Raw genomic sequence first — 70,222 nt, 5'->3', positions numbered from 1 at the left:
CTTACCTCTCCTGAGGGATACGTCCACTGCTGTTGTGAGGGGCATGAGAAAAACACAATGCATTAAAAAACTGCAGCAACTGTCTAGAAATAGCGTCACAAACTGCACTCAGGTTCTTTTCCGATAAACAAACTCGGTTTTTTTCCCCCATTAACTGGCAGAAAATCTCTGTCTTACCAGCGAAATCTGCCGTTGCTTTCAGCTCATGAAAAATTTATTGTAGTTGATGACTGCCTAGACTTCGCTGCTAGTTAAGTTCCCAAATATATTTTGGGTAACAGGACAACTGGATACGTGGATGCAGACAGGCTTCCTTGTGTTTTCCCCGTATCTCCTCACTGCCTGCACGAGATGTGCCACAGCCTGACTGCAGGGAGCCTCGGTCATGCAAGACAAGGGATGTGTCAGTGTTCCTGGGAAGTGGAAAACTCAGGCAAAGCAACACATCCCCAGCTGCCAGCTGCCCCCCCCCCCCCACCCCCACCCCCGCAGGAGCCCTACTGCAGACAGGAGCGGGGCACAACGACAAACGTAGTTATAGATGCAACGAAACGATTTGCCTCAGGTTGGAGCAACACGCACATTACTCACAGGTGACAGTGTGCAGGCTCCCGGCTGAAGGCACCAACCTGTCGGGGCACGGGGCGCCCCCCCCGCCCCCCCCGTGCCCGGGGCCCGCCCGGCTGGGTGCTGCACCCACGGCACGGCCGGTCCTGCCTCCAGCTGCTGCACATCTGGCCGCGCCAGCGGCGCCTGCCGGGGGGCAGCATCCCCCCGCGCCCAGCCGGGGGGCGGCCCGGCAGCCACAGGGGCTCGGGGGGCGGGGGGGCGGCAGGGGGGCCCGGGGGGGACCTGGGGGGCGGCTGCCAGCCGGGGCAGCGCCGGACACTCCCGGCACCGGGACTCTTCGGCAACGCCCGAGGCAGCGCAGCCCCGTACCCCAGCGCCCACCCCGCTCCCGGGGACCCCCAGGGGACCCCGCGGGGACCCCCCCCCCCGGCCCCTTACCGCCCAGCCGCCGGGCCCCCGCCGCCCAGCCCAGCGCGGCCGCGCACAGCGCCGCGGCCACCAGCATCCTGCCCGCTCCCCGGCGTCTGCGGGGCGCCCGCCCCCGCCAGCCCGGCCCCCGCCGGGACCCCCCCCCCCCGCCCTCCGTCCCGCCCACCGGGGCCGCGGGCCACCCCCCCGCCGGGACACCCCGCCTACCCCGCCGCACCGGGGCCGCGGGCCAGCGGGCCGGCCCCCCCCCGGTACCCCTGTTCCCCCGCCCATCCTTCCTCCTCCCCCATCCCCTTCCCTCCCTCCCGCCCCCACCCCCCCATCCCGCCTCCTCCCTCCATCCCGCCCCCGGGGCCGCGGGCCGGCCCCCCCCGGGGGTAGGAGGTGGCAGCGGCAGAGCCCCCCAGCCAAAGCCCGGGGGAAGACAGAGGGACCCCCCCACACACACCGCGAGGAGGGGGGAACCCGCCCCACCGCTGCGCATCCTTGCCCGGCGCCCCCCTCCCCCGCCCCGGCCGTGCGCGCAGGGGCCGCTTCCCCCCCCCCCCCCCCCCCCCCCGCCGCAGGGCGGGGGGGCACCGGTACCACACGTGGGTCTCCGACACCAGCGGCTCCCCCCCCGCCCCCCCACGGGCAGCTGCCTTTGGGAAGCTGCTCCAGAAGCCGGGAACTCGGTTCCCGTTATTTTTAGGCGCCCCCCCCGGCGGAGGCAGGGCGGTGTGCCCGTGTCCCGCAGCCCGCCCCGCGCCTCCCAGATTCCAGGGGTTTTTCCAGGTTCCAGGAAGGGGCAGAACAGCAAAAGCAGCGAATACAGGAGCTGTGGGAGTCCCAGGTTCGGCTCAGACTGATGCTGCCTGTGGCCAATGCTTTAAAACAGGAGATCAATGATTTGATGGAAGTTTGGAAACCTGGACCAGCTCTTGAGAGTCCAGTTGGAGAAACTATTTCTGCTTAAATAGAGAAAGATCCTTCAAAATACCATTAAGACGCTCCCCCCCAGGCCACCAAAAGTCGGGAACGTCACAGGTGGGTGCTGGTGCTGAGCTAACCTGGTGACTCTGCAGTGTGGATGTGACACGTGCGCATCGATGATGTTCTAAAACTGAACGTTTCTTAAGCCCTTGGTCATCAAGGCTCAGATGTAATAAATTTAATAAATAACTAGACACCTGAGCAACTTTACAAACGCAACTCTACTGCTTTCATGAGCTTCAATGAGGACTAAGGTTTTAGTGAGACAGTTTTGCATTTAATTTTGTGACTATAATAATTCAGAGGGAGTTTGAGCCTCAACAAGCAGCTCTTGGCATACGTTGTTCATCGCTGTAGCGCCAAGACAACACGCAGCAAGAGGACAATACAAACCAGTGCTTCCAAGACCAACAAAAGCGCATTAAGAATGAATAGTTTACCGAGTAAATAATTGCATCATTTCAGATGGTTTTGAATTAAGCATTTCTTTTAACTTTAACAAAAAAAAAAAAAAAAAGAAATTTCTGGATAGGCTGACAAGCTGCGGCAGGCAGTCTGCAGCTTTTGTCCCGTTCATGCCATGTTTCATTAGGAGCAACTACTATGGAATTAAATGAGGAACGGACGTGGCCTGAAGTCCGAAGCAACATGGTTCGGATGGCAGGATATTTTTTCTGGGACAAAGAAACCCTTTAGTTCTCTCCATCAGACAATTCAGCTGAACTATTTCAGGGCCTTTACTGCTTCTTGATCCCTGAGATCCCCTTCAGACCCTGCTGCAAACAGCAGAACAGCGTCAGATGAAGGAAATTGTTGATGGGGCTGATCTACGTGAAATGTCACTTGGACACACTGGTGTCCTGAAAATCGGCTGGGTTTGGACTTTTTGGCCGGTTCTGCAAAGAGTCGGTGTGAAATAGCTGCCAGGGTGCAGAGTTCTTTAGCCTGGTCTGTGTCATCACGTTGGGTACTTACATGTGTACCTAAACGTGGAGATGCCTTGGAAGCGCCTGGCTGCGTGTAGAAAGCAAACCCCACCGAACACTGCTCCAGAGAACCCACAGAAAAGATTGCCCACCCGAGTACTGGAACTTATGGAAAAGTTCACTGAGGAAAACCTCAAAGGCAACATACGAGCTGACAGAAAATCCACATTTTGCCAGCTGAAGTATGGCACAGGATTCATATCCTGAATTCCTCAGCAATTCCTGCAACAAAGCAGTTGAATAAAACCCTTTCAACATGCACGTACTGCATTCGTCTAATTATATTGCTAAAGGTACATAACTTATTGGGAAAATTTTTGAAAGCTATTCCAGTTGAATTCCCAATAGGGATGTAATTATATATCAGTACAGAAGTGCTTAATGCCTTTCTGTAAGGAAATTTTTTTTTCTTTTTATTAGTATGCACAACTTTACATTGATAAATCCGTAGCAATTTGTAGATTTAAAGCGATAGAAATTCACACCCCCCCTGTGCTGCCAGTTAAACGAAGCTAAAAACCCCAAAGCACTAAACTATTCCAGCTATTTCCTCTGAGCACTGTAAGGAAGAAATCATTGTGTCTATTTTTAAACACTTGGCAAATGAAGGCCTATGAAAATACATACACAAATCATGAGTGCTGAGATTGGGGAAAAAGATGAGCAACCAGGAAAAAAAGGACCTTCTGGAGGAATAAAGAAAAGTGCGTTCTGTCCAGGGAGAATATTTTGACAAATGTAGCGCTTCTCAAAATAGGAAATATTTTCTCAGCCATCCACCTGAGTTGCCACTGGAAATGAGGATCATTTTGGTCAATACAGCCTATGAATATTTGACGAGACGTTAGTAAGAGCGGTGTGATCACATTTCCTAGTAACGAGTGCTAATGGCCCATTGCAAAAAACAGATATTCTAATTAAATACAGTAGTAATCAAGACCCTGCGCTCTGGGTGTTTGCTTCAGTAAACACAGCGACGTGTATTTTCCAGATTAAAATGTTTAAAAGAAAAAAAGGTAATAGTTTAATAAACTGGGCTGCGGTTTTCTTCAGAGGCCATAAGGTGCTGCGTGAGGCGCGGATCTGAACTCTCCCCTGCGATCGACCATCGCGTCAGGCAAAACGCTCCCCAGTCGTCCTTGGCACAGCTCCAGGGCAGCCGAAGCTTTCCCTCTGGAAGGATCTGGTGATGGAAGGAGGGATTCTGTGGGTTCTTCCCTTCTACCTGCTCCTGCAGCGGCTCACCTCGGCAGCCGTTACACCTTCAGCCTCCTCAGTTGTTCCAGATGCTTCTATTTTTCTTTTGTAGCTAACGTCGGAGGTTAATAGTCATTCTGGAAATGAGTTCCCCCTAACGGCTGGTATTTTCCTGAGATATTTGCTTGCAGAATGAATTGTTGACTGTCCCTTCCCAGCTTTCCTATCCATAGGTTAAACGGGAAGGCAGATGTAAGCGCGGATTCACTGCTCAGCCTTCACGTCGTGGGCATTCACCGACACCACCTCGCTTAAACGGGTGCCAGGATGAGAAAAATGGCTTCACTTAAAGAATTTAAATGGGTTCATTAAAAGGAAGAAATTGCTGAATCAAGGGCTGTGAGGTACTTTGTCAGCACTTTCAAAGGCGAGGCAGGTTTTAGGTATAAAGAACAATTCCATGGAAAGTGTGGCTGTTCTTAACTCCTCATGCTGTTGCTCGGCCTGTGGCCCAGGTGCACCCTCAGGACTGCCCTCATGGCAAACATCTGACTGACACAACTGTTCCAGGAAGGAGATTAAGATTTTTGGGGTGGACAGGGCAGTGCTGATGTCCTTTAAGGGCAAAAGCGACTGCATCAACTCCACAGCACAGGGTGGGATGTGTTAGCTGTGAACGGCAAAAGAATCAGCTAAAAAATTAATGTACAGGGGCGGGTAAATAAATTGCCTTTTAATCTAAAGAGAGAATCCCTTTGGCTTCCTTTTCGAATCCGGCTGGATCCCAGGCTGACAGCAGCAGTGGCTGGATGACCTTCAGCGGGGGACTGTGCCGGTGAGTCCCAGCCTGGCAGCCACGGGGATACTGGTTATTCCAAGAGATTCCTGTGAACACTGGAAAATAACGGCCCGTGCGTCGTTCAGGAGGTCTCCCAAATGCCAGAAAGGAAACTGTGGGATATAGTAACCAAGTTGCCGGCACTCCTGGGGCTGATGTTTGTTGGGAACCACGGAATCCTTCCCCGCCGGGTGAGCGGCTGTTGCACCTCTGGCACTGCCCTGAACACAAGCAACTCTGCTTCAGGTCACTTCAGCCCACGCATTCCCCAAGCCTTCAGGGCTTCCAAACGCCTTAGGTCACCAGCTGGATCTTACAGACGTGTGTGACGGCAGAGACAATTTCAACAGGGCTCCACAAGAGTGCTGCATTGCACCCAGGCGGAATAATTTTCAGGATTAAACCCTCTGGGTCGGTGCGCTGACATCCCAAAGGGTTTGAATGAGTCGTCTTGTGCAACGTGATGTGATGGCATCCAACGCTACTTTGCCGATCAATTTTTGGACCTATAGCAGTGCAATAAACGTGGAAACATCTTAAAATTTGGAAAAAGATAACCAAAGAAAGCATCCATCCAGTGTGGTACTGCTGACAAGGTCACAGTGGGGCTTCCCTCCTCCAACCAAGAGGTGCACTGGAACGGAACAGGCTTTCGGGTACTTTCTGTCCCTTCCAGAAATAGGGAAACACTTTGACAACCGGGCTTTTTCCAGACTTTCTGAATTCCAGCCAGAATAGCAAAACTGAAGTCTTCGTAACTTTAAAAAAATGTCTAAGCTCCCACTTCCTTCCCTTAACCAGTATTTAGAAATAAATGGAACATAAATAGAAAGTAAAGGACAGAACAATAGCAGCAGACTTTCAGCCTTTTAATGCCTACATTTTATAATAAGAGGTATTAATAAAGGATAAAACTGAGCAGTTACTTTCTTAATAACAATAGTAATAGCAGTAATAGTAGCAGTAGCAGTAACAGCCCTACCACTACTACTACTACCACCACCAAACACCAGAACAACTTTCCCCCCAAAATAGTGTCTGACTATTTAGATAGAACAAAAAATAAAAAGCAAATCCAAACACAATTTAAGTATTTTCTTTACCTTACGTGATCGCTTTTGGTCTTTGGTTGATGTAGATGAGAAATCAGCTCTTTCTAAAAAGAAAGGCTTATTAATTACCACTAATTCATTCTAAACTTACTGTTTATCCTGGAGGATAGCTTTGTACAAAGACCAAAACAGAAGACTACACTAGCAACAGCAAAGAGTTTGGGGTTTTTTTTTGATGTGCTAATATGGTACCCAAGTAGTTGAGAGTATAAAATAATTTTTAATATATAAATTATATATATTTAATATATATAAAATTAATATATAAATTAAAATTCACATAAATCATTGTGTCAGAAAAAAGGAGACTCACATTTTGTTTCAGGCCTAGCTTTGATGCACAGATTTTGGACAAAGCAGATATACTTGGTTCAACATTTTAGTAAACTTTGAGAAGAGGAAGTACTTAATATGAACCAACTTCAAAGCTTAAAGAAGAGGGAAGAAAAAAGGAGGCTTTTACATCTAAAATGAATACGTCATTTCTGAAAGTATCGTTTGAAATGTTGTTTTCCAAGTTTCTTCTCAAATCACTACATTTATCAGCTTTAAAATCTCAGTTCTGCTCTCTACTATTGAGTAATGAAATTGTGTTAATTAGGATATGTGGTTCTCCAGGAGGACGGATGTTTAACCTTATATGGGGTAAACCATCTATCTCTGTTTTGTATCTTGTGAATTACAACTGAAGGAAAGAAGTGCCTTAATGTAACACAGACCTCTTATTCTTGGATTTTCTTCATCTGATAAACATCCAGCCAGGCCAAGCAAAAACATTACAAATCAGTAAATCTAGAGTCCACTACCGATAATGATAGAACTCCCTGAATGGAGTGCTTCCTTTCATTGCTCAGATTTAGTTTAAGAGAGCTTTTTAGGGAGCCGAGCATGTGAAACCTGCCGCCAGCTTAATAACTTTGATATAAACTGTGATTTAGTTTTTCAGGGGGAAGAAACCTGGAGGCAGCAACGAAGAAAATCAGAGCAACTAACAATCAACAGGCTGCAAAGATTCCTTTGGCATATTAAACCGAGCAATTTAGACAGTTACACACAGTTGTACTGATTTTTTTATTTATTTTAGTTTTAATTTTAATGTTAGGTTTAATTTTAATTTGAGGTTTAATTTAAATAATGGAAGTCCTTGCATATAGTCTCTGTATAGAATACAGCAAAGCGCTGCCAGAGTCCTCAGTGCCGTTCTGGCAGGGCTGTGCTCGCTGCTGCTGCTCTGTTTCCCTTCTCAGCCCCCAGTTCTTCCAGTTTTCAAGATCCCTGCTCCCGGTCTGCCTCCAGCAGTGCCGTCAGCCTCAGTTCCTGCCTGCTGCTCCCACAAGCTTCTCCACATTTTCTGTGGAAACTGGGATGTACCAAGTCACCCCTTTGGGACGCGACCCGTCCTCAATGACCCTTCTGTTCTGTTGGCTTGGGGCAAATAATCGAGGCCAGTGGATGGTACCTGATGAAATTATAGATAAACCCCCACAAAAATACAGTGTAGCATCAAGAAAGTCAGTTATATCCTCAAAAGCTTTGTATTTGTATGTCTTTATATATCTTTGTATGTATTTATATGTATTTATAGTATCACTGTCTTACTCCTTGTGTTTTTTCTGACTTGCAATTGCCCGATAATGGTATTTAGCTTGCTTAACTTTCCTTTCGCTGCTGTGCCTGTCGCTTCCTGCTGTCTGGCCTGAGCCCTTCGGAATCACACCGCCTGCAGGATCCTCTTTGCTTCCAGAATTTGTGGGATAAAGCCAACTTCTCCACATGCTTGCTCCGTTCAAACCGAGGTGCTTTTGCTGTGCACGGCTGATGCCACGGTAGTTTTCAACACCCCGTGAACTGGACTGGACTATGGTCCTTTGAACTCTGTGTTTTCAGAGAGCACAAACCTTGAGATGCATCCATAATACAAATCCAAATAAAAAGCATCCAAATGAGATGCATACAAAATAAAAATATCAGATTTATGGCAATCCTTTCTTCTCTTGGTTTCCTTAGGAAAGCTAGTATTTTTTTCCTTCTCCTTCTCCTGGGCTGAAAAGTAATATATTTGCCACAATAAGCTCACAATAACGAAGTAAAAGCGTGCAATACTTATTTGTAAACTTCCAGTTCTTCATTGAAGATGAGAACTGGAGTGAGCATACAGCAGAAAGAGGCATAACAGGTTACTGGATCAAGTACTTCGATTTCTCTTTCTTCCTGGGATCCTGAAAACACACCACCTGGGAGAGCATCCTTCTCTTCCTGGATTTACAGGAGGTTTGAAATAATCATTCTTTCCTTTGACCAGACAGAATCACTCCAAAGGTCAAGATGAACATCCTGAAGTTGGTAAATCCTATTCTGTAGCATCCTGACATTACGGAATTGGGGTAATTTAGGACTCACATACACCTGACGACCCATTACAAAAACTTTTTCACTTGAGAGGTGCAACCAGAGAGAACTTTTGTCTGCAGGGTGCATCTTCGGATTAAGCTAATTTCTGCTACTCCCTAGAAGCAATTTAAAACTGTGTTAACTTCAAAGGCGATAGAATTTAATCCAGTTTTGAACTATGGGACTTTTAATGACTCTTCAATCAATGGTCCAGATTCTTCTTTATACAAGAAGAGAAGTACACATCCTAGAACCTGTTAAAGCTCCTCTCCTTACACATCTGGAAGAAAAAATAATTTCCTAGGGAGAATATATTCCTACTGAGAATTATTTAGTAATCTGATTCCCAGACATCTGAGCACGTCGGTGTATTTTTGCCTTATGGAAATGAATAGCTTTCAGCTACAGTGAGACATCACAGATTAAAGTTGAGTAAAAGCATATTAAACTGTTTTCATAAACTCCTAGCAATTTGTTACAAAACAGACATTCCAGGAAGTATTTTGGGAACACCTTCAACCAATGCCAGAAAGGAGCACATCTCAGTGCATGACATAAAAAAAAGAAAAAGTTTCTTATTTGTTCTTTTCCATCTAAAAGTGGTTAAGATAATGTAAGATAATCTAAAAGTGGTTAAGATGATGTAAAATTAATGGGGACCCCCCCTTTTTTTAGCACAGTGGATTCTTTTGCCTGATGGCAATTTTTTCCATGCAATTTGGTTTTAGGAATTAAGCAATCTTCATCATTTAAAGTGGTTTCTTCAATAACGCTTTCCAAGTTTTAATCAGCTTTAAGCCTAATAGAAAAACCACCAGCTTTTTTCCTTTCCCCCAACAGATTACTGCAAACGACAGCATAAAAGACAGAAACCAAGCCCTGGGTTTTTGGGTGTCCTGATATGAAAAAGTAACACCCACCCAATATTTTAGGATTCCAATTCTTCTCCTTCACCATTTTTCCCCTTTCAGAAAAGGGAAGCGAAATACCTGAGCTGAGTAAAAGAAAAGCAAAACCGCACCACGTCTTACATCACAATAAGTGTATTTTTTTATTCGTGAGGATGGGGAGTTGACACTCACCCAAGCAAGGCAAGCGGTGCATGCCCAGCAGCAGGAGCCTGGTCCAGCCAGGAGACCAGATCATCGGGCGAGCTCGGGGCGATACCAGTCCAAGCCAGTAAGGAGTCTGCAGGTCATTCCTGATGGCACCTTCGCACACAGTAACTACCAATAGCCAGATAAGACCAAGATCAAAAGAAAAAGTGGCCAGATTGGAAAAATGTCTGGCAATTCAAAGATCTATTCAGATAAGCAAAGGATTCCTATTTTAGAGGCATTAAACTGATTACTCAGATTTGCTGTGTTTATAGTTCTGAAATTTCCTTGTTAATCATATCCTGCAAAGCCTCTGGGAATTAACGAATTACAGAGCAGTCCAGTGAAATAATCACCCAAAAGACAACTTTGCCATGTGCCTCACCGCTATCTCATACAAAATCGGCTAACTAATCAAAATAAGCATTGCTAAGAAAATTCACTGTCGGTCTGTGAAATAACAGTCTTGCTGCAGCAAAGCTTGCTTTCTAAAGAGCCCTGTCCCCGTGCCACTGTGGAGACAACGTTCACTTCCCAGACCCACACAACAGCTTCCAGGTTTTGCTTTCCCATGGGATATCCTGCAGGAACCGGCTGTCTAATCAAGGCTGAAATCTGCATTTGAACAGCAAATGACACCTATGACCGATAACACTGTGAGCATTGTTCTGATTTCGTTCAGTGCATTAATTTTAATTTTCTTAGACTTATGTCAGTCTTATAGCATGCCCTGTAGCTGAATAAAGTAATTAACTGATTGAAACTAATCAGTCATCCTCATGGCTGCCAGCTGCCCAAAGTTGCAAAACCATGCTACCGTCTATTGTTACTGAATTTTGAAAAAATGAACACAGGATTCAGGGGACTGTTGCTAGCTTCAGCCAGAATTCAGAAAGAAGGCTAATTGATGATAACAGATGAGATGCATTTTGGAATTATTAATTGGAAAAGGAGGGTTGCTGACTTGCTGGAAAGAATTTGCAGACCTCAGCACCTTTCTGCACCTCTTGCAGATTGCTCTCATCTGGCCCGCTGCCCAAAGCCAGGCTGGAGGCTTTTCAGTAAGAACGTGGAACGTTTTACTAAAATGAGAGAAAAAAAAAAAAGTATAATTACAGAGCCAGGCTGAAAATGTTGTTACAATGCTTAATACTAGTTGTCTTAGTTTGCATTACTTGTGTGAATTTATTTATGGCGTATGTGTGGGACACTAATTAACCAGCCAGATCAGTTCGGCAAGAGTTTCTATTGTGTCCATAGCAAGCACGACCGCTGTCTGTATCTTCTTTTTCTTGCAAAGTAGGAGAAACCCCGAGCTCTGTGTGCTCGGTCCAACCCCGCTGTTTTGCAGGAGATGAATCTCGGAGATCTGGGTACCGTGTCGCTTATTTTGCTGCTTTTCATGGCCAATTTAAGGCTTGAATCACTGCATAAACATGAGTAGCTATACCTCACGGCATACTACGTTTTATTGAGCCTATCCACCGATCAGACAACGGGAGCTGTTCGCTGCAGTGCTGCGAGGGCCATAGCGTGCCACGGCCCGTGGGTGTTCGCTTTGGTGAAACTCCGCTGAGTCAGAAGGCTCTGGGCAGTCCAGAAGGATCCAACCTGGAAGGTGCCACAATATCCCAGTCACGCTTCCTTTGGAAAGACGGCATCACCCATAAACTCAGTTTGGATGTTGTGTGCTGAGATCTACGGTTCGTTCTGCAGCTAAGCAGTTCCTGTAAAATCTGAAATGGCTTGGTCTAGCAGTTCTTGATTTATGCCTCTCTAAAAATATCACCAAGCCCATCCTTGAGTGACAGGCTAAGGCAGAAGCAGTTCTGTGGGAGCTGATTTAATAACCACCCGCTACTAAATTTCCCGCTTCTCTCACTTAATGAACTCTTGGCACCAGCTGCTGCTGGGCACAGGCTAATGGAGAAGATCTATTAATAACTAAGGCAACTAAGAAAGAAACTTTTGCTTTGAGCTGTGCTCCAATGTCTCTACGCCAAGATATTGGGTGTGAAAGTGCGTGCAGCCCTGCCGGTCCCCATCCTCCCCCGCAAACTATCCACTTTTTGGATCTGGGCGCTCTCAGTTGGCGAATTTTTGTTTCTAAATCAGAGCAGACAGTATGTGCTTGCTAGGAAGGAATTAAGGCTCCCAGCCCTGCCCCGAGGCAGCACGACCCGGCCGGGAATCAGTTTTAGCCAAGCATCATGAAACGGGCTGTATTTATGAAAAAAGAGTCGGGATCAGTCATTCTTACCTGCTGAAGGTATTTTTCTTTTACTTTAGTTTTCTCCATCTTCCAAGACTGTCTATTTCTCACTTCCCCCCGCCCCCCCCCCCCCCCCTTTCCAAACCAGACGGATGAAAGGCAAATGAGCAAGAGATCCTGAGCTCATTGCCATGGCTAATTATTCATCCCTGAGAAGTAATTCCCCGCAGGAACCTGGGCATGGAAGGTCTGCGAGCTGGGGTCACGCAGCGCTCCATACTTCTGGAAAGCTGTGGGCAGTTCTTTGGAAAGCAGCATCCCATTGAGGGTGGCTGGGCAGGTGCGTGGTGGTGATGCAGGGAGGGGGGGGGGTCTGGGGGGGGGTGTCTGAGGAGGGTGCAGGGCTCAGGCAAAGGATGTGGGGACCCTGCAAGAGCCCAGGGCCTTGGGGAGGTTTGTGAGGGGACCCCAGGAGAGGTGAGAGGCTCCGGAGAGGGGTCCCAGGAGGAACATGTGGCCCCAAGGAAGGTGCAGGACCCTGCAGGGAGGTGTGCGGCCCCAGGGGCCGTGTAGGGCTGCAGGCAGGGTCCCCTCATGGGGCAGGGTCTCCTCGTGGGGCCGGGTCCCCTCATGGTGAAAGGTCTCCTCGTGGGGCAGGGTCCCCTAACAGGGCAGGGTCCCCTCATGGGGCAGGATCCCTTAATGGGCAGGGTCCTCTCATGGGGCCAGGTCCCCTCATGGGGCCGGGACCCCTCATAGGGCAGGGTCCCCTTGGGGGGAAGGGTTCCCTCGTGGGATAGGGTCCACTCACGGGGCAGGGTCCCCTGATGTGTCAAGGACCCTTAACGGGCAGGGTCCCCTCGTGGGGAAGGGTCCCCTCATGTCACAGGGTGGCAGAGCCTGGTCAGGACACGCGTGGTGGCAGGAGCACGGCTGAGGTCCGGAAGGTGCAGGTGAAGCCCACATCGGCTGGGCTTGAGCCAGCCATGACAAGGGGCCCATCGGTCACCATCGGCGCTGTCCTGGCGCTGTCCCCACGGTGCCACACGGGGTTGCATCCTGGTGTCCCCTCTCAGTGAGACGGGCCTGCCCAGCTCAGCCTGCTCCTGCCCCATGTCCCCGAGGAAGCGGGAGGACGGTGCTGGCGCTGCCTGTGCCGCGGCCGTCAGAATTCCCGTGCGCATGATTTCCATTGAGGCACCTTCCAAACCTTTTTACCTGGCTGTGTGGCTAGTGATTGCTACCTTTGGCAATCAGCTAACTACACTGCCTAGTAACTAGGCTGATGTAAGAGGCAGTACCCTTCCAACTCCTCCTTTGATGAAGACTGGGGTTTTGTTAAAAAAAACACAACAAAAACCCTCTTAGAGCAGGTTCTAACACTCTCAAGTATTTTCTCCATTATTAAAATTCTTGAATGGTAAGCAAAGTGGTCAGACTGAAAACATTTATGGCATAGAGTGAGTTTAATATTTAATCATTGCTGAACCCCCCCTTCACTGACTAGCTCGTTAAATAAGACAAGAAAGCTAAATGAGAATTATTTTCCCAATACCTGACAGATAAACAGAAGGGTACAACCTAAAAAATTCTTAGTCCAACCTTGGTGCATAAACACTTCAGTACACAATATGTCATCAGCGCCTAAACAATTTAAACACAATAAACAGCGTGCTTGCTCTAGGGCATGTTCCTAAGTTCCTAAGCTAAAGTTCCTAACAATTTTAGCACCAACTTCAAGAAATCTAAGGTTTCACTTGATATTGCTATTTATCACTTGATATTGACACACCGCACGCTTCTGTTGGACAGTTAAAATGCTGGAAATGAAGCTGTAAATGAACAAACATCATTAATAATTTGACACTAGAGGTAAGGAGGTTTTGCTGTGCTGTTTTCTGTGCTGAGGTTGGAGCGCGGCACCCTGTGCCTTGTTTTGATGGCAGTGAAGTTAGTGATTGCGGAGTGGTGGGTACAATCAGCTAACTACACTGCCTACAAACCAAGCACTGCTCCGGCGATGGGGTCATGACATCCAAACCTAGAAAAAAAGAAGCACTTCCAATAGCTGCATTAACATACTCCATCTCCTCAAACGCTCTTCTAACAACAAATGGTTGACAATAATGGAAAACACTGCTCGTATCACCCTTAGTGCTATTCTACTGAATCCAAAGTCTTTATATCACAAATTAATTGCTCTTAATAATTGAAAACTGTGGTGGATGCATCACAAAGATCATTTTGGGAGTGCAAAGACAAAGCGATGAAAGAGTAAAATTTAAATTATTATAACACACCACGATGGAATTGGGGAATGAGAAAAGTCTCTGCAGGCAGTGCTTGCTGCACGCGTGTGGACTAAGTGGTAGCTGTGTTCAGAGCCAAAGTACAAATACAGCTGCAAATATGAGCCAAGACAAAATGTTCAGCAGGAATAATGTTCTGCTTGGTTTACAGCATGTCGGCTGTTAGTGCTGATGTCACAGTGATCCTAATTATCCTTGTTCTCTAGTTGGAGCAGTTGAGTTAATGTCCTGCAGCACCGGCTTTGTGCATTTCCATTTACAGGTTTTCAGAAAAAAATGCATGTAACTACAGCCATGGTAGGAAGGGTAGAATTTCACTAGTTCCCTGAGCTTCAGAAAGCCTTTTTTCCTGGAAAAAGACAGGAGCACAGATCACGCTGTTCATTGGGTATCAGGCTGCTCAAACCTTTCACACTGATCTGTGGTAGCTAAAGAAGTTACCAAATCCGTTCTGCAGAACAAAACTGTGTGTAAGTGGTTGTAATAACTTATGCCTTGTGTCTAATACACGGGTATGCAATTAGTAACGTGATAAAACTGTTTGATACAGGTTTATCAGGCTATTCCTTAATCAGGAATGAGGCAGTCTGTGAAGTTACAAGGAAAAGTTTGTCTGCAAATCAAACGATTTTGCTAGCTTTCACCCCTAAATGCCTTATTGTGCAAATGCAGAAAAAGAGCTCAGGACTTACCCTTAGGAAGCTTACCTTGTCATAAACCCAATAAGGGCTGCATTTATGATGAAGTGCTTATAAAAAAGGTTCAATGGAAAGGGAAGATAGCTCCTTCACTCTTCTTTCCCTGCCCTTTTCCCCGGCGAGCTCAGCAACCCACGCGCCGAGCACCCGGCAGTGGCAGGCACGTCCCCGGGGGCAGCTCCTTAGGTGGCCCCTGAGTGCCCAGCTCTTCCCTGGGTCCCTTGGGCTGGAGTGTCCCCAGTTTGGGCTGTGGGTCAGCCCCACGCCCATCACCTTTGTGTACACCCTGTCGTCATGGCCACTCAGCCGGGGCTTGTGCGCGGAGGAGCCGATGGCTCGTGTCGTAGGAAGCTCGGTTGGCAAAGAACGTTTCTACAGGCAAAGTCAATAGAGGGCACGCACGGGGTTTGTGCCCTGCTCCTGCGGGCGAGCGGCTGCAGGTTGTGCCACAGGCACCAAAGGTGACCCAGGCTTCAGTGTCACATGTGGCAGCCCAGGGATGGCACCTGGAGACCGGCGCTTCAGCCAGGTTGTGTTCACACCAGCGGTCCAGCTGCCACAGAAGGGGACCCCAGAAAAAAATAACAGCTTGGAACAATTAATATCTTGTGCTCCTGGCACTGGATGCAGTGGGAGGCACATGCTGCACATCACCCAACGATGACACATGCTGCACATCACCCAACGATGACACATGCTGCACATCACCTAACGACAACACATGCTGCACATCACCCAACGACGACACATGCTGCACATCACCCAACGATGACACATGCTCTACATCACCCAAGGATGACCCCCACCACCTCTCTCCCTGTTTCTTGGGGCTTGGCCACTTCTGCACACCTGCTCCTGACCTGTGCAGCTCGCTGCAGTCCTCTTGCTCCGTCACATTTCGGGTCTTGTTTCTCTAAGCCCCTTTGCTCTTCCTCACGATCAGCACCAGCACAATCCCATCCTGCTGCCGCTCAGGGGTGGAGGGGCTGAAGGCAGGCTGCACGGCTCGGCAGGGTGCTGAGTGTCCCCACTTCAGGCTGTCCTTTGCTCCGTGCCACGCTGCCGACGGAGGCTGGGCAGGAGCAAAGACATTTTGTGCCCTGCACAGCCCCTTTTTATGTGGGAGGAGGAACTGCAGGAGAAAACCACGCTCCTCTCAGCTCTGTTAGCAACGGTGTCAAGATGTGATCCTCAGCTGGTGATGGGATCCACCAGCACTGTGGGAATAAGTCTTAAGTGCCACGAGGTTTGGGGCATCTAATTGACCTGAGATGCTTTGGAAGGGCTTGTCCTTTAGAAATTTCTGGGCATCCCACCCTCTCTGAGAACTGCACACCTCTGCGAGGCCCGTGTCAATCGTGGCCAGCCGGATGGCTCAAACCTCTTGTCGTTTCTGAAAATCGTGGCATGCAAATGGAGAGGAAGAAAGAAGTGACAAAAGTAATCAACACTTGATAACATGATTACATTAGCAAAAAAATTTACAATGCTACAGCAATAGCTCTTAGACTGCACAAAATACACCCAGGCAGCCTTGCAGTCTTTCCTTTGCTATTTAATTTTAGAACACGCTAGACCAGAACCAGTCTTTTTGTTTTAAGTTTAGTTTATTGCTCAAGTTGCTAAAGACTGATGTTCTTAAATTAAATTCTAGCAATATGTGGTGCTCAGACACCTAAGAACCTCTTCAAAATAATTTAAGCTTTCCCCAATTCCTATATTGTAATATGAACCGAATTAAAAGCAATGAGACGTGATAATCATTGCCAGGCAGCCCCATGGACTGCAGAGTTTTTCCTCATCTGCGAAGGAAGGTGGCAGCTCATGGAATGAGGGTGGAAACTTCCTGAAGTCAACTGTTACAGACGGAGCTCGAGCCGGAGCATCTCTTCCATCCGTGGAACACACGTCCTTAAAGTCACATCTTTCCTCTGGCACCTGCCCTGTGTGACACCCTTTTGTCACACCGCCCGGGTTTGCTGCACAGACCTTGTTGCAAAGACCTTTTACACCAGGGAGTGTTTTCCTTGGGTGGAAGGCTCGTCCCCACCGGTGTAATTAGTACGGTCATACTGTCCCGTGTGCTTTGCATAATAAATATGGTGCTTGTGTTCAACACTTTAACCAGAAAATTTATCTGTAAGCACCTATCAGGTTTTTACAGAATACCCAGGGGGTGACTAAGTGATCAAGTAAAGGTGAAAACCTTAATTGGAACATGGTTAATTTCTGAAATGTCTGTTCTTAAGCCCTTTTGTCGGGGCTGAAAGGGAAAAATCTGTGAGCAGTGAACATACTAAAATTGTAGTTTGTCGCTTTGACTGGACCAGTTTCTGACTTGTTTCAGTCAAAAATAATTCTTTGCACAGAGACTGTATGATCTAGATCAAGGTGGAAGTTTTTAACATGCAGATAGAAGGTTTCTTCTGCCCTCTGACGTGATGGCAGAGGCACTCGACTTGATGCTGGGTTCGTGCAGCACTACTACTGATCGTACACTGCTGTTAGGTGATACTTCTGTATGCGATCAGGACAGTGTACAGCCCGACAAAGCCAATGTAAAGTTTCTCTCTAAGAAGATTGCCACCTAGGATGTTTTCCCACCTGGCAATAACTCAGGCTTACTGTTTTTTTCTATCGATAGTTACGAACTACAGTGGCTTACCTGGGGAAATTGTCTGTTATCCATCCACAGAGATCAAACGGCTTGCAGGAGGAAGATTGCCACTAGCAAGCTGCGCCTTGTTTTGTTCGTTCCATGTACTCAATCCTTTAAAGCCAGAAAACTGCAAAAAATTCTGCAGGGGTGACTCGTGCAGGAGCGTGCTTAGGGAAACAGTGTTTGCTCGTGGTTTGGCCTGCAGTTACTACAGAAACTGTGACCGGCTCCTTCCCTTTGCAGTTCATGCCCAGGCTTGCCTGGTGACCCAGGAGACCCATCATTTAATCTGGCTAAGAATGCTTGTGCTGAGTGAGGGTCCTGATCTGAATCCCACTGAAGTCTTTGGATGGATTTCCATCGACTTCAGCGAGCTCTGGATCAGCCCTACGGATGTCCGGGCACCGTAGTGCAGGGGGGGGTTAGTGGTTTGGGGTTTTTTCTTCTCCTAATAGGACTAAAACCCATGAGCACCATTCAACAAAAGGCACAAATGTCTATTCCTTTCTCTCATGCATCACATCAGCCAGAAGACCTGGCTTTTCATTGTGGTTTTTGCAAAACCTGCTGGGATGCTGACAGTTTCTGTTTGGATGCAACTGGGAAGGAGTGGGAGCAACAATGGACTCTTCCTCAGTGGGTCTCACGTTGGGATGGGCTGTTCACATTCAGGGTCTGACGTTCTGTTTCTTAGCTGCTTACTACAAATAGAGTACTTACTCCAAACAGAGCACCCAAGGCTACCTTTTCCTCAAGTCAGTGACAATTGACAGCGTTATGAAGGATTTAGGTTCAACGAATCTACCTAATTACAAGAGCCAATTTTTCTTGTCACTGGAATGGGAAGCCCAAAACACTCTCTGCTCCTCTGGTTTCCGTGCCGTTAGCAGAAATACTAACTTCTGAACAGAAACTTCGGGCTCCTGCACGATATTAAAAATACCACAGACCCTAATTTCTGTGCCAATGACAACCTCAGTCATCAGAGCCAGCTGGATGAATTGCCAAGAATTTTGCTTAAATTTTCCTGTGTTTGGTGTTATAAACCTGTGCAGTTTGGGCTGGGCTCTGCCTCCTAACATCCCAGCAATAGCACCTCCGTGCATGACCGATTGCACCGCTGCCATCGGGTTTCTCGGGTGAGCGGTTTGTTTGCTGCTGCCTTGCAGTTTATGTGTTAACTATGGGAACCGGTAACTCAACAGCGGGAGGTGGTGGCGGGATTCAGACCTTCCCTTTGATTGTCCTTTGTGGAATCCAGTCACTTCACTCTTTTGTCACACAATTTCCCAACTCACAGGGCCTGCCTAGACAAGTTGGAGAAAGTAGGAAGGCAGGAGCCAGGTCAAAGTCCCACTGACTGATGCGTCCCACTGCTTCAAACCAGCATTTATTGAGGAAAAGGCAATAACTGGGTAATTCCTGTTACATGGAAAATTATGATCAAATTCTGAACTCCAGGGCAGGGGAGGGACTCCCTATGAAGCCTGCTGCTGTTCTGCAGTGGCAGTGTTATTTTAACCTTGATAGTTCAGGAATAAAAGGGAAACAAGGTTTATAAGGAGTCATATCATTTGTTAGATTAATATGATATTGTGAAAAAATGACATGAAGACAGAAACCAGGCTAAGTAGCAAATCCTTAAGCTTTGGCAAGAAACATGGCATCACCCCTAGAGTCACCACGATCTCTGTGGCTGTGGCTGTGCATGAAACCCTGAATGGACTGAACTGTTATTGAGAAGAACGTCAAAACCTATGGTTATGTGCATTATCTGTCATTTTTAGTGGCAAATCTGGCTCTCATTTGATATTTTCCTGGGCACTGATTTTGTCAGCAGGGTTGGAAAACCCCGGATCTGTGGTAGCTGCATTTTCTTAGAAGCGAAGGCACTAGAAAAGGGATCGGTGCATTGCTGTTGCCTCAGGCTTTGCAGGGATCCTAGCTTGCTCCTCTGCAAAACCTTGGGGTACCTGCTCATAACTCCCGCAGAAAATTCTTGGACATTTAAGATACTTCATGAAGCAAGTGTCATCTCTTGAGGAAATAATATGTGGAGACCTCAGGGGTGGCTAGATGAGACTTCTGGAAAGCTTTTCAGGAATGTATAGCTCTGGCAGAGCTATGAGCAAATCCTGCAGAGCTGGAATGTCGCAGGACACAGTCTCTCGGGGGCGCAGGTTGTTCCAGTGCTGTGCAGAGACTGACAATCCACCATAATGGATGAGACGAAGCAAGAACAAGCCTGTGAAGACTTACTTAGAGGAGAGCTGTATCTAGCTGCATCTGTTAGTCTAAGCCCCCCAATCAATGGACTCGCTCTTAAAATGAGCAGCAAAGCCCCAATTTTTATAATGCCCACTGCTTATGCAGTGCAGCTTCACTGGAGCAAAATCTATGCGATGGAGCAAAATCTATGTGATTAAACATTTCAAGTCACTTCAGAACTCTTTTTTTTTGTTGTTCCTTTGAGATGTCACCATGCAACAGATGTTTAAAAACAAGGAAAAATTGATGTGGTTGTAAACGTGGTCTTCAGTGTCTACAAGGGAATCCATTCAGATCAGAAAATGACCCATCAATTCCCTGACATTTTTAAAGCAAGTTTAATCTCTAGAATAAAATTCAGGCCTCGGGCATGAAAATCTATTTTGCCTGTTCAAGAATGCTCATCTGTTGCCCAGAGCTAATTTTGGTGTGCTGGATGCGGCCAGCACAGCGAGGACAGATCTGCACAGGCTGCACAGAAAGAGGTGAACCGATGCCGAAAAAATGTTGCATGGAAATTCTTCCCGGCATTGCACAGCCATTGTTTCCTGTTGTCCTACATCATTTTCCAAAACGCATGTAACAGGCTACGACGGTCCTCTTGGGCGAGCCGTGCAAGGGAGGGAATGACTCAGGGCTTGTGTATGGAACAAAATCCGCATGTGGCATTGCAAGCACCCAGAGCAGCGCACGGTAAGGACACTCTTGTGGCCAAAACGCTGGTGGGTGATGTTAAAGCTCAGCTCCTGGCAGTGCTGGTACTTTCTCTGGAGATTTATTATCTACCTCCAACTTTGATTTCGCTTTCGAGTGGTTATTGAAAGGTCCCCACTCGTTAAGGAAGTATTTTGATATGTGGGGAAAAAAAGAGAAGCCATCATATTATTTTATTTTATTTGTAATTTATTACTCATTCCTTAAAAACAGAGTTTCTACTAAATGCTTTGATAAGGTTGTGGGGGGGTTTTGTTTTTGGTTTTTTATGGTGCAGAAAGAAACTGTAAAGAACAAGGAACTACATGACTGAAGCAGAAAAGAAATCCAGAAATAACCAGATATTCATGGTTTAAGGTACACTCCTGCAAAGATGCGTACTTCTGTAAATCTGTGCCTCTGTGCTTGATTTTTCTTATCCCTTGTACCACAATCCATGCACAAGACTGAAATGTGAGCACTGGAATTGCTCGGCTGCAACATCTACGGTCGCTACTGATCTGTACTGATACCGTGCACATTTATACAGATCACCAGGAAGATTAATGTTAAGATGAATACAGACTCACGTAATTTTCAAAATGAAGAATACCAGAAATGAGGGCTTCATAAGGAAAGGAACTGTGTTGTGTGAAGTCTGCTAGAAGCAATCAATTGCAATTTTAATAATTAATTAATAACCCTGGGACTATTTTTCTTATGGTGAGGATCTTGCTTAAGTATTTCACAGATATTAACAAGATAGACTGGTGGACACAACAGAATACAGTGCTGAATCCATCAAATATGCCCTAAAAGAAGGACCTGATACTGGAATAAACCCAAGTAGATTGGAAACAGCTTTGAAACCAGCACATTCGTTAGTGAAATGGTGCACACCTGAATATCGTTCCATCCCTGAGAGCTCCATCATCTCCCGCTCTATATAAACCCTAAGCAATGAGGGGGGGTTGTGTGTTGGTGTTTTCCTCATGTAAGTGGTACAGGTTCTTGTTCTGCTTGTTCTACAGGTTCACCAGATCTGCTTCCTTGGTGGCTTTTTGGAGTTCTTTATAAAGCTTCTCAGGTGTTCCACAGCTCTGGTCTGGGAAGGTAATGTTTGTGGTCTTTAATGTTTGTGAGTTTTGTTGTATATAAAAGAGCTGTGTAACTGTAAGAATTGCTGGTTGCTGACTGTGCTCTATAAGGAGGAAAACCATCTTGTAAACTTTTAAATAGTCTTAATATTTAAATATTCTAAATAAACTTGCTTAGCATGAATGCTTTCTAGTGTTGCTTTAAAGTGGTTTCACTCTCCCAAACTATATTTTCCAGTTGTTTAGCAATTGGGCTTATCTAGCTTCTATCTGTCATATACAGGCTTTGCAGTATCTATCCTTGGAACTTGGTAGTACCTTCATGTTGTTAAATCTCTCTAGTGTAGTGTCTCATCTCTACTGATGACTATCCAACAGCTAAAGCACCTTCTGTGCTTCAATTTAAAATGAAAGATGAAATTGCTGCCACAGTCTTCTTCATCACAAGGCTGGTGAAAAAGGAAGACAAGCTGAGCAAGCATAAAATGGAGAAATTTGCAGCTAGGCTGACAACAGTACTGTTTGAGAAGTATAAGAATCACTGGTACTTGGACAACCCATCCAGAGGACAAGCTTTCAGGTAAGAGGAGGTTTAGCAGAAGGGGAGGGGGAATGGAGCCTTTGTAGGACATCCAGGGGTCAGTCAGGAACCTCTTGGTGCCTGGAGCCCTTGAGTTGGAAATAAGTGGCATGAAGTTGGAAGAGAACCACTTGGCTGTCCCGTAAGCTTGAGGAAGGAGTGTTATGAACTGGTAAAGATATGTCTGGTTTGCAAGTAACTTCGGAGTGTGTAGGTACAGCTGGAGAGCTGAGGTGGAGATCTACAGACAATGTGCAGAGAGTGCCCTGGGTGGCCCTCTGACTTCTTGAATGCAGAATTCAAGGGGTCTTAAACTGACTTGTGTAGTTGCTGTCACTGCTTTTAATTTTCTTTAAAACTACTAATGAAGTGAGTTGCTGAATTATGTGTTTTAAAACAAATAAAACCTTCTTTGGGTTTATAAACCAGCTAGCCAGGCTAACTTGCTGGTTGGGGCTATGAGTGACAACAACTTGCATCAACAGACTGAGTGGGTTGGGAGAAAATAGTCAGCTGAAGTGTATTTCTGTGCGAGTGGGGCTTGCAAAGTTGCAGTGAAATTTTAAATCCACCTGCACTTTGTTCTCACCTAGGTGTATAAGGATAAACAAACATCAGAGGAGAGATCCACTGCTGGAGCAGGCTTGTGTGGAGAGTAAAGTGGACTTCAATAAGCTTGGTTTGCCCAAAGAGATGACGCTGTGGGTTGATCCATTTGAGGTGTGTTGCAGGTAAGCTGGGGAGCTGTGGCTGACTTGATCAACTCCAAGCCTGTTACTAGAGTCTTAGCATGCGAGGATGTGCTCTGCTAGTGTCAGATGTCCACAGCGCCAGCACGGAGCTGCGCTACACAAATCCCATCACTTTCAGATACGGTGAGAGGAACCGGCCCTTCACCATTGCACACTTTGAAGGGGAGGAGAACCCAGAGCTTCCTCAGCAGATCAGCTATGCTGTGGACAGAGCAGCACTGGACTATCATTCTGGTATTTCTTCAGATGAGGAGGGCTTCAACAAAGAGCCGAAAGCGATCCCTACTGTTAGTAATCCCAACAGTATCTACCAGGTAAGGCTGCGGTCATGGTAGGTGGCTTTTGGGAGGAGCTAGCACCTGACCTCTGGGTTCCCCCATGGAGAATGTGGTGGACTTGGCGACTGGTGGTCAGGCTGGTCTCCCCTCTTTCTCAGCCACTCCTTAACATAGTCTCATTTCTTGCCATTTAGTTCAGTGACTACTACAAGGCGCCCCTACAGCCCTGGTCTCAGTATCTTCATAGGAAGACCTACATGACTGATGGCTCATACTATGCCCAGCACAGGGGTTACAAGGTCTACAGGCCAACAGCTGCTTTCACAGGACCGTGTGTTGATAGGTACCACTGGATCAACACCAAGCGGTAGACCTGTGGCTGCACCTGTTACAGGCTGTTGAAACACTGAGCGATGGGATGGGATGAAAGCTGGCACTACAAAGTTTCATGAAACCAGAAGGCACTGTCTAATCCCTACATCTTACTCTGTGCATCTGAAACTTTGGGGTTTTAGTCTATGACCTTTTAAATGTTTTATTAATCTTAAGATAAGACTGAAAATTAATGTGAGGCTCTACTTGTAAGTTAAAAAGGAAATGCATCTATCAATAAATTTACTCATGTTTTTTTATAAAAGCTGTCTGATCTGCTATCAGTGCCCTGAAGGGAGTTAAAGCTTCTTGGTGAAAACACAAGCAAGACCAGGAAGATAAAAACATCCTCCAAGTTGCTCTGAAGGATAGTCTGCTTCCTTCTGGCAAAGGTAGCGTGGGCAGCTGTGTTGTGAGCAAAACATCTGCACATCATGAGCAAATCAACTCTGTGCTCCCCCTTGAGTGAAGCTGTGAAAGACTGCCCTGTGGCTCCAGCTAGGCTTTTGTCTCCAGACTGTAGCTTATCTTTTGGAAGACAAGCTCATGGGCAGCAGAGGGGTGAATATGTGGTGCTGTAGCTTTCCACAGCTGTAAGCTGAAGCAGCACCTCATAGACAAATGGAGCAGTTCTCTCCAAGGATGCCTAGCCTGTTGGTTTGCAATACTGGAGCCCCTAGGAAATTTTTCTCATAGTTTGACTTAATTTCACCAGAGCTATCTTCCAGGTAGTCCAGAACTCCATGCAGATGGAGACTCCCCTTCAGTGGAGAAAGACTCACTGGAATATTACTGGGCTTCAAACCTATGCTGTGTGTTGTGTTTCCAGTGCTGGGTAAAAAATTTCAAACAATCGGAATGAGCAGGATTTTGCTCTGACTTGCAGTATGTCCTCCTGCTCACTGCTCATCACCTACTCCATCATTGCCTGCTGATTAAACTGTGGGGCGTGAGGGTTACAGAAGTGATGTCAACAGCTTCTGTCTTGCTGGTTAAATTGCTAAACAAATTATTCTGTCAAAACTTAATAGATCATGAAATACCTGTGGTTGCTGCTTACTGCAGCTGCTTCTGCTTGCTGCAGTTGGACCATTATTGTCTAATAAGCTGGGGGGGGGAGGGGGGGAAACCCCTGCCCTGAAGGGGAAGCCTTGTTTGTTCTGTAGAAGCAAACAAGTAGCAGCCAGCTCCAGACCAGAGGGCTGACTGCATAAGTGAATTCAAAGAGAATAAAAACCATGCTATAGACTTTAGCTTTTCACATTGACTATGAGATTTTTAGCTAATGTTTGTCATGTTAAGTAATAGGTTCTCAAACTGCATCTGAGCTTACTTTCAAATCTGATTTGCATGGGCATAATCAGGAGGAGGCAGAGGGCTGTAATCGACTGTTCTCACACTTATGCCTCAGTCCTGCTTCACCACGGCTTTGTCCACATTTCTTCAGTACAAACTCACGTTGGTCACATGTACTTTTGCACAAGATTTTTGCAGTAAAGTTTGTATTAATACAGAGTTGGTAGATCACTCATGCAAAAAGTAAAAAAAATCTTGTACTTCTGATAACTAGAGTTAAGTTCAGTTTTAGAAGACTTTGTTTTAAAGCCTGCTTTTATGTATGAAAATTGCAATATGTGGGGTGTTGATTAAACTTGAGTAAATAAGATGTGAGGAGAGGCTTCTTCATTAATGTAAGTCAGAAGCAGTGTTTCAAATTGTCTCTTGCGGCCTTGATGGTAGAACTTGCACTGTAGCAGCTTAATCACTTTATTGTAATCAGTGGTGGGTTTTTTCTTAGTGAGATAAACATCTCTGTGTATGGGGTGAAGGTGTGAACAAGTGATTCAGCAGTTCTGAGAGAATTGAATAGATACATGATTTGTAGAGTTATAATAATCCAAGTGGTTTTCAGTGTTGATTATTTGATGTATAATGAGGTAACAGCATTAGTGTTGAGGGTATTGACGAACTATCTTGGAAACTTGTGCTGTGCATTCCTGAATTCTTGTACAGGTGGGGAAGGAAAGGATCCTGGCTGCCTCTGCTCCTTCCCTGCTTGCTTTGTACCTAAACCGGAGGCTGTGGTGGGCAGAGAAGAGGTGCGGTTTCATTGATCAGTGAATACTGGACATTTCATGTATCTCAGGGTTTGGCTCTTGGGTGTGGGAGGGAGGAAAGCACGTCTCTAAGCTGAAGAGCAGGGCTGGCCTTTGGTGGTGCAGGAACTTTGGTGGTGCTCCCAGGCAGGTGGTACCACAGGGCACCTGAAATATGGTGACATCACAGCAAGTGGGCTGGGCAAGTTTCTTGCAGCGGTGGAGATGGTATCTCTGGCTCTTGCTGTGTGATTGTGTAGATACAGTTACTGGGGTTGATGGTATCTATAGCTTTCACTGCCTCAAAGTCAGGAGAAAAGTGTAACTATTGGCTGCTGTCTGCAGAGGTTTCAGAACAGTGGAGAAGCGATAGGTTAGCTTAAAAAAATATTTTTTTTAATGCTAAACAGAGTTATGAGTGATTCTATGTATTGCTTCTGTTCCTGAAAACTCGGAGTCTGAGCTTTTGCAATGAGGTTTGTCTTCTCACCACTTAATGTAGCCAGAAATGCCAGTCACTCAGGCTAAAGTCTTGTCACTTAGATTACTATGTTGCTTTCACTTCTGATTTAATGAGCCTTTAGTATGAAGGGGAAAAATACACTGCAGTTAAAAATACAAGACTTACTTTGGTTTAAAGCCTGAAGACAAATGCAGAGGGCCAAGTTAGAACCACACCACCAAGTCTTCTTTTGGCTACCATTACAACTTTCTGCCTAGGGCTATTTTCTCTTCTAATGCGTTTATTTGTTTTACCAAACAGTCTTTCTCCAAACTAGTTATTTCAAGGTAGTAAAAACCCAAGTCTTCATTGCCTTTGCTGTTTAGAAACTGGTGTTCATCCTCTATGATATGCACCAACTCTTCGGTTAACACATTCACTTTATCCTCAAGTTCTGAAGGGGACAAGTGAGCGCAGGCTTCCTCTTCAAAGCTAAAAAAAGAGGAATGCTGAAAATCAGACAGTAGGAATGCCACTGTTCATGATATCTGTAGACTCTTCACAAGAGCAAACCAGAAAGACAAATTTCACGGGAACTGAACTTCTCTGCTGCTGAGGAGTGACGGTAGCTCACAGACAAGTACCTCATCTTTCTGTGACGTACCCTGGCATCAGATTGGATCTGTTCCTTATGCACCATGCCTCAATGTGAAAGGTTATGGAGCTTAGCTTGGTAGTATAAAGTGAGGTCATGATGAAGACATGTCATGATTTGCTTTGTGTCAACCCCCCCCAAACAGTTCAGTTGTTGCTGTGTTAGTGCAACAGTTAATTCTTACCATCTCTTCCATCCGCAGCTGCTTGAGGCATGAGGGAAATGCTCTTTTTTCTTCACAAGCACATTTTCATTTTGTGGTTCCTCACTTTTCATATGGAGCAAGAGGTTGCTCTTCACATGTTATGCAATAAGCACAGAAGTGGAGAAAGCAGATCAGTGTTAATTTTAAAAACCCTTTTTATAGACTATTTAATGGACATAAATTTCACGGTACTGCTTTTTATGCTGTCTTAACATTTTGCATGAAGCTAAATGCTTTTTCTTGGTATGAGGTTTTTCAGAGGAAAAAGACATCTCTTACATGTGAACAGTTTTATCTGCTGGATATCTATAGCTGAAGATATAGGAGCCCACTCCAACCCTTACACAGTCTTCAGATGCATGCTCTTAAGATATTAAAGCAAGCAAAAGGTGTCTTAGCATCGTACTTCAAACAGTGCCTATGGGTCCCACAGAATCACGGAACGGCTGAGGGTGGACAAACCTCTGGAGGTTGTTTTGTCTAATCCCACCAGCTAAGCAGAGCTGCCTAAAGCCCCTTGCCCAGGACCTTGTCCAGATGGCTTCCGAATGTCTCCAAGGAGGGAGGATCCACAACCTCTCTGAGCAACCTGTTCCAGTGCTTACTTGCCCTCACAGGAAAAAAAGTGTGTTCAGACTGAATATCCTGAGTTTCAGTACCCTGACATTGGGAAGAGTCAAAAAAGCCTGCCTCTGCTGTTTTGCACCCCCCTGCAGGTGTTTATATACGCTGATAGGGTTCCCCTGGATGTTCTCTGTTCTAGGTCAAACAGCCCCAGCTCGCTCAGCCTTTCATCATAAGGGAGATGCTCTAGTCCCTTAATAATCTCTGTGGCACTTTGTTGGACTCTCTCCAGTATGTCCATTTCTCTTTTTTTATGGGGGAGTCCAGAACTGAACACAGTACTCCAGGGGTGGCCTCACCAGTGCTGAGTGGAAGGATCACCTCCCTTGACCTTCTGGCAATAGTTTGTCTAATGCAGCCAGGGAGGATACTGCTAATCACCTTTTTAGCAAGGGCATGTTGTTGGCTCGTGTTCAGCTGTGTGTCCACTGGGACCCTTGGATCCTTCCCTATAAATCTACATTCTGCTGGGTGGCCTCCAGCATCTATTGGTGCGTGGGGTTGTTCCACCTGTGATGCAAAACTTTGGGTTTCCCCTTGCTGAGCTTCATGAGGCAGCTGCCAGCCCATTTCTCCAGCTTGTTGAGGTCCCCCTGGCTGCCAGCAGTCTCAGCTCCGCATCCCAGTGGAGCTGGCTTACGTGCAAATAGCCCAGACTGCTTGTGCTTATCCATATCTTGGAGGATATTTAAGCCTACACCTGTTTCTGGTGGTACAAATGGCCTTTCTCTTCACCAGATCTAGGTTGAGACATGATAGTTTGACCATCATTGTGGTCAATGATGCTTAATGCTAGAGATGGGTGCTGAAAGGTGGCTGAACAGGTGTTTTGCTACGTGGGTTATGAACATCTCTTTGTAGAAAGTGCTGTGTTTTTCCAATGCACTAGGAGTACATTTAAGCTCTGGAGTTTAGATGCTGTGTAGAGCTTCTACTGACATCCTACAGGACTCTGACCTCACCGAGCAATGATTTGGAGAGGCAGGTATCTAGGCATCAGTTTAAATTGCCATTTTGAAACAAAGTAAGAAAATGGGATGATGAGCTTTCAGCCAGACCAGGTCTCGTGATCTTTCTGGTTACCTTCTCAGAGGCTTCCGTATCTGTGAGGTTTTTCACTTTCCTCTCAAAAAGTTGGGAGATGGAATGCATTTCCTCCTGGGAGAACGGTTCTTCCTTTAGTAACATCTGACTTATCCCATAAGATTTATCACCTTGGAGAGCTGCTGACAGCTGGAGTCTGAGAGAGAACATTTCACTAAGACAAGCCTTTAGTGCCTAGGAAAAGAAAAAAAAAAACAAACCAACCTGTTTTGAAAACCTGGAAGTAGTTGAACGCAATTCTTTAACAGATAACCACTGAATAGAGATATTAATAAGAACGGGGGGAAAGACTGAATCAAACGATAGTAGGGTATCAGGACAGGTTTTCACTTTTGGAAGCCTGTTTCATCTGAAAAAATAACTTCATTGCTCTGTGGGGATTTGATAGACTATAAATACACTGCGTGATGTGATTAATATGTAGCTGTTAAAGACCGGATCAGGATGAGGACATGGTGCCGTGCCTGAGCGGGATCCTGCTTGGGATATTTGGGTTATATCTGTTCCTGGACAGTGCTGGCAGTCCTTACCACTCACGAGAACCTTCATCATTGATGAAGGGAATTCACAGCAGGGGACTGAAGCCACCGTGTGTGCACTGGGAATACCTTTGGGGAAAAGGTGATGATAACGGGTACCCGCTGCCACACAAAACGTGCTTTCCTGAAGGCTGGGACGGAAAAGGTCACATCACGTCGAGGTCTTATGGGAAGAACCCTGCAGTTCTGCTGTTCTTTCTCAACAAACCTGGGTCTGCTGTAATTCTGTTCCCTGAGTCAGGGCTGCAGTTATGATGGGGCGCGCTCTGTTTGATTCTCTCGGGTACTGGCCAACTGATGGTTGGAACATAAGTGTCTGGGTTCACCTCCTTAGCTGTCAGTGGGACAAACGGCTATTTCTGAGCTCATGTTTGCATGCAGGCAGGATGCCAATACGTGGTAAGCAGGATTTTTCTGCTGTCTTGATGCCTTCACCTAAGGTGAAGCATGTTTTTTGAATGCTGCCTGTGAATCTTTCTGTGAACAGCCACTGTGTAACTGTAACAGCAGCTCAGGTAATCGTTCACTATCTTATCTCATCTCTCCTTTTGATTTCATTACTGGCAGTTGCAGAAAGGTGTTAACCCCCCCACTTTCACAATGGTGAATTTTCACGCACGTTGTTGCTATGACATAATTACATTTGGAACATACTGATGTACCTGATAAAAAAGCCTCAGGAAGAGTGGGCTGGTGTCGTGGCTGAAGTCAGCAGCAGTGATGTAAGCGGAACAGTGCACGAGGAGGAGGAGGAAACTTCCTACAGACCTCAGGCAATCCCTTCTAACAAATAGTTTGTTCTTTGAGTTCTGGGAAAGAAGGAATATCCAGAGCTGAGGGCACAGCAGCAGTCAGCCCAGCTCATGCAACTCTTCCAGTGTTTTTTCTCAATTTTAGGGAAGCTGAGAGATTCAACTTAGAGTGCTGGGAATATCCATATACACAAGACAGCAGTGTTGTCATAAGACTTCATTTAATGCTCTATGATGCGAATCTAAAGAATCCTTGCATACTCTGTTTTTAGACAGTTTTATATTTATATATCGTGAACTTTATAAAACATCCCCAAATTTTAGAAATAAATAGTACTAAATAGTCAGATTCTGTAATTCAGTTATAGTAAGTAAAATGCTGAGACACTGCTGACTTCTATAAAGCTGACCTATAGAGAATTTGGTAGAAATGGAAGTGGTAAGATTTGGACGTGAGAAACTTGGTAGCTAGAGCTGATTTAATAAATGCGCTTTGGTTATGACCCTCACGTCAAACATATATTCAAACTCGGAGTCCTAGAGTGTGCTGTTAAGTTTATACTCGGATATATCTGGAGCATGCCATTAAAATTTGAGGATTTCATATATCAATACTTTTTCCTAGAAAGCATCAAGCATACTATGACTTGAAAAGTATGAAACATTTTTGCTTTCTACTTCCTAGTCCCAGAACTTCATGGATATGAAAATATTGCATAGTCTGGCTAGATGTGAAGTTGACAAACCTGATAAAAGAAAGAGTTTCTGAAGGCATTGCCTGTGTCATTGCTAAGAGGTAGGCTGGAGGCAACACACAGGTTAATTTCTGGAGCCTGCAAAGAGAGGGGAAAATGTTTCCATAAAAACTGTGTGTGCACATCAGATCTGCAAAGTAAGAGGGATTAATGGGATATAAGTTCATTTAAATGTCAGCTTTGATTTGCAGTGGGTATGCAGAGCCAACAAACGCGACATGAAAATGGAGACTGTTTAAAAACCCCTAGCAAATCACAGTAGTTCATCTTGCCAGTTTTCTAATTAAGTAAATGAAAGTGTACGCCAGCCCTGGAGCTCTGGCTGTAGTCGCCATGATTTTTATTATTATTTATTTGATACTGTTATGAAAGACCCTGGAGAGTTTACCTAGACTAAAGCCATAGTCTGTTAAGAACTGCACAAAGAAAATGAGAGAATCTTTGCTCCAAATTATAAAGGAAATACGTTATATCACATATGATGCACTGTGCAGGGTAAAGCAAGAATTAAGTTATGTGCTCAAGAAAGATGCCACAACAAATATAAGAACTGACCGTGGATCTTGTGGGACAAGTTTGACTTCAAAACAGGCCTACACTGTTGTGGAGAAAACATAAATGGAATTCAGTTCCTGGTGTTTGCACACTGGTCAGTCTCTGCTCCGTCTTACCTTATGATCAGTAGACGCTTTGCAACCTGTTGGCTGAAGGATTTTTTTGATAACTGTCATCTTTTGGAAGCACTGATTACTGAATATCAGCATCTTAAAAACTTACATCAATGTGAAATCTGAGAAACTGTAGGACAGAGATGCCATACTGGTATATGAGAAACTCTCTTGCAGAAAGGGTTGTAGGATCAATTACTGTTAGTTCTCCTTCTTGAGTCATCAAGGCATCCTGTATACCCTGAGAAGTACTTGCTGTTTCTGCAAGAACAGTAACGTTTCATTAACTAATTGATTTCTATTTCCATTTTGTTTGTCCAAGAGGTAACACCGCAATACAAGTGTGTAATAAACTGCATTTCCCAGCTCATAATATACCACCAGTGTTCAACATAAAACGAAGCCCTTCTGATGCGTTATGAATTCTCTTAAGAGAGTCATGAAGTGCTCGATACCTTTAGGCAACGCCCAAACCTGCACTCTTCCTAGTGAAATTCCCAATAACTATGGCCTAGAAAGGTGACATCAGTTAGGTGTGCCCAGACCTGATCAGCAGCAAGGTCAGGGTGATTCTGTGTTCTGAGTCTTCTTCACTGGTAGAGCACCTCCTCCAAAGAGAAGAGTAACTTTACAATGTCTGTCCAGCAAAATCTTATCACAATAAACACAACCAACCAGCTACCTGAATGATGAACCAGAAATCTCCAAATTATACTCAGGTTCTGACTTTCGTGTAAGAACAGAGGTGGGATTTACCTGTGTCCAGCCTTTGGCTTTCCAGGAGTCCAGCTGCCACTGCATGACTTCGGAGCTCATCATTCACGTCTTTCAGAAGATCAAGAAAAAAAGATGATTTTATACACTTAATTTTATCACCACCTGTGTAAACAAATATGGAAAGATTGCTTTCCTAAACAATTCATCTCTTACCTTATTTCTTTTAGCAAACATTTCACACCTTGGAATTATGTAAAGTGAAACAGGTGAATAGTTTTTCCATTTGGAGCATGACACTGAAGTCTGGACAAAGGTGTTCATGTTGCAGAGAAAATATCTTTCTCTCTCTCCAAAACTCTTTACGTTATCCAATTCACTAATTTACTCATTTTTCATATATCCCAAATATTACGTGGAGGTCTGTTTAAACACGAAGAATGGAGTGTTCAATTGAAACAAAACCCCCCAAGTCCAAACACTTCACTCCCATCGTTCTTGTCTGGACTGCTCACAGAATACCCCTTGCAATTTTTCTTAACAAAGTTGTCTTTGTCACTGATGCATTTTTATTGATGAGAAAAAAATGTCTGTCTGCCCTTAACTCTACAAAGAGTGACTTTATAGCAAAGTGTCAAATTCCAAGTGAGGATTAGTAGGATTTTTCCAGCTAATGAATACTGCATTTACCAGGTTAAGTGCTCTAAGCCCACTATTTCATTTATTATAAGAACCTACATCATTGCTAACTCACAGCTGTAGGCAGGCTAGGTATGCAGATATTGAAAGTGGCTCATGTATTTTGTTGTTAAGCAGACAAAAAGGAGGTAGTTGGCAGGAAAAGGAGCCTCTTGTGAGATCATTTTGTGCAGCTCTGTTTGTGGGGCAGTAGTCAATGAAGTGACTTAAGGTTTTTACCACACGGAGAAGGTGTTGTGAACTGTGGGTTCAGAAGAATGATTCTGGAGGCCATCAGGTGTTCTGCCTGCTTCAGCACCTTGATACCTGTGAGAACAGGTTATACTAGTTAATGACTGCAAATAATTCCAGAGAGGTTTGTTTTCACTCATCTCATTGTTCTAGAAGATAACCTTGACTTTTCTATATAGTATTTGAGCTACATAGCCTATGACATCAGTTTAAAAATCAGCTGTTAGGAATAGAAGTTGTACTTTTTGACTAAATGACTGATATTTGGAAGAAGCTTAAAAACATAGAAGTGTGTTGGAATCACTCCTAGGGGCTAGATAAGGAAATCTTCCTCTGGCATTCTGATAATCGCATGACTCTCACACCCTTTGCTGTTCAGGAAGGTCTGGGAATGGAGAAGACAGCCACAAGGTCAACCAGCCTGCTTGACACACTTTGTGTGTACTCTTTGCTGCATGAAGTTATTTTTCATCTGTCTCAGAGAGCATTGTTTCAAAGCGAAATTTTTTTTTGGCCTTATTTCTTTGTGTTTAGTTGAATTCTGGGACTGTCCCACTTCATCAAGCTAATGAGTCAATAAACAGCTGTTTACTTCATAAAGAAGGTGCTGGAAAAGACTCTGAAACATGAAGCAATTGATCGTATGTGATAGTTCACCTGATCCTTATGAAACCTTTTCTATCGAAAGAAGAGGAAATTCTGCTTCTTATCAAGGAGCTGCTGATGTTTCGAGAAAACCCCTACAGAGCTGCTAACCCTGAGGATGGACCAAGCTCAGCTCTGCAGATGCATAAACATCACCTAGGTAAGACATTGAGTTTTATTCAAGTCCTAGAAAAGGCAAGCACCCACATAAGTATCCAGTTTTACTTCTGAATTTTGGTAATACCCTTTACCTGACAGGGTGAAAAACTGTTGTTTTCTGAGCTGAAACATGCTCTTTTAACTTAAAATCTTCCTACTTGTTTGCTCAATTTCTAGGAGTGCGTAGGTGTTCTCCTGCTGATGGTTAGTTTGGAGAACGAGATCGACACTTTCTTCTTCAGAATTGCATCATTCTTCCTCATCTTGTACTCTGTAGTCTGAGTTCCATACTATCTTTCCCCTGTTCTTTCTATTTCCAAAGCATTAATGTCCCCCAGGCGATGTATCAGTATTGAAAAAGAACCCTAGGTCGCTTGAGTTTCCTATGACAAACCAGACTTACTCTTAGCCAAGAATGATAGGAGCTGCTCATCTGCCTGATGATGTCTCCCTGGAACCCAGAGGGAATTGGTGATGGATGTTGGAGGACTGTTGTTTGGCTGCATCGCTTTTTCTTTTTTTTTTTCTTCTTCTGGTCTCATTCTCAATTTCTGCAAATCTGGATAAAAATCTTTTCCTACAAAAGCTTTTGTTTCACTGCATTCTTTCATCGAGTTCTGCAAAGAAAAGTAAGGAGACACAAAAGTAAGTAAAATAAAATGAACTATGGAAATTTCATATTTGGTTCTACGTTACCTTTTCTTTATCCCCCCCCCCCCCTTGCATAAACATAGGGTCTGTATTTTAGACACTTCCGCTCCTTCACATTACTCAATTGCCAGGAAAAAACATTAAGCAGCAAGTACAGAGACCTTCAGTAAACTTTCTGGCAGTACATGTTTCTGTAGGACAGACACCAGCTGCTGAGTGTGCTTTCTGTTGTTAAACTTCTCAGACTCTATCATGATTAGCACGCCGTACTAGATACGGCATTTCTGGAGTACCAGTCCTCACAATCTTCTGGTAAGTCTGAGAATCAGAAAACAGCAAAAAAGCCCCCCAAAGCACCCAAAAAAAAAGGCTCCAGAAAAACTGGAGGGGGGTTGTGTGAGGGGAGGTGGTCACACAGTACCCTATCGTGCTGCTCGGTGTGTTCTGTAGAACCGGATCCTGCGGGCTTCATCCTGCTCTTCGGTTCTCTACAGAGCAGATGATCCTGCAGCTTTTCTCTTTCGTCTGATATTTGCCATATGTGAGATTCTTCGAGGTCCAGATGCTCCTCTTGGCAAGTCTGCCAGAGGTCTTTCCTTTTATCGGGTGTTTCTTCTGTTTTCAAGGTGGCATTTTTGGTCTGTAAAGAAGCAAGCTCTGGTAAGCTTTTTTCCTTTGTTCCCTGGTATTTTCACTTGGGGGATAGGCTACCTGTGAAAGTTCTGCTTCTCCTATCCCTTCCCAGCTTCTTCAGGTATTACATTCCTAACCTCTACATTCAACCATTTTCTTTGTATATCTGTTGTGAATCTCAGTACAGGACACAACCCACACAATATAGCTGCAGTCACAGTCTCATTAGCATTACACTATTAATCTTATATACTGAGCATATGATGCAGCCTGTTCAATTAGAAAACTTTCAGGATTCAGCTGTTTTCTAACCTGCAATGGATCAAAATTACTTGAAATATTCTTCCTTGCTCTTTTATTTTCCAGGAAGAGTTTCAGCTGTTCCTCCAGGCTTCTCATCTTCTGCTCTCTGAATTTTTTCACTTTGTTGGCTATGATGTTGGCTTCATCCACAAACTACAGATTGCATATAAGAACAAAACCCAAAACAACAAACCACAAGATCCTGGTATTGCTCTGGAAAGAGTGATACTTTGAGATCAAAGTCATTTGCACAGTAACAATAGCAATGCAAATTATTTAGGATTTTCTGATTAAAACTACTAGGTTTTATAAATATAAAAATATATTTTTAGTTTTACCTTTTCCTGGATGCAGCCTTTTAGGCTTCTGACTATTTCCTTAAACTGCGCCTCTCTCAGTTGCAATAGCCTTACAGTTTGTATAAATTCCAGCACTAAGGGTATGTACTCTGTGTTGTCCTTCAGGAGATGTGAAATGTCCGTGGTGTCGTTATCAACTGATAACTCCTGAAAGATAAAATGGTCATGTGAAACATGACATGAAAGGTGTGAACCTTCAGTGGTTAGCTTACTTTTCATGCAATACACTGAGAACAGATTTAAGGGTCAGTCTTTGAAAATGCCATCGGAGGCAGTGGAAGCCAGGTAACAGCAGTTTGCAGTCCTATACACCCTTTATTGTTGGTGTTTATAGAGGCGCAAATAACAAAGCCACAACTACAAAAAATATAAATTTAAGATTCTCAAAGAAGCCTTAAGTAAATCTACGTTAAGAAATGGATCTGAAGTGTTTTTAGTAGCTGAGCCCAGGATATTTGCAATTCTTTTTGGCATTAAAAAGATATACAGAATAATATACTGTAACCTGGAGTTGTTTGTAAACATTATAGTTTTGTAACAACACACTGGAGGAATTTCAGATTCTAAACCAAACTACTGAGAGTATTTTACTTCTACAACAAGCTGTTCCAGGCTTGCACTCTCCTTTTGGGACCTCAAGGCAATCTTCTTGAGCTTGTGGCAATCTTGTAGTGTGATGACTGTTTGCCGCAGGTGTCTCTGGGATAGGATGAAATACGCCACAAGATTCCCTAATTCGTCTTCTTTGGTCTCCTGGATCACTTGCATTTCTTTGGCTTGCATCTGGGAAGAAAACATTACAAAGCCTTACAGATTGCTTGCAGGCTTGTGAAGCTGTGGAAATGTTCCAGTTCCCACTGCAGGTTTGAAAATGAATTCAGAGAGGAAAAACCGAACCACCCTGAAGAACAAGGGAATCCATCAATTTAAAAAGGGACTTTTAAAAGTTTCCTTTGACAGCACGAGTCAAATAGTTGTGAACCACAGAAAACAGAACCTAAAATAACACAGGTAGAGATTTTACTAAAGTCTTGTCCCTCTGCATGGCTATTAGAAAATGACAACACTGATGTACCTTTTCTTCTGTCTGTGTTTGAAGTTCCAGTCTAAATTGTGCCTGCATGTTCCTCAGCTCAGCTTCTGACTCTTCCTTTAAACCTTTAAGCAAATCCCCCTCCTGATGGTGCTCCTGGAGAAAAGCCACCGCTCTTGCCACTTGCTCTTTCTCTCTGGTCTGAGCCACCTCTTGGGCTACTTCTTCGCCGTTGTTTTTGTAGTCAAAACTGTTCAGGATCCTGGTCACACCTTCTGGGCAAGTCAGAATCTGAAGCAGGTAAGCACAGGGACGTGAGCAAATGCATTTTGTGTATGGAAATGAACTGGTCTCCAGCATCAGGTTTGTAATGGGCATAACTGGCAGGGCTTTTGGTAGCGGGGCTCTGCGGGGCTGGCTTGTGGAGGAGAAGGTGGTGGAACTGCACTTCGTGGTGTAGCCACAGCCTGTGTGCCCTGTGCATCCCGTGGGATGGCAGGCAGGGTGGCACGGCGCTGACAGGCTTGGGGAATTACCGTGAGGCTCATGCAGGGAGGGGTGAGGCATGGAAAGCATGAAATGCCTCTACCTGAAGGTTGCTGTAGAGGTCCAGGACTCTGTACAGACATGCTTGCCTCAGAGCTTCCAGCTTTACTATCTTCACTGCTGAAACCTGCAGTATCTGAGCTAGGGAGTCTGGCGAATGCTCGACTTTCCAAGAATGTGGTTTCTATTGAGCAAAAGAGAATAAAGGGTAGGGATTTTCTACACCAACAAATAGCACTGTCATCACCAGGACTAGTGAAGTCTGATTTCCTACGGAATTGTGATGGGAAGCGTGAGTCAGTTTGGACTAGTCTTTTCTCTAAGGTTCTAGAAGCTCCAAGGGAAGCTTCTCCTGCCTAGTAAAGCATGGAATTACACTGCACCTTTTCCTGAGGGCTTTGTAAAGTCTGTATTTCTACCTGTCTGTTTTCATAACATTTGTAATTGCTTTATTTTCCAAGTCCTCTATGTCCCTGTTAAAGTCAGGTGAAATCAGGAAATGGTTTAAAAACTTTGGCATTAGCTTAATGAGAGCTCGGCAGATACCTGCTCCCAGAACAGATTTCTGTATTCTGACTGTAGAGTGACTCTCTGCCATGTTAAAAGCACCCTGTGTGGGCAAGGTTATCTCAAAGGTGGAATTTACCAGAAGTATTTTCTATATAAAATACATAAAATATATATAATAATATAAATACATAAAAAATAGATAATACATATCTATAAAATAACAGAAGTACTTTCTAGAAGTTGCCCAAATGTCTTTTAAGCTTTCTCTAAGGGGGTTTTCCCATCAGACTGCAGCATGAGGTCGGTGGGGATGTGGAGCCAGAAGGTCCCACCACTGGTGGGCAGCCAGATTGCAGCAAGGGCAGTGCGTCCTGCTAAAGGAAGGAGTGTAAAGGAGATAGTAAGTCAAAATATTTTTGAGGAAAAACTATTAGAAAAGGGAGCTTTTCTATTTTCAAAGCCTTAGTGGTTGTCTTTTAGTGTTACTCTCCTAGCAAAGCCCCGGATATGCTAGAGGAGAACCAGCTTGTTGTAAATTATTGTAGATTCATGCTATGTAATAAAATCCTAAGGTTCCGGAGGATACAATGAGGACCATTAAAACACTGTAATCCGATAGACAAGTTTGTGAAGAGAAAAGAAAAACTAAATTTAAGCACGTGAACAAAAGAAATAAACATTGGCAGTAAACACATTAAGCAGGCTTTTCTTTTTTGAATATTTTTTTTTAGAAAGCTTCACACTGATAATATCAATTACTATTTTTTCTTGTGTAATGATGATTTAAAACTTAGAGTTGTTTTTCTTTGATAGAGAAAGTGCTTTGCCACCTGTACTGAGGTGGTAAAATATATAGGGGGACCTGGAACATTTAAGTTATGCCTGTCGCTGCTCTGATCATACAACCACCCATGGAATGCCTACAGCTAGCATGTGTGTTTGTATCACCCAGTGAAAATGATGTTAATTCTTGCAAAGCAGCAAGGTGACAATAGCAGGAACAGCATAAAGAAAGTGCCTTAGACTCACTTGCTGTTCAGTGAAGTTAGAATCTGCCATTGGTAAACCAAGAAGACAGATTGACAGCCGATAGGGAATTTCTTCCAGAAAACATGGGGTCTGTTTGGGCACTGTTAAATCTGGGCTGAGACCTGAATGCTTGATTTCTTCCAGTTGTTTCTGACGGAGGGCTTGCTCAGAGTGGTGGTGGTGGTCTGACAGTTCTTTCAGAAGTGAATCCTTTGTGCCAGTTTCTTCTGTTCCTTTAGTGGCTTTCATCTCCTGAAACTATAGACATCCCAACTGAAACATCTTCATCATCACGAGCATCAAGGGAATGAGAATTGAGTCATACTGAGCCCAAGATCTAAAAATCATAGCCAGAAACTGGACATCTGTGTTCATTTAAGTAACGTAAGTAGCCTGATTTACTGTGGGATTAAGTACCCAAGAGTTACCAAAAATAAGGCCACTGCTTCTTGTGCCTTGGCATTGGGAAAGGAAAGCTGATTTAGTTTCTGTTTTGCTTTGCAGTAGTCAGAGGAGAAGATTTCTTTCTTCTTTTATAAATTCCTTTTTGCTTCAATTTCCTTTTCTGAAGTGATGTGGGGAAATTGAAAGGAATTCAGAAAGGAAATGGAAACCTTTCCTTTCCTGTGTATCAGCTGAGAACTCTAAGCTGACACAGTGCCAGCCTTACCCAGTTTCCTTTGTGGTATTCCTTTTCCTTAGCCTTGGCTGATTCATAAAAGGAAAAGACAGTGTTTATTTCTTCTGTCAGTAAGGACAGTTCCAGATGTGCCAGCTCACAAGCATGCTTCTCAAAGAAAAACCTGCAACCAGATATGCATGAGACAGGACTGAAGACAGATCATTACTTTTTACACAGTCATTACTAGGAGGAAATTGCCACATTCATGCACACATTGCCTGGAGAACAAGCATTAGGCTGCAACAGGTGTCTTCTGTTGAGCCACACACAAAACCCAAATATGAGCCTTCTTGGGGAGAAAACCTTCCAAAGTTGCAAAGAATATATTTTTGTAAGTAAAAATGCAGAGGCAATTCAACAAAGCAGAACAAGGATTTCTCACCTGGTCTGGATTTGCTGTTGTAGGTGGCTGATCCTTTCTGCATGTGAGGTGGGCAGAGCAGGTGATGCTGTGGCAGCTGAAGCGGTTTCCTGACTTGCTTCAGCCTTTGGTGCCTCTGAATGAGCAGCAGATGTTTTCAGAGTGCTCCTTGATGAGTAGCCTGTAGAAGAAACATGAGAGAATACATTAACTGCTGAATCATTATATTTCTGGTACAGTCCAACCCCACTACAAGCTTCTAAGATGATTTTTTTTTTCCCCCTGAAGTCTACAGTATTCAGTAGTTAAAGTCGCCATGTTCCTGGCTGGAAGAAAACCAAATGACCATCCAAAAAGCCATTTATCCACCCATTCTAATTACATTTCCACAGAAGTGTTGTATATTTTTAACAAAATAGTGTGTTTTATCAATAATTCCTTGGGAGTCATCTTGACCTGGATAGGAGAATACTAAAAGTCTTTTTATATTGTTTATTGGGAAAGGAAACTTGGTTTATACCACTTGTTCAACTGCAAATAAACTTCAACAGCAGATAAATTTAAACTCTATAGAATCTTCTGGCTGCTTAACCAGAAAGTCATTTCCAGCATAGAATCTGTCCCAAGCATAAACGTAGATAGAAAAGACCATAAGGGCACACCCGTCAATTCAGTTTTGCTGCAGACAGATAAATCAAGAGGTGCCTGCAGCTGATGTAGGAATTCTACACGGGATTATTTTAGAGGAAAAGAAGTTGAAAGTGCACATCTCTCTACTTCTCTACTCTAGTTCAATTAATTTTTGTTGCTAATCACCAATGCTAGTCTACGGAGTTAAAACAAAACTGATGATTTCTTCCATCTTCTTGTACTGGAAATAATAATATTTATTTAGATATATAGAGATATATATATATATGTATGTATATAAAATCATAATCCCACCCTTAGTTATTCTGGAAATAATCAAGTTGCACTAAAATAAAATACTGTTACTGAAATGAAAAGCTGTATTGCCTCAAAAAAATAAGTATGGCTATTTAATTCTGTGTGTATTGATTATTTTAATGCACTCCTGTTGTTTAAATGGCCACTAAGTAGTTCTGAAGTGCTGACAAATCTGCAGGCTTCCCAAAAGAGCTAAAATCACCGATGTTTTCCAAAGGCACCAGAGGTAATAGAAAAATGGCTAATGTAGTAGACGCATTGTGAAAACCCTGTTGCTTAATTCCTGACTGCCTGAAGTACCTGACAGCAGTACAGGGCTGCACGCTTAGCGCCAAATAAACCATTTCCACTGCGCGTGTTTCCTCCGGCAGCGTGCATGCTCGACTTGCCATGCAGACCGCAGCCTTCTGAGCGCCTTGGGTCATTACTAGGGCTGCTACTAATGAAGAGATTCTGTATGAAAAGATCTTTGAAATACTATTGAGCCAAACTCCAGCTGTACGGGTAGTTGCCCTAGCAAAGGCTGTGCCTGTGCAGAATGTATTTTTTTGCAAATAATACTTCTGCTGGGACATCATCAAAGGAGCTTTCTTGTACATGCCACTATGCTTTTTGTTTCTATGGCTGCAGAGGAGAATGCTTGATAATGATAATACCTGTACATTTTGCATACTACAATTTCTTCAGCAGTTCCATACGGCAGACGGACCTGCAGGGAGCTAAAACTCTGGTCACAATGCAATTTACAATTTTTAATATTCTCAGCAGGGGAGCTAAAAGCTTTGCTATTGATTTTTAGGGGTTGACTGCATTTTCTGCATTCAAACCGAGGTTAGCTTTTCCATTCTGCAGAGGCTGAAAACATGGAACTAGTTCAGGTGCATAAACACAAGGCATTTTTTTATTTCCGAAGATTAAAGCATCCATCTTAAGTTTCCCAGGTAAACCAGCTCAACACTGATCTATAGAAAATGCAAGAAATCAAATTCTGTGCCACCCTTTTCTCAGTCTTCCCTTTGACTTTTAACTGCCTTTCAGCTTAGAACAATTTAGTCTAATGAAGTTGCATTTATACTTATAGGAACACTCTAAATGCGGAGAAAGATATTAATTGTATTTAAAAATATACATTAAGTTTTGTGAGGCCTGGCAAGAGAGACTTTGAGCCTCACAAAGGGCTGATTCCACCCTTCAGCAAAGTTTACACAAAGGGTTTACTCGTAAAGTCCCAGGAGATCTTTAATTCTAACAAAATGGAACTGAAGTCTAATTGCAGCCATCAGATGGGAGATTTTCTTTGCAGATTTTCAAAGTTGAAAGGTTCCAATGGCATGTTTTTCAAGGCCAGAATAAAATAAGGTAACTGGCAGTACATTTATCTTCTGTCTTACCTGAAGTCTCAGGTGATACACTACCACTTCTGCCCTTTTCCTCCAGCATCTGAACCATGGATTTGAGTAGCGGGATCAGGTTTTGTTGGATTACACCCTTGCATATATTATGTGTGATCCTGCTAATGCCATAAAATCTGCTTGTCTCGTAGTTTTCAAAACACTGTTGTGACCCAGAGAAAAGCATCTGAAACAGCACAAAGCAGACAAAGGTCATTTCATGCTTTAAAAAAAAAAAAAATCATGGAAAAAAATCATCCTGACATTCTTTGCCTTCTGATGAAAACCGTATGTGGTCAGTTCATAGCCGTCCTACACATAGAGTCCAGGGACTCAGTAAGATGCTACAACACTTCGCCCCAGCAGCTTAAAAGCCTTTTGCAATGGTTATGGTCCCACAGCTTTCAGCTCCCAGGATTTTCCAAATCCTTCAAGCTGATGTACAAGTTGTAAGATATGAACTGAATCATTTGTATCTCCGGAATCCATTTGTCAGTGCCATACGTGGGATAAAATGCTTTCTGTTCAATGTTGTGGTCTAATAATCCTATCTCATTTGAAATTTAGTTAATAGTGATGGTCTCATGGGAATGGGAGAGTGGAAGAGGAGGACAGAGAGACCTCCCAGGGAACTTTAAAGGAAGGACTCTGAAGGAAGGGGAAGAGGATTAAGGAAGTGCATTGATTTTAATCTTTTTATTGGTAGTGGTCCAAAATGGAGTGTGGAAACGAGTTAATGAAAGAGTAAGGATCAGATCCTGAGACCATTGAATGGAAAGATTCACTGGCTCTCCTGTCAAAAGGATTTGGGTCTACAAATCCTTACAGGCTCTTGAGACATTCCAGGTTATGGGGTCTGAAATGTCCCTTTTAAGGGAGGGGGATTTGTGATCCTCTGTACTCAAGCATTTTTTGAAAATCATTTTGCATCCAGAAAACAATGTTCACAGGAGCTGTGGATTGTCTAATACCTTGCTTCTTTCCCAGGAAGTACAAAACTTCAGGTGTCCAGCTGTTTAAAATTTCTCTGCAAACAGACAGACTGACAGCTTGGCAGCTGGACCAGGTGATTGTTTTGGGTCCCTTCCAAATGAAGTATGCTATGTTATTCTATTCCATTCTATTCTGTTCTGTTCTATTCATTTCTATTAATATTTTCTAACCCCGCTGTTGAAAAACTGCCTTTTGAAGTGAAATTCGATTGAATTTCCAAGTGTCAAGGTCTTTGATATGTACTTTATAAACCAGCTTTTGCAATACTCATTTAAGTTTTTTGTTATTTTACTGGGCTCTGATTTCTTGCAGCAGTGTTTTTGGATGGATATTCCCAGAATGTAGCAACTGCTGATGCTTTTGTTAGAAAGTAACATGTTTGCTTTTATTTGCCCTAAGATGAAACCAGTACCTTTGCTTGCTGTATTTGGATATTTGACCGGTCCCTCAAATATTCCAGTTTGGTGTATGCGGTCTCCACACTAGCTTGTTGTTTCAGTATGTGTTCCTGAGACTCAGAGGCTAGGGCAAGTATGACCTGGAAGAAATAATACAAGATATAAACCTGCTTCAAGTGAATTGCAAATTCTGGCTTTCATTTGCTTTCTCACACCTAATCTGGCAAGTCACTAGCTACAAAGAGCACTCGTGTCTGGGTAGCCCTTAAAGAACAGTCATGGAAACTGCAGATGATGTGAAGAAGGGCCAGCAAAAAAACTTCCTGGCAATATATTTCAAGGAAGTCTATTTGACATCTGTTCAGTCAGCAAAAAGGTTTGTGTTTACTTCAGGTGGTATTGCTTGGACAGGAGCAGCTGTGCTCTCTGTAGTGCTATGTAACCCTTATGGGGAGAAGCACGAATGATGTTTTTAAGAGCTGAACATGGATTTACCTGCATGGGAGTCTTTTAAGTCTTTAGATGTTTCTTAGCATTCCCTGCAAGAAGGAAGAATGTAGGAAGATAAATTCAGCTATGCAAATACCCTATCTGGCTTGCACCTGCACCAAGCCCCACAGGGAGCATGCACTGCTTTTTGGCAGTGGTGCTTCTTGATCTCCTAGATCTGTTCCAGCTTTAACAGCTGTGATTTTATGTGGTAAGTTGTCATTTATTCTCTGTCATGGACTCCTTGGCTCCTGACATAAGGAAAATCTCCACTCAGGGGAATAAAGGATAGCATAGCATTTTTGTCAGGTCTTCTCTCTAACTCCAAAGTCCAGCCTGTGCCCACTCCTAGCTCAGCCACTGTAGTCCTACAATTCCATTGGATTTCTTTCCTTAATGAAATCCAGCTTCAGTGACACAATTCAACGAGACACTGCTGACGCCAAAAGTCATTCAGCATTTCTTTTTGTTGCTGTTGTCCGTGTCTGTCCATGTCTGTCTTTCCACTTTTTTTTTTTTCTTTTGTCTCGTTTATGTCTTTCTTTCTGATTGGGATTGAGAGGCAGCTAGGTGGGAAAGGAGAAACTCTATTAATAGCACTTTCTGGAACTGGAAATATCACAGTATATTGGCTTCAGAGCCTTCGTTTTACAGTGCCTCTCTACGGTAAACCAGAGTGTTCTGTGGACTGAGACCGGGGACGTCCAGCCTGACCCAGCAGTGCTCTCACCTTTCTGAGCTTCAGGTTTGTCACTGTCTCGGTACTTGAGAGGTGCCTCCTTTGCTTTTCGCTCTCTACCAGCTGCATGTATATCCGTTCTTCTTCTAGTTGCATCTTTTCAGTGAACTCCATCAGCTTCTCCAGTGCCTTTCTGATCTCCAGCAGAACCTGTATTTCCTGTTCTTTTTCACCTCTGTCAGCTAGAAACAGCAAGTATTAGCGGTAGCACCCGTCTGACAATCTCCTGGACATTCACAGGGCGAATCTGAAGCAATATGCATTCTCAACATGCTTCTCCACATCTACACTCTTAATCTTTTAGAACAGCCCAATTTTCAGCTCCTACCCCTGTATTGGCTTGCCTCAGGAAGACATAAGTAGTTTGTAAGGCTTAAGCTAACCTGTCAGAGGGAGCAAACCACAGAAGATGATGTACAACCCTGCCTCCCTCACTTCTGGTTGTAGCTACTCTTTTGTACCTTTGAATAGCCAGGATAGTTCGGTGGCCAGCTGGCTACTAAAATATTTTGAGGCTCGTCTCTCAGCTTCCTGCAGAGAGGACCTTTTAAGAAAATGGCACATTTCACCAATGTCTTTCACTTTTCCCTTGTATTTTATCTGTAAGACAAGGAAGAGGAGAAGGAGTTTATAGGTAATATTGCAAACTTGTCAGATAGTGACCTGTTGTGATACTCTTTCCTCTGACAGGTGAGAACAAGAGGTTGTCTAATTTAGTCACTGCTTCTTCCTAGACTCTTAATTATTCTGACTGTGTAGAAACCGATTGCAAATCCCCTGCTTCTGATAGCACTGTGAGTTGTGTGGTCCTTGCTGTGCACAGGCACAGGCTGAATTCGAACTGCTGGCTATTCTGTTAGGACACCTGGCACCAGGCACTTGTGCTGGTGACAGTTGCACTGAAGTAGGAACGTCTCCACTTACACTGGTTTGCACCACACTGGGGATGGAAGTGTCTTGGATTCAAAACTCCACCATCCAGGGTGCAGCATCAATGATATTTGAATTTGATATGTGAACAAGACTTTCTTAAGGAATTTGTAAAGAACTTTCCTCAAGCCAGCTGCAAAAAGAACACACCATACCTTGTGTGCCTTTCCCTCTTTCGCATCATCAAGGATGTGAAGAAATAGAGCATTCAGCTGTTTAAGCAGCCCTTCTTCCTTTTTAATTCTGCAGTACCAGTACATATGCCTTGAATTTATTTCCTTTTCTAGAAAGTCCAGCTGAAAAGCAGTGACAGACAGAATAGTTCAGATTTGCAGGAAGCTGAAACAAGATTATAAACTTCATTGAAGCTAGAGATGAAATCTCTATTCAGTGCTTTTGACAGCATGTATCCAACTTTGCTGCCACAGGGGATAAATGCTTTGCAATCCTAAGTTTGTGTGTGCTATAATTCATTTCTGAATGCAATGTGTATTTTGGGGTAGGGGAAGGATATGAGACAGAAGGTACAAAGACCAGCAGAAGGAGGTACAGACAGAAGGGAGAGAAAAGGCAGATAATGAAAAAAGGAGAGGTCAATAAAATGAGGAAAAAAAGATAATGGAAAGAGGAGATGTAAGTAAAATTACACCTATATATTTCAGTTCATCTTGCACTATAAGAAATTACTACTTGTGGGGCATAGAAAGAAGTGAAATTTCCTCTAAGTAATGGAAAAGCATCAGCAAAGGATTTCCCACAGACAGCAAACCTGTAGGTAAAGATGGTTTGTTGGAGCTATAATTACCAGATCTGGATCTGTAGCTCTTCTTGGTAAAGCTCCAAGAGACTGAACAGTAGGAATTACATTGTGTGTCCAGGGGTTGGTTTGAGCCCCTATAACAGGCCCAATTTCACCTGTAATTGGACTTATGGTTCTGGCACCAATAGTGATGGGGACAAGGCCTGTGGATAAAGAAAAATGAAGTATAATGCTTAGAATTTAGATCACAAATTTCAGCTGCAGCCCTAGTGAGCAGCTTGTATGAAAGTTCAAAAGGAAGTGGTGATGATTTCAAATAGCCTAATGAAAAGCAAACTGAATTTTCCTGAGCTATAAATACTATATGCCAAGTGTTGGTCCAAAGAGCTGCAGACCTTCACCTTCAGGTAGCATTGATTGACAGCCACATCACTGAGAACAACATCAGAACAGTTCTCCTAAAGGGTACGGTAGATTTTTGAAGGGCTGAAAGCCCCAGCGTGATTTAGGCTCAGTCCTAGCTCTCCTTCACCATTATTCTGTTGTTTGTTTTGAATGTCCACAACAACAAAACTGGTATTTTCCATTCGGTGTTGAGATAGACAGAAGCTGATCTGGTTTGGTAGGGTGATTTCCTTGCTCTGAAAACAACGTGCCCTTGTCTCTTTATTGTTTACATTATCCAAAACAATTTCCTGCTCTACCTTTTCCGTTTCTATCTTCCATGGTTCCTGCGAGCGGGGAAGGCTGCCCAGTATCTGAGTCACAGCCTATTCCCAGAACTGGCACCATCAAACCCGAGCCACTGGGATCTGGGATTTTCATTCCAAACACGGCAGGGATCCACATCTCTGTGCCAGGATATTTGATCATACCTAGTTTGTTCAAAAAAGATAAGATACATAAACCATGAAATAGTTTTGTGATGAAAAGAACTGCTTTCACTTTCAGAGGCTTACAGTGCTGTTATTTCCGCTACAGCTTCAAGACAATACCTGGCTGAGTTCATTGTAAGATTGGCTAGAGTGGCTGTTTTGACAAAAAGACGTCCTAGAAGTTGGAAGTGCTGCTGTCTTGGCCAAACGCTGTGATGGAAATGGGTGCGTTGCTGTAGCCTTCAATGTAATGACACCTGTTTACTCCTTAAAACAGGCCGGTTGGTTTATACTTACCTAGTTTACCGCCGCTACTCTTGAGATTTGAAGCAATTTCCTTTTTTTTCTCCAGGCTTTGCAAGCAGTGTGTTGCATGATAAAACCTAGTGGTGAAAGACTTCTTCATATCTTCTACTGAAGCCTTCAGTGCTGCTAATCTGTCTGCTACTAGAAGGGTATCTTCCAAAATTGATGCTTTAAACTGCTTTAGAGCGTTCACCACGTGGGTTTGTGATTGCAGGCAGTCAGCTTCCAACACGGCTTGGTAACTTCCACCGTGGGGCAGCACCTTGCCTTGCTGGAGGTGAACCCCGTGTACCCGGGCGGTTTGCCCACTCAGAGGGTCGGTGAAGGAATCTCCAAGGAGCAGTAGGTTTCCAGAAGGATCCACCAGCCCACCTAGAGGTATAACTTCTCCTGCAGTCAAGGAACGGGAAAGAAGAGACAGAGCATCAGCTGCCACACATCTTTAGAGGTCGGTCCTTCCCAGCCAATGATCTTTTACTTCAATGGAAGCAGAAATAAGTCTAATGGGGGGTGTGTGTGTGTAATATTTGGTGTTGTTTATAAAATAATTTGGCTCGTATGTTCTTCAATAAGTGTCCTAATTTCTACTTTAGAAGAAGATTAAGGTCCCACTCCTTTTCTGGGGTCTAGTGTATCTTCTAATATGAGTCATAAAGAATATAGGTATGTGAAAATGCTTTTTAAAAACCTAGAACTTCAGCCCCTCCAAGCCTCCAAAGAATGCATTTCATATTAATTTTAATAGAGCAACTGGTCCTTCTTTAAGAGTCAAATCAACTTGAGTAGTTTGTGTCATGAATGATGTTATGTATAACATAACATAACAAACATAACATAACATCAATGTATATCATTAACAAGATGTTAATGAATGATGATGTCAGATGCCTGTCACAGTTTCACTAAATAGTTTTACTGGCCTTTAAAATGATAACTTGTCAAATAAAACTATAGAATGAGAAGGATTACTGTCTGTAAAGGCTAAGTTACACAACTGTTCCACAATTGGCTCAACAGGAGAAGGCAGAGGCGTGAGGTGAACATGGAGACGTTTCAGGCTCGCTGGGCTGGGGGCAGGTTGGGTAGCAGTGCGTACCGCGCTGATGGAGCCATGAAGAGCATTCACTTACCAGTGCTACTATCCAAACCAGCTCCCAGTACGGGAACAATCTTGCCTCCCTCTGGCTCAGCCATAGGACCCCCAATCTCCAGTGGTGTCAACATGCCAGTAAGGGGGTTAAGGTATGTGCCCCCAACAGTCAGCTTCTGCCCAGTGTGAGGATGGATCGTAACCCCAAGCACCGGAACCTCTATTCCTGTCACTGGATCGAGCATGAGTCCTCCCATGCCAAACATTCTTTCAGGACGCAGGATGGGAAGATTTGTCTTCACAGGTAGGCCAGTGCTGGGACAAACTGGGTAAGGAATGTAGGGAAATATGGGCACTTCAGGCTTAGGACGCTTACCTACATGTAAAACCAGGAGAAATTTAACATGGTTATGTGAACCAATGCTAATGACAAGGAAGCATTAGAGCTCAGAGCAGAGACTACGGAGCTTTCAGAGGATGCTGATAGTAAAAGTTTGCTGTCTTTAGGTCTACAATGAAACGAATGAATGTAAGCCCTTTCTGACAATTGTATGGGGTTTTTTTTAATTAATTTGTGCTTTTTCCATCCCCTTAAAGTTGCAAGTTTCTCAGCATATAATGGTTTTTATAGTGTAATGAACAGAGTGGCTGGAATCTGTCAGAAATGAGGAATATCTCAACACTTCCTTGTATACAAGGCTTGTAACATCCAATACATCTTGTCCACAGCTAAGTCTTATATTTAGCCGAACAACACTGTTTCCTAGTGCCATGCTAATAAGAAGCTTTCTCAGATTTTCTTTACGTTTTGTAATGTGAGAAGTACATGCGAGTATAGCAAGTTGGGGTTTTTTTGTTTATTTGGTTTGTTTTATTTTAACCAGTACCCCCACTACAACTGTACTCCACAAATAAGCAGTTGGATAAACTGATTATTGCATTGTGGCACTCACCCAAAGCAGAATCCACAGCACAGACCAGCCTAGATCTGATGGGATCATAACTGACGTTACCAGCTATGTGAAGTACCTTTCCAGTCTCGGGATGCAGGAAATGATTGGCAGGTACTGGTCCAGGGCACTGGCTGGCCAGCAGCATGGTGCAGTGCGGGTGCGGCGTCAGCAGCCCAGTGGCAGGATCCACGCAGACAAGGTCAGGTGCTCGGGCAGCGCCACTGGAGTCTAAAAGGAATTGATGACAGATGGAGAGGGCAGAAGGAGAAACAGCCCGTCGGCCTTGTAGAAGAGGGGTGGGGAGAGGGGTTTGCTAGTTTGTCAGAAATTGTATGCAAAAGGGCAGACGTGGGGTGAGAGTGAAGAAACTGATCTTTCCACTGCCTTTTACAGAGGGTGTCTGTGGGGAACAGTCTATAGTACGTGGCAATTCTATTATCTCTCTACCATGTCTGCACGAGTTTGATAACAGTGAGGAGTCTGATGTTTCACAAACATCCTTTCAGGATTTTGGATTTCATTGCTTCAGCCTGCAACATTCATTTAAACATCCAGGGTCAATTTCCTTGTCCTTTTTTAAACTCTGCTCCTTTTTAGAAGGGTGAAAGAAAGAGGTGTCTTGGTGTCAGGATACCTTTTACATTTTGTCATGCCAAAACATGTGCAAGAATATTAGAAAGCAGACAAACACATAGGAGCAAATTAATTTAACTTCTTGAGACTTGTCTACAGAATAGTTCATTTCCCTGTCTGTTGCTAGGGGATAATTAGCAAGTACTCAGTCAAAGATCTTGAAGAATGCAAATCTGACAGTCGTCTTAAGACACGATGTAGAAGAGTTCTACTGATGACTTATGACTTTGCTTTTTTAACAACCTCTTAACTCACAAGTTGTTAGTGGAAACTCCTTGAGGACATGGTTTTCTAAATAGTCTCTTTTGACTTTGCTATTAGCTCTTTTGTGACCCAGCTATTTTGTGTGACCTGTATTTTATATATTTTGTAACCTATGCTACACTGGCCTGCCTACGCTTCCTTACACACCAACATAATTTTCAAAAAATTGCTAGAGGTTTTGATTACCCACTAGCTCCTCCTTGGTAAGTATCCTGGTTTTAGCTTTGTCTAGAAGGTGAGCTCCCAGTCCTTCACCCAGCGCTCCCCGTGCTTTGAGGTGGTGACTCTCCTTTATTATTATGCTTGACATCTTGCTGCTTGCGGCCTCTATCTGGGCTAACAGGCTGGAATTCAAGAGACAAAGATGATTACTACCATCTGAAGGTAAGATAAAACAATTTAGAGGGAGCAATAGGAAGTATTTTGATGGACATGCAAATGATATGTGCACTTTGGCAATTAGAGAGCTTGATGAGTATTTGCTTTGGCTAATGCAATAAAAAAGGCCATGTTTCTGCTTCTCTGTTTTCTTGTTAATTACGCCATTCCGATTCTGCCAGTGGTAAGACCTTTCAGAGCATGGACAGCACACTGGCTAGAACTGGTGTGATATCCCAGAGCCAAATCAGTTGGCAGCACAAGAAAGGACCTCAAAATATTGTCCTCAAGATTACGATGGGAGTCTCCTCAGTTTATGCCTGTGTGTGAGATTTTCTAGGCTTGTTTTACATAAACGTGAAATTGATGATCTGCATCATCTGATCTTCTGGATCAAGAATCAGTTTTCAGCTTCCAGATACGTGTACTGCCAACCAGAAGCCAAGCCAACTGCTTGCCACAAATGTTTTCTTAGCTAGCAAGAAGAAAGTTGCAGCAAAATTTTGCAGTGTATTTATTACCTTGTATATTCTGGCTGAGACAGTGTTGTTTGGTTTTCTTTACAAGCCACCTTCTTTGTCAGCATCTCTGCCACTCTCAGCACCCCTCGCAAGACAGAATTGAACATGACACAATGCTCTTCCTGACATTTCAGATCATGCTGTAATAGGTGCATCTGTTTGTTCACGCTTTCCTCATATTCAGCAGCCAACTGTTTCCTTTGCTGCATCTCTTCTTCTGCCTAGGTGGGACATAAGATCCAAACACATCTCTTTGGTTGTTTTTTTTTTAACCCAAACTTTTTGTTTTATCCAACTTTTCTGCCTTTTATTAAAATGGCAAGGATTAGAAATTTAAAATATTTTTGATGTGTTCATTTGAATTTGAGCATACGTATGCTGAAAACTGTGATGTACTGAACTACAATTATCTAACACATAAAGTGATCAGCATGTACCCAGATCTGAGCAAGCTAATAATTTAGGGCATCCTTTTAGCAAGTGACACAGTAAGTCCTTAAGAAAGAATTATCCTTTGCAGCCTTTTACAGTGTACCGTACACATTTTTCCAAATGAGGCAATGGGTATATTTCTGATTTCAAGACATGAAATTAATTGATTCTTACAACTTTTGTAACAAGATAAGCACAGTTCTGATGTGGAAAAAGAGGTTGCAACGCATGCTCAAGCAGATGAATTCCTGCTGTTTTCAAAGCTGAAACTTCTGCCATGGAAGCACAGGACAAAAGCTCCCAGAAGAAGAGATGAGATGCATGGAAGTATCAGACAGATCAAGAAAAGAAAAAAAAAAGAGTAATCTTTCAGAGATATGTTTCTGTGATAGCACAAAGCATTAGCATCAACTTCATATGCTTTATATGCCCAGTGTGGCCCATTGTTCACAGACATTACAATGTGAATTGTTTTGCAGCCTGTGAAATGTGAAATTCCAAAAGTGAGATTTTACGTCACTGTGCCTAAAATTATGAAAAGAGAATACTGAGAATTTCATTTGTTATTCCATTTGTAAATGTTGCTGAAGTAAGCTCTACCTGCTGTTTTGCTTTTAAGTAAGCCGCTGTCGTTGTGCTTTCATAAGCCTCCATCTCTTCTGGGATACTCAGTGTCTTTATCCAAATATTTTTCAGTGAAGATATTTCACTTGTAAGCTTGCGATATATAGTTTTCACCTGACAACCAAAAAAAAAAAGAAAAAAGAAAAAAAAGAATATATTAGGAATGCAAGATGATTTGGATTGGGAAGTCTCTCTTCAAAATAGATGCTTCTGTGTAATTAAAACACATGCTGGTGGCTGCGTTTGCAGTACAAAACACATTAATGCTAGTTTGTCTCAGACTTGGGCACAAGGATTTCTCCACACTGCTCATCTCTTAGCTGCATGCTGTAAGGCCAGCTCCCTCTACTGTCCTTTAAACCACAAATGAAGTTAGGAGAATATTATGGGCAGATTCAGCATTAGGGCTATGAAATGCTATCCCACTGATTTCAGCTGAGAGGTCATTATAAAATTCAAATAATAGAATGAGGCTCCTTGTCTCCTCATTTTAATCTGCAGCTCTCAAGTGTTTCACTAGGAAATCCATGTTATTTTCATTTTACAGATGAGAAATGGAAGCTGGAAGGTAAAGTCACTTTCCAAAAACGGTATCAGTTCAGTGCAGAACCATACAAAACCCAAACTGTTCTGCCTTAAGGTTACTACTCTTCACACTATAGTATAAACAACACGCTTAAGAATATGGATACATATTTGTGTTTTATGTTCTAAAAAGATGAAAGCTGAAATAAAGCACATACCTAATAGCCAAAGGCTAATGAAACAATGGTAACAGACAAAGTTACTTGTTTTATAGGCTCTTTCTACCCAAGTAGTAATAGCCCCAAAACACTATTTACCTCTTCTTTGAAATGGCCCAGTTTGGTTGTGACAGATAGCGACTGTCTCAGTAAAAGTTCAAAGAAAATACTGGTATTAAATGCCTCAAGGTCTATCTGTTCTTCAGGCTCCCAAACATCACCCCTTTTCAGGAAGCAGGCTGAAACATGGATATTGATTTATTAGTTGGTTGGGTTTTTTTTCATTTAAGACTGTTTTTTGAACAAAGAATGCATGTGAATCACTGAATTTAGCCATTGCACGCTGCTAAACACAGGATTCTGCACCATTATATGCAGGTAACCAGGTAGACCCACTTTTTGTTATCTGACCTGTTCCATCTGTGCTGCAAGGGTCACCATCCATACTACCTTTGTTCTGCACTGAGGGGTGATATTTTTTAATGGAAAAGACTGTTGATACATTGGAGGAACAGCTGTCCAGGTTATACTTCAGCTGCTGCCTTCGAAATGGAGGGCAGGTAGTGCCTTTCTGTGACCAGCTAACTCTCTGGCAAAGAAGCTGCAAAACACAACAAAATTAAGCAAGTAAGTTTGTTTTCTTATTTTGTCACATTTTATTAATGTGATTCACAGGTTATTCACCCAACAAGCAGGATGCGTCATCACCTGTTAGGCAAAGACCCTGAGAGTCTGTTTTCTACATACATTATTAAAGTAATGCATTCTAAACCAGAAGAATTAGTAATCCCAGAAGATAAGGCTGAAACCAAGGCAAGGAAGTAGAGTTACTTGTTGTTTGGATCTGCTGGGTGAATTAATCACATTTTCTATCATTCCCTCAGTAGTCTGGTTGCAGAAAGAGATTTCAGAGCATGCTAGAAACATAAAAGAATGGCTCTTTGGGGGATTAACAGTCTGAAGGACCATCAGGTATCATGTGGTCACCGGGACTTTTGTCTGAGTAAGGAGTGCAAAACTGACTGTCACACGAATGAACAATTGGAGAAACTTATTCATGACTGACAGTTCTTTATAACAGCTTTCCAGGACTAGCTATGTCTTCTTTATTTTAAGGCAGGCTTGGTGAGGTGTTAAAGAAGGAATAATTATGATCTCATGGACAATCTCATTCCTTCCCAAAGAGATGTGAGTTGTGAAGTGTTTATTACACTTTGATCTAATGAATCAGAAAATAGGACTGAAATTCACCTATACCTTGAGTGTCTCTATGTGGTCTGTGTAACAGGTAAATATAATGGGGCTTTGGGAATACTGGATCAATTCATAGGGATGAATTTTACCCTATATATAAAACATGAGGGTGAGTTATTATTTATTCTAATTTTCAATTTTATAGGTGATGCCTAAGGGAGCTGATAGCTTGTGGGTTCACTGTGCAAAATCTTGTAATATCCTCTTAAAAAATGGTTTTGTGTAACTCTTACTTACTGTCAATACCACAGAGGCAATAAGCAATATGAGGAGTCCTGCGATCACACCAGTAATTGCTGTCCAGTCAGGTTTCAGCAGGAGGTCTCGGTGTTTTACAATGCCCACCTGTACAGCAGATCTGGGCGTTGTGGGGAAGAATGGGCCCTCTTCGTAACACTGTCCTCCGAGTGGCATGACCCTAATGTACTTAATGAAATGAGCATATATAGAAAGGCTAATCACATGTCATTGCATCTGATTTAAATATGCATGCTGATTTAAGTATGAAGTGTTATTTTGTCTGTTACACTGCATCACAAAGCTCTGAAGCAGTGGCAACATTTTCCACTCACTTATGTAGCACATATGCATATAAACTCACATATTTATTGCTGTACTCACCTGTACAGTACGGCATCATTTCAAAATTGAAAAGATGCTCACTATTACTTTTACAATTTCCTGTGTTTCCAAACACTCATGGAACTTGAAATGCTTGGTTAAGAGGGACACTGTAAATGCAAAGACAGCATTCCTTGATACAAACCATTCTTTTGTGTCGATTGCTACTCAGCCGTAGCACATAGGTACCAGGGTACTGGAACTTGAAAAGGAAGAGGAGGAATTTTTGGGAGGTCTCTCTCACTTCCTCTCTGAGGCTTCGAAAGTCTCCCCAGTCAAATTCAGCATTCGTGTTGTACAGACTGTTTCTAGGAGCAAAAGTAGGAAAGTCAGTTCTTGTCACTACCCATTATTTTGGTGCAGGCTTATAATTACAGCAGAGATTTACTAAGGCATGGTTGTCACTCAAGGTTCATTCATTTCACTAAATAACTGAGGATCTGTGTGAGTTTAGGCAGTGAACCACACATCTTCACTGTTTACTCACCCCCGGCTTTGTTTTGGGTTGCTCCAACTAGTTCCCCCCAAAACAAATGTGAAGTAGCAGGAATTAACCCTAAGCAGCATGGATGTTTATTTAGTAGTGAAGAAATTGTCACTGGGACCCCTTTTAGGTGTTTAATGATCCCAGGTGTCAACACAGAAAACATGGAAACCACACATAGGTTTTGCTATTGATTATGTGTCCCTGGTGTTACCTGTATGCTTTGAAAGTGGATGAATGGTAGAAATGAAATCAAAATAGGTCTTAAGGGAAGAAACCCACAAAACCTCCCAAACAAATAAAAGCTGCATAGGCAGAACTCCTACGGCTTTCAGTGCTGTAGGAGCTACTTGTTTCCATTTGCGTCAGTTTACCAAACCTTAAACCTTGGCTCCAGTAAGATGCTATAACTCAGTAACTACAAAAAAGAGAGAAAACTGAAGGTCACCTTAGAGGGGCTATAGAGCATAAGTCAGTGAGAAGTCAAGTTGCAAGTAGTGTGAACAAAGGTCAGAAATAGCATCAGCAAGACATCAGGAACAGTATGTATATATTTGATACTGTTTATTTTAATAAGTTAATGTTATTTTCTTAACAACTTACATGCTGTTTCTACTGTGCCCCAACATCTCTGTCAAAAAGATATTGAACTACATTGAATAAGGACATTTCTACTTTTCCTAGTCATGTTTTCTCTTAATTCTATGTTGAAAAAAGTGAAAACTTCAGCCTTGTTCTCTGTAGCTTAAGTAAAAGTGCATTAACTAAGTAGTTCTATGTTCAGCATTTGTACTTACACATCATAAACTGGGTAATGCTCCTTGGAGATGATGAACATGATGGTAACATTAATATTAATGCATGTGGTAGGATTTAAGATGCCAGTAAATGTGATTTTTGATGTGGAGTTTGAAGGTCTCAGGCTTTGTACTTGGGAAGACCTGCGTTCTTCATGACCAGACTTAACTGTAAAAGCACAGACCTTATTAGGTTTGGATCATTACCGGCCATTTTCTGCCTACAGAACAACTCCAGGATACAGCATTTCCTTTTCATTTTTATGACTAAGCTTTATGCATGCAAATCTGGTTTCTAGAATAAGGTTTACTGTCAAGACATCATGCAAAGGTGCCACTGGCATTTTTCTGACATTGGATAATTGTGCACCACGTTCTCTGGCCTTTTTGTAACAGCTCTGCTGAGGTGCATCTGGTAAAGCAGCAGCAGTTCTTGCAGAACTGGCAGCTCTTGTAAGGGGTCTGTCCCTTTATGTTTAGTCAGATTTGGCTTCCTTATAGATTTGAGGATATCTCTGCAGACACTAGAGAGGGACTCAAGTCCTGCTCTCCAAGAGGCATGCAAGTGGGAGGACTAATAAGGAAGTGACCTGACATGCCCAAACCTAAGGAGAGGATGATGTAGATTAGAACTGAAGAACAGAGCTAAACTGTGCACCAGGACTAAGCCAAAGGAGAGCTGCGGTAGGGGAGGAGAGAAGCTCAGCTCTGGCAGCAGCTCCTGGGCTCTGTTCTCCCTGCATACCTATGGATGTGGCAGTGGTAGCAGTGCTGGGGGGCTGTGTGCTGGGTCCTGTGGGCACACAGGTGGGGCAGTGAACAGCTGCCTGCACAGCTGGTCCTCATTGCCCCTGGGGAAAAGGCAGGGGCTGATGGGGAGCCCTCTGCTCACCAGAGGGCTGGGGCTGAAGAGGTTCTGGCTTGTGGTGCAGAGAAGGTAAAGCTTTTTGTTTGGCTTTGCTATGCTCCAGGAATTTGGTGAGGTCTGTTTGATTCAGCTGTTGTTATTTCCTACTTAGGTCAGTGCTGGAGCTGGTTGCTAGGACAAAGCACAATAAAATCTTAGAGAAGCCGTATTAAATACGTGCTTTGGAGCTTTATAGAAGAACTCACCTGGAGCTGTTGCTGAAGGCCCATTTTTGTAATGTGTTGAAGCCTCATTTAGCATGATGAAGTTGAGCAATAGTTGTGGGTCAGGATTATACACCCCTAAAAATCCTTTCCCTGGGGTGATATAAAAAGCATTGGTCACTTCTGGTTTTCAATATGTTGGACTTTCCTTTTCCCTCTAGTTCATAGTGTATCTGCTCACCAAAGACCCCAAGTAAGACTTACAAAATCTAAACCCAAATGTTATTCTAGGGAAGTGCTTTCAAATGCTTGGGCCTTGCTCAAAGCCTTTAGGGTTTGTTTGGTGTTGCAAGACCTGTTCTTTAAGTAGCAACTGGTTTAACTTGGCTGAAGTCAATGAAACTGTGCAAAGGTATCATGGGCAAATGATTCTATCCTATTGTTATTACTGAATTTTCACAAGGTTGTGCAAATAGTGCTTTTGGCCTAGGGCTTGGTTCTGAAATCCTGGGGGGGAGGGAATATTTAGCTGCTTTTAATTCTATTTGGTAGAAGGACATTAAAATCAGAAGCCCAAGAGAAACTCTATACAGATAAAGGACCTGAGCAGGGAGTCCTTTGACAGGCAAAGATATTCTTCATCTCTGTTTTTCATAATTTAGGGAATGGGAGGAAATTTCTGAATAGCAGTCCTTTCCTGTAATATTGGAAACATACAGATTCTGGATGAATGTTCTGGGATTGAGTGGGATTGATTTTGCATGGAGTGATGAATTTGTATTGCTGTGCGCTGTCAGGATATAAGCATCGTGATTTCTTATTTTTTGTGTTATAAATGTTATGGAAAGGCTTGTTGCGTATAAAAGGCATTTAATACCCCAATAACACTGTAACTTTTGTTGTTATTCCTTCCCTTACCACTCATCTTCACGATGTATGTTGGATGGGTATATTTGCTTTGTTCTGAAGTGCAGATGTCTTTTAAAGAGAAATATGGTCTTAGTAGAACTGTTCTTAAGTCTTCTAAGGAAACAGCAGTCTAAAAGAAAAAGAGTTCAGAAATTTTTTTACATGAGTTTGTCACACAGTTGCAATAGAAGGTCAGGTAAAAAAATAAGCTATGCATAGAATAGTGTCTGGGGGTGGCGGTGGTGTTTTTTTCTGCATTTTCTAAAAAAAAAAAAAAGGCAATGAGGGTGTTGTTTGGTTAAAAGATGACTAAAAGTTTGAAAGCCTAACAAAAATAAGTAGACTGTGAAAATAACTGCAGCTTTTACCTTGCTCCCATTTCTGTAAGTGATAAAAAGCTGAGCATTTTTCTCTGCACAAGTGACCTGCAGAGTATCTCTTTGTTGCCTTCTGCACTGAGAATTACACACGCTGTTCAGACTGTCAGTTTGACAAATGCAGAGGCCGAGAACCTTGTCATAGCCTTGATAATCTCTGGGAACATTACAAACCTGCAGGAAGAAAAAAAGGAATAAAATAGCAGTACAAGTAATGTCCAGGTGTTCCTTAAATGAGGAGGGAAATCTGGGGTTCTTATTTTGGGTTGAAGAAGCAGCAAAACCTCCTGTGAAAACACTAATAACCTTTGGTTGCCATGCTGCCTGTGCCTTCTGAAGGAAGAGCTTGGGAGTTTGCTTTTAGAGCAGTTTTTGCATGGCCTTTGGGTTTAATTGGTGCAAAATTTGAAATACCTTCTCTGAGCAATAATGAATCCATCCTTTCTTGGTTAAACACTGTCCTTCCTGATTTCGGGACGCTGAATTTTGACAGATATCATATGCTTGTCTGACGCAGTGCCTTGCATCACCTAAGGACCTCCAATAACCTGGAGGGCATGTGCAGTGAGCATCACGGGGCTGGAAGAAAAAACAGGTATTTGTTTAGGAACCTGCAGCCTCATGCGGATATTGTTCTGATATGTTCCTTGCTGCGTTAAGCATTGTACCTCATCTGACCAAGGTCAGATGAAACTTTGATGTCCATACATACCCTTTACCTCCCAGCAAAGGAGGAGGATTGATGTAGCCCTGCAGAAACTCAGAACATATGTATATCTGGCATCCCCATCCCCCTCCCCCTGGGTCTGTGTAAATGTAGGACTGAAGGCTGCCAGTGCTGAAGAGAGAGACCCTGAACAGGGCAGTGCAGGTGAGGGCGAGAATGAAGAACAAAGTGTGAAATAATACTGACATGTGTTAAGACTGGACAGCTTTCATGGGACCGCTCCTGTACCTGAAACACCTGACCTTTCCCAAGACAGATGCATGTCTCCTGCCCTTCTGCAGGCTGCGCTGCCTCTGAGCCACAAGGAAGGCATGCTTTCTGGCCGGGCATGGGATTAAAGAAATCCACCGGGCATGTCAAGCAGCTGTGCGATATCAGTGCTGCTCCTTCTGAACGAAAAGTTCCTGGGGGACATGGAACTGGTGCGATGCTTCCGTCAGGGCAGAAAAAGCCTTTAAACAACAACACAAATTCTTGTCAATTTTTCTTACCTCATGCAGCTGTATTATGTAGCTGGATGAGATAGTGTCTTTCCAGTTTAAATATTGTAGCTTATTTATGTCATAACACTTAAATCAGCTAAATGAATCCTGCTTCAACAAAAATATTCCTCCATTTCAACTTTGTTTCACTATGCAGTACGGAAAGGAAGTCTTGTAATATGCGGCTCTTATTACAATAAAATTGAATGCTCCATACTTGCTGTTTAAGCTTACTTGCCTTTTAAAATATGAATTTCAGCAAGCCAAACTGATGATCTAAGGGTCCTGTAACATTCAGCAAAATTAATGTCTGACTGCATTTTTATTGAGCAGTACGTGCCTGAGAAGCATTTTAAAGAAGCTAATAGTCGCTGGTAAATTATCTACAAATACCTGCTGGACAAACTGGCAGACTCTGTTCTCTTCTTTTGCAGTAAATTCCGCTTTGACAGTCTTCATCGTCTTGAAGTTGCAGCTCCCCGTTGCCACAAGGCAAGCTGGAAAAAACTGAGAAAACAAGGAGGAAGAGGAAGATGGCCATTTATCTCTCGCACTGAGCAGCCCACTGTGGGTAAGTAATGGACGGGCCTGAGGAGAGCTTTCCTTCTGCCCACTGAATATTTAATGGTCAGTGAAAGTTAAGACATGCTAATGAACGGGTGTAGAATATTCAGGGAAGTTATCTGAGCCTGTTGTGCCCCCCTACAGGTCATGTAACAGGAGCTGTACACTGTCCCATCTATAGAATTCCCGCATGGAAGGTGGCTGCTGCAGGGCTTGCTCATGGCTAGTGGCAAGCGAGTGGCCCAAGGTGGCCATGCCTGGACGTCTGAGGGCTACAGCAGCCACGATTTTTTTCTGAGTTTTTGAATCCTCGTGCCCCGTAAGGGCTTGCCAGGCAGGCTGGGTTGTGCGAGGCGCTGGTTTGGGCCAGGCCGCACTTCTGTGATGAGCATCGCACACTGCGGTTAGGCTGCCCGGGGCCCTTGGGCCTCTACTAGGGAAAATGTTCCGGCTCGAGGTCAGTGTGTCCGGATTGCGGCGCCTGCAGCAGCACCTACAGCTCAGGGACCTGCCTGCCTGGGGAGCAGAGGGGACGTGGGGTGGGTGCTGGGGCCGGGGGTCGTGCTGAGGGGACTGGGGGGTGGTGCTGGGGGACACGGCGGGGTGGGGGGTCGGCGGTCGTGCTGGGGGGTCGTGCGGAGTGGGCCTCTGGGGGGCCGGGGCGGCCGGGGGCGGTGCTGGGGGACCGGGGGGGGCCGGGCTTGCAGGCCGCGGCCTTCTCCGCACAGCAGGGGGCGGGCTGGCCCGTGGCGAGGCGCGGCCGGGCCGGGCCCGGGTAGCAGCGGCCTAGTGCGGGCCTGGGTCTGCTCCGGGGGTTCTGCCCCGGGGGACTGCCTGGGGTGCTGCCCGGGGGGTTCTGCCCACCCTCCCGCAGCCCGGCCTGCTGTGCCAGGCAGGCTGGCACTCATGACCCGTACGGCCCATTCCGCCCGGCCCGTGCCTCTCCCTCAGCCCTGGGCTGCTCCGCGCCACGCCAGCAGGGAAGGGATCGGCATCTCGGCGTCATGTAAGAAACAGGTTTGTTTTCAACTGTAATGCGCTTAATGTCACATCTTACACTGAGGCCCTTCTGAAATTTGCCTCTGCAATAAAAGGCGGGCTGTCCCAGCCCCCTACCTGCACATGCTGTGAGGGAGGTGTCGCCTGTCTGGCAGAGGCTTCTGTTTCCTTGCAAAGCCTATGATCAAATATTCAGGAGTGTTTCTGGATGACATTTCCCATTGCTATCCTCCGTACCTTCTGCAGCACTGGCAAACGCACGTACGTTTCTTAAAGATTTATCACACAGCTGCTAGCTCAAAGAGCTGTAGTTAGGTGAACTTTCTAGGGACAGAATAAATGAGGGCTTTCCAGATGTCTTTTGAATGGCAGTCACTGTTCCAGGCTAGTCAGCCTGGAAAAAAATGGGAAGCAGAAGAAGGGTGTTTGGAAAGAGGAGCTATTTATTTATTTTTTGAAAAAAGTTAGGACTGCATCTTAATTGGCAATATGCAGGTTGCCAGAAATTGTTGGTGTCCCTTTAGCAAATCTGATTTCACAGTGAGGAGTTAGTTGGTATACCTTTTTTTTTCATACAGAGTAGTGGCTGGGGTACCCAGCCAAAGGTTGTGCTTTACAGGGGAATGTACCCTAGAGTATGTGCCACTAAAACTGTTTGGTTAAGTCTTAAAGTGGGATTTACTTAAATCTGAATTGCCTGCATTTTAAATTACAATCCAAAACATTCCCACTCAGTGGCTGCCTAATGCTGGAAGTGCCCAGACTCACCTCCTTGTTTGAGTTTGCATTCCCCAAGCACAGAGATCTCTGTCTCTGAGCATGCCTGGAATTGCCCCCATTGGAGAAATCCTGTGCATAGGTCCTGCCTAAAACAGACTGGAATGCAGGAACTAGCTGCCATTCTGCCTATTCCCCTGTCCCCTTCAGGGCTTTGCTTTGCTGCCTAGTCTCAGAGCACACCTAGTTAAGCTCTGGTAATTGCCAAACTAAGGGCAGCCATTTCTTCTTCTTTGTAGGTTTTTGGTGGGTTTTTTTCTTTTGTTTTGTTTTTTTGGGAGGTGGGTTATTATACATAAAGCCAGAGCCGTCTGCCAGCCAACATCCATGGAGCTGGAAGACACACAGAAATGTACTTTCGAATCCTTTCTTTCCCAGAGAGCTTTCAATCCACATCTCTTGCCTCATAAGCTAGTGCCTTGCTGCCAGGCAGGATCTGTGAGCAGAGGGAGGAGAGCAAAAGGGAGGGAGATCATAGAGGAATGACTGCTTAATCTGGTTGCTCTGTTCAGCTGGAGCTGTGCAGCTGCTAATGGCATAGTCTAGAGACAGCAGTGAGTGGTTCTATGGTTGCGTTCGTCTCCTTCCCTCCGGCGGTGCATCTGTATTTCAGTCAGCTGCTACAAGGCTCTGAATTCCACTTCAAGTCTAGAAGTTCTGGTGCTGGATTTTCTTTTTTTTTTTTTTTTCTTCCTCCAGGGAGGATTAGGTTGGGCAAGCCTCCCCATCCAGGGTCTGATAGAGTTGAGCTGTTGTGAATACAACATGGATATCATCGTGGAAATGACCTTGGAGATTCCCCGAGGTGTTAGGCTTCATAGGTGAAGAATACGAGAGGAATTTAGTAGCCTTCCTTCTTATAGGAAGTATTTTATAGTATGTATCTGACTGCTATTTGCTACACAATCCAGTGTCCGGTGGCGATGGTTCTAGAATAAGGAAACTGCTTGTGGTGGCGTTTTCCCAGTTGAGTCTTCAGTTAGGGATTGCTCACTGTTATGAGCAGGCACATGACTTCCTTTTTCTGCAGAACTGATATACAGCTGTTGTTTTCCTGGCATGGATTGGAGTTTAATATTCCCACAAAATGTTTTGTGACTGTAATCAAGGCCAAGAATTAGTGCATGAGTCATTCACAAAGGCCTGGCTTACATAGTGACCCGTTAGTCATTACCTGTCTTCTCAGTCCAGCAAAAGGATAGAAAAAAGAGGGAGGAGCTAAATATGACAAACTCCAGTATTTTCTATTAAATTTTAAAAGAAGATGGGAAAAGCAGGCTATTGGATAAATAGCTTCTAAAAGCACCATATTATTGACCATGGAAAGTGGAGATTTCACAGGTTCTCAAATAGCTCCTGAAGAGAACAAAGGAGTCTCTTCCTGTTCTTCTGTTCTTTTCCAGTGTGGAAATTATAAAAGCATCCCTGATGCACATACAGTTTTTTAACTCATGTAGTTACTTTGGTTAGGAGCGCTATTTTATTTTTTTTCCTTACCCTTGCTGAACTTAATCACTGGTGTTACCAGTCTATGCTACTCCAGATTCATGTTACAAACTGCACATTATTGTTAGCTATTTTTCTTCCTGGGCATTGGGGTTTGGGAGTTAGTTGTTATTTTAATTACATGGTATCTGCATAAGTAGGTACCAATATGTTTGTAAGACCCATAGTTAGCAAGGCAGTCAAGGAAAATTTGGGTCTTATTTCTCTGTAAAATTGAATAAAGGTTTCTAAACAAAGGGAAGGCTGTGTTACACCACCTGTGGCTGTGTGATGTCCTTCTGCAAATATTTGACCAATCTCCTCCATAGTTATACCATGTTGTTATTTTATCCATGTAAACTTTATTCTCCAGATGATGTTTACAGTAGCCTTAGATTCGGTGAAAGAAGGTCAGGTACGTTTTAGATAATTTGGTTTACAATCAGTACAGGTTTTCTGAAGAGAAGCTTATGCAACTGCTGAAGTAGTTTTAAAGACTTCCAGTGAAAGGCTGGGCTGTGACAGCTGTCACAAAGCCAAGGTATTTTTGATGGTTTTGGGGGCATTACCCACTAGTGACTCAGAGGACTGATTACTCTAAAAACTGCAAGTTACCTTGAACCCTTCCACCTCGCTCCAGGGTGAGGACGTTATGACAAACGTGGCATAGTTCTTGTGCTCCTTTTCAGTTTCACAGCTGGCTGAGTTGGGAGGGGAGGGTGTAGTTATTTATATAAGAATATAAATTTTATGCCCCCAATCTGAGGAAAATAATCAGGAGACTTGCAGCTAGTTGCTGCAGACCTACTTCCTGTTTGAAGAAGTAGGAGCTGCAACATACAGCATGTATTTATTTTCCTGTGCTTGGGTTTTCTTTGTTTGGTGGGGCTTTTTCTTCCTGGGTGTGTTTTGGTTTTTTGTTCGGTGGGGTGGTTTAGGTTTTTTTTTTTTTTGGTCTGCAGTATACTTAATCCCTGCAAAAGAGGAAGGAATCTTTCTCCACATAAAATACAAGCATGTGACAGTACAACCTGGAGCTTTGTAAGGTTATTTGTTCTCTTCAGAAAAGCAAGCACCACCCATTCAGTTGGAGTGGCGAAAGTGATCCAACTGTGGAACTCTGTCATTTTATTTTCCTTTCTCTCTCCATGCTTTCTCTGATTTATTTCTCCTTATTTTTCACTGTTTGCTACTCTTCTTGTTTGCTTTTTTTGCAAATCAAATGAGCACAAGGTACTTGGGACTCGATTGCTGTGTTGAAAAACAAAAAACTGAAGATTGGTTATTGTGAGATAATCCTAAAAAGCCAGTTCAATCGCAATTTAAATTGAAACATATGAGCATATAGGCCAAAGAGAGCTCAGTTGTTGGGTTTTTTTAGTTGCAGGGACAATGCAGAGACTGGAAGTTGGTAGGGGTTTTTTGCTTTGACTTAGAGGTTGTGTTTTTGCAATAGCAATATTTTAGAGCTAGGTGAATTAAAACCCTGGAGGATATAAATTAGCATCTCTGCAGCTGAGCTCTGATTCTGGAAGAGAAGGCAATGTGGGGAATATAGCGGGTGCATAGCTTTTGCTTCCTTGGGGAATTAAAACCTGAAGTTTTATTTAATCTGTAAGAGAACGTAGCTGAGGTTTTTGATTTACAGTAGACAAGTATTTTCTTGGAAATAGCCTGCTGTGAACATAGAGGTCATTTTAATACTGGATTTTTATTTTCTATTACATACATAAATGTCATCAAGATGGACTTCTAATAGTGTACGTGCTTCACCTTAGCAAACACTCTATTTGGCTGTGAACTCTTAAGAACCACTGGGTTCTGCAGAAGCCTATCTTTTTCTGTATCAGAAAAGGGATTGCCTTTGTGTGTGAGTAATAATTCCAGTGAAATGGAGTGGAAAGGTCACGTTAACTGGGAGTCAAAACATGTACACTTGGAAGCATTAGCAAATGATATCAGAAACTGCCCCAACTACTTAGAATCCTAGTAGATTAATTTCTGTTCACTGATGTTTCCTAGAGCCTTTCTAGTAGGGAGATATTTCTTGCTTAACTGAAATGTAATTTCATCACAGCCTGAGTAGAGGTGTAAACATACATTTTAGCCCTGCTATCTAAAGAAGCTTTATGTGGAAGGAGCAGAAAGAGATGAGTAAGGCTCTTGTAAAGAAAATGAGAACTGAAGTTTTAAGGGGGCTGTGCTCTGTAGGCTCTAAAATGCTTTGTTAAGTCCCAGGGTTCATGAGTATGGAAAACTTTTTTTGGCCTTTGTATAGACCTTTGAAGGTAGGTTGCTCTGTGTTTCTGTGCCGCTAGCAAACAATTAGCTGTGAGTATCTTTCTAGCAGTAATTGTGAAGGATTCAAAAGCTGGTTACTCATCAGTACCAAAGGGATCCAGAGGGTTTTATTTAAAACAAAGCAAAACCAAGACAATCTTAATGTTTAAAATCTGCCACTAGACTTCTGAATTAATTCATGCTGCATGCTTTGCTTCAGATCTGAAGTAAGTATTCTGGGTTACACGGTAACCCTCTGGTTACTGAGGTAGTGGTGTTATGATTTCTACGTGTACTTAATTGTACCACACACACTTCAGTATTTGTGTTTGGAGATCTTGTTATGCTCGAAAAAATGAGACTTCTGTAAACTTACTTGGCTAGTGATTATAGATAGAGATAACAAATAGATATAATTAAGAGCTGGGACCTACCCAGACAAGCTTCTCAAGGGTGTAGCAGTGAAGTATGGGCAAGCATGGAGCAGAGCAGTGCCTGCGGCATTCCTGATATCAACTGGTTAACATCTTCTTGGGTTTTTATACCTGAGAAGTGATGATTTATCCACTGGAGCCTAAACTCTTGCTGCTAAGCCAAGTGAACCCCAGAACTGCCACTGAAGTAAAGGTGAAGTGGCTTCAAAGCAGATGACAAAAATTTGTAACCTGGAAACTCAGGAAAGAAGAAATAAGCATCATTTCCTGGGCATTGCAGGAAGCTCAGCAAGAACCCCCTTCCCCTCACCATCTTTCTTCAGGAAAAACATTCCCTGATAATCTCAGTTTAAACTCCTCCCTCCTCCTAGAAACCACATGGAATAACAGATAGGGTAAAAAAGACAGCAAAATGATGGTGTGGTACTATTGGGGCACAGGTGCCATGTAACCAGCTCCTCATGCATGTAAGTAGCCAGGGCAAGTAGGGATGCCTGAAACTCCAGCACACTTAGACTGTCTCGAGACAGAAGGGACTTCTTTAGGGCTGATTCTGCAACCTCCAGGTGCTGATGCCTAGCATGCTTATCCTCGGGACAAGTGAAACTTCTGGGTAAACAGGCTGGTGAAGTGTGCAGCAACACTGAACTGCAGCTTCTGGCTTGTGTGCGTGTGTGGATTGGACAGTCTGGGTCATAGTGACTGCTACAGCTTGAGAACTCGGCTGCCCAGGTTGAGTGGAAGCCAGGGTCCTGTTCATCTTTCCTTTTCTTATCCTCTCCCTGCTGTGATCCCTCTTCAAAGTGCTTGAGATACTGAGTTTTTCAGTTAGTGGGACTCCCTTCTCTAAATGTACTTCGTGTCCTGTTCTGCACAGCTGCAGAAACATGTCTTGTTTTAAATTGAATAATTTGGTTTCCAAGTTTCTCTAGCCACAAAGAAAGCAGGAAAAATAAAACTTGATGGGTGAGACTGTTCTAAAAGAATCTGGATCAGCCAAGAGCTCAGCCTCTCCCTCTTGCTTGGCTCAGAAACTTGGCTCCTCCAGCTCTGCTTTGCAATTCATCCTGATTGTCATCACGTGGAGAGAGATGGAGTTATGGGAAACGGGATGCGGAGTGGTGTAGAGCAAACATCAGTGTTTCTTCTTGAATGGCAGCTGTTGATCCATATTCCCAAAAGAGCTGTGGAGGGTATTTTTCAGTGTCCAGCCTCCCGTAGACTCCTTTTCTTGATTCCTTGTCTAAAATACTGAATTCTTTTGTGTGTGTGTGTGTATTAGGAGGATTTTTTTAAGATCGCATTTATTTTATTGTATGTGTTTTACTTACTATCATGGCATTGTTCTCTGTTTAACATTATATGTTTTAGTGGGCAACAGTTCATATGCTTCTCAGCGAAGTTTTTTGGGGATTTGGGAGATGATAGCTTGTTTAATCAAAATCCAGCAGCCTTAGGGAGTCTTTGATGCAGTAATTGTGGATATGCACAAAGCACGATTTCAAGGACACATTTTGGAGGGTAAAAACAAAACAGGAGGTAGGTTTTCTTTTGTGGTCAGTCTTGCGGTGGTACCAGGCTGGGGTGACAGGGTCCAGAACCAGTTGGATCCATGCAGATTGGCATAAGTTTCTGCCAAAAAGAATTTGGGTCGTGTTGTTCCATTTGGCGTAAGTAGTGGGAAAGGAGAATGCTGGAGCATTTTTGCCATCACCAGCTACTGCAAGTAGCTCCTGGAGGAGCTCTTTGCTGGAGGCACCTTCCAGAGTTAATGGTCGGTAACAGGTTCTCCTGCTGCCTGCAGAGTTTTGTGCCGCTGAAAATCTAGGCCAGATTCAGTCTGCTCTTGTTCTTGTGTTTTTTCTACTCTTTCAACTTAGGCAACACATAGAAGAGCTTCTATGTGTCTGCTATGCAGTTTCTTGTTAATCCATAAAATATCTTCCCTAATCTATCTTTTGCAATGCTATTTGTCACCTCTGCAATTTATATTGCATGTGTTTCATAGGTACAGGTGAGCTGCTAGGTGGCAATGCTTGTATTTTTTTTTCACGTTTTATAGTAAACTATACCAAGCAGTTGTGTTACCGATAACTTCTGAAAGCTGGTGGAAACACGTCTGTGTGCACCAGAAAAGCTGTTCAGTAGAGCTCAATGACTTAGCATTGAAGGCTTTTGTTCTTGGGACTGGTTGTACTTGTGACTGCATAGTAGCAGCATCCAAACATCTGTGACAGTGTCCTGTTTCCCTCGGGAACCTTAAGATGTTGGTTTTGTAGAAGAAAGATCTAATATTTAGCCAAAATTCTAGTAAGGGAGGACCAAGGGTAGAGTTCCTGTTTCCTTGCCTCAGGCTGTTTTAACAGATGTGTGTGTTCATCCCCTTGCTGTAACTTGCAACTTGTCTTCTGGGTAACTTCAGCTTTTAGGGCTCTGGCTCAGATATTTCTTTTCACCTAACTGAATGGAAAGTCTTAGTGAGGAAAACCTAGAAAACTGGCATGGATACTGTATGATTCTATACATCCATTAAAGACAAGAGTTGCTTTGTCATTCGTTTTATGTACAGGCTCTATGGCCTTGTGACTATCACTGATCAGATAGATGTGCAGTGTCCGGCAGAGCCCTGCCAGGACAGCAGAGCTTCCATCCTTGCCAGAGCCTTCTTCATGCCATTATAAATCTGCAGATATCTACAGATATCTCCTGCATTTCCTCTTTCCTGATCAGGAGCATCCCTGAGAACTGCTGGAAGAACTGGATCTTATCTACTTATTTATTTTTATCTTTCTTTGCTGAATTGCTACTAATTCTGTGGCAAAGCTTTTACAGTACTCTTAAAAATAATGATGCGTGCCAATGCTCATGTATCTTCAAAGCAGCAGGGAACCTTGGTAACCATGTAAGCCAGCGAATGGCACTCATTTTGTAATACAGGGCGAGAAGTGAGGTGAAGAAGGAAGGACGGCTTCTGTGAGTATGGCCTGTGCCACAGTTCAAAGGCATGATTATAGCCTGTGGGAGCACATGTGACCTGGTTTAGAATGAATTAGCCGTAGGAGTCATACCACAAGTACTAGCTTGGTCACCATAACTGGTACTTGGGTGTCAGAAGCACAGCACTTGGTCCCACGCATGCCACAGTCTAGCTGTGCACCTTGAACCTTACACTACAGCTTGAACTACAGCTTTTTCAGCAGAGTCTTGTATTACTTAATTTCCTTAGGTGCATGGATTATTTTTTCTACTTGGCTGTAGGCAAAAATTTTAGTGCTGAAAAAATGTTCAGAATTAGTTTTACAGTTCATGGAAAGAATAGTTGTCTAGCTTCTAGTCAGAGGCAGTGGGTTAACGGATGTACCTTGAAAAGAATGAGGGGTTTTACTTTTAATTTTTCCAAAATAAATCACCTTACCCCCAACTTCTCGTGGTAAGGTTGGTGCTTCTGCAGAGGCACCACTTATACTCCTAAAACCCCAAAGCAACAGACCCTTACATACACTTGTCAGCTTTTAAATTCTGCTTAATTTGCTCTTTTCATGATGGTCACCTCTGTTGTGAGCTTAGTATGCCTATACCAGTACATAAA

The 70,222-nt window shown here is 43.6% G+C and overlaps 4 protein-coding genes across 4 annotated transcripts in view; 1 reads left to right on the top strand and 3 right to left on the bottom strand.

Moving 5' to 3' along the window:
• Positions 1 to 1,075, bottom strand: part of LAYN (layilin) — an 11,182-nt gene extending 10,107 nt beyond the window's left edge. The window contains exon 1 of the mRNA XM_037409979.1: positions 1,009 to 1,075. Within this exon, the coding sequence (XP_037265876.1) occupies positions 1,009 to 1,075 (67 nt within the window). The remainder of the gene's footprint in view (positions 1 to 1,008) is intronic.
• A 19,626-nt stretch (positions 1,076 to 20,701) lies between these two features.
• BTG4 (BTG anti-proliferation factor 4) lies at positions 20,702 to 23,696 on the top strand. Its single transcript, XM_037409846.1, has 4 exons — positions 20,702 to 22,108; positions 22,702 to 22,839; positions 22,979 to 23,174; positions 23,333 to 23,696. The coding sequence occupies exons 1-4, from the start codon at positions 21,936 to 21,938 to the stop codon at positions 23,507 to 23,509; spliced, it is 684 nt and encodes a 227-aa protein (XP_037265743.1). The 5' UTR covers positions 20,702 to 21,935; the 3' UTR covers positions 23,510 to 23,696.
• Positions 23,697 to 25,029: 1,333 nt separating this feature from the next.
• LOC119158304 lies at positions 25,030 to 42,423 on the bottom strand. Its single transcript, XM_037410077.1, has 19 exons — positions 42,245 to 42,423; positions 39,927 to 40,086; positions 39,533 to 39,665; positions 38,863 to 39,120; positions 37,367 to 37,507; positions 36,820 to 37,068; positions 36,336 to 36,527; positions 35,724 to 35,891; positions 35,395 to 35,538; positions 34,871 to 35,089; positions 34,202 to 34,415; positions 32,983 to 33,069; positions 32,107 to 32,229; positions 31,460 to 31,611; positions 30,674 to 30,760; positions 29,838 to 29,984; positions 28,616 to 28,810; positions 26,888 to 26,997; positions 25,030 to 26,540 (listed from the first exon to the last, which is right to left on the bottom strand). The coding sequence occupies exons 1-19, from the start codon at positions 42,300 to 42,302 to the stop codon at positions 26,309 to 26,311; spliced, it is 3,069 nt and encodes a 1,022-aa protein (XP_037265974.1). The 5' UTR covers positions 42,303 to 42,423; the 3' UTR covers positions 25,030 to 26,308.
• Positions 42,424 to 43,631: 1,208 nt separating this feature from the next.
• LOC119158303 lies at positions 43,632 to 51,782 on the bottom strand. The gene is made up of 11 exons (XM_037410076.1): positions 51,574 to 51,782; positions 50,861 to 51,018; positions 49,778 to 50,005; positions 48,865 to 49,200; positions 47,726 to 48,124; positions 47,258 to 47,428; positions 46,599 to 46,756; positions 45,949 to 46,089; positions 45,325 to 45,463; positions 44,855 to 45,045; positions 43,632 to 43,775 (listed from the first exon to the last, which is right to left on the bottom strand). Exons 1-11 carry the CDS (start codon positions 51,780 to 51,782, stop codon positions 43,632 to 43,634), a joined length of 2,274 nt encoding a protein of 757 aa, XP_037265973.1.
• Between the last annotated feature and the right edge of the window lie 18,440 nt (positions 51,783 to 70,222).

Source organism: Falco rusticolus, chromosome 16, assembly GCF_015220075.1.
Source record: "Falco rusticolus isolate bFalRus1 chromosome 16, bFalRus1.pri, whole genome shotgun sequence".
NCBI lineage: Eukaryota > Metazoa > Chordata > Aves > Falconiformes > Falconidae > Falco > Falco rusticolus.
The sequence above is the reverse complement of the archived record's forward strand: the minus strand, read 5'-3'. Positions and strand labels throughout refer to the sequence as shown.

Excerpts from the sequence above, each read along its gene's own strand:
- BTG4 (XM_037409846.1), top strand. The coding sequence starts at position 21,936 with ATGAAAGATGAAATTGCTGCCACAGTCTTCTTCATCACAAGGCTGGTG. Across the intron at positions 22,109-22,701 it reads TCCAGAGGACAAGCTTTCAG|GTGTATAAGGATAAACAAAC; the intron begins GTAAGAGGAGGT and ends GTTCTCACCTAG. Across the intron at positions 23,175-23,332 it reads ATCCCAACAGTATCTACCAG|TTCAGTGACTACTACAAGGC; the intron begins GTAAGGCTGCGG and ends CTTGCCATTTAG.
- LOC119158304 (XM_037410077.1), bottom strand. The coding sequence starts at position 42,302 with ATGGTTCAGATGCTGGAGGAAAAGGGCAGAAGTGGTAGTGTATCACCT. Across the intron at positions 37,069-37,366 it reads ACCTCTACAGCAACCTTCAG|ATTCTGACTTGCCCAGAAGG; the intron begins GTAGAGGCATTT and ends TACCTGCTTCAG. Across the intron at positions 31,612-32,106 it reads AAGCCAAAGGCTGGACACAG|AAACAGCAAGTACTTCTCAG; the intron begins GTAAATCCCACC and ends CTGTTCTTGCAG.
- LOC119158303 (XM_037410076.1), bottom strand. The coding sequence starts at position 51,782 with ATGCAGCAAAGGAAACAGTTGGCTGCTGAATATGAGGAAAGCGTGAAC. Across the intron at positions 46,090-46,598 it reads GAGCTACAGATCCAGATCTG|CTGGACTTTCTAGAAAAGGA; the intron begins GTAATTATAGCT and ends ACTGCTTTTCAG. Across the intron at positions 43,776-44,854 it reads CAAACCTGAAGCTCAGAAAG|GTCATACTTGCCCTAGCCTC; the intron begins GTGAGAGCACTG and ends TATTTCTTCCAG.